The sequence below is a fragment of the Labeo rohita genome, chromosome 5 (genome assembly GCF_022985175.1).
Source record: "Labeo rohita strain BAU-BD-2019 chromosome 5, IGBB_LRoh.1.0, whole genome shotgun sequence".
Taxonomy (NCBI): Eukaryota; Metazoa; Chordata; class Actinopteri; order Cypriniformes; family Cyprinidae; genus Labeo; species Labeo rohita.
The window spans coordinates 1,898,137-1,970,003 of NC_066873.1; the positions used below are offsets into that span (position 1 = coordinate 1,898,137).

Here is a 71,867-nt window from a genome sequence, read left to right on the forward strand (position 1 = left end):
CTTTTTATTCTCAAACACTCATCTTCCCTTGCTGTTGTGGAACTCTGTGTATTCTGGCTGAAGACAGTTAGGGTATGTCGAAAAACGTAACTGTCATGAACCAAAAAAAAAAAAAAAAAAAAAAACAGTTCAACATCTTGGATGACAATGGGGTGAGTATATGTGAATCTTTGTTTTGGAAGTGGACTTCTCTAAATCAGCATATTATCATCTCAAAAACATTGCAAGAATTAGATGTTTTGTTTCCAGTCAAGACTTGGAGAAACTTGTTCATGCCTTTATCATGTAGGGTATCAGAGCGAATCAGACAAATGGAAGATTCAATCAGATCATTTGGTTGAAACCAAAGAGCCAAATTCCACAAAGGGGCCCAGAACCACGTCATAAATCTGTCCAGGATACCCTGGCGCCAGCCAGCCTGAAGTAAGCCTAACCAACTAACTTTCACAGCTTTGAACAACTTGCAACATTAAAACAAAAGAACACAATTATTGATAATCCCATCTCAGGAAGGAGATTATCAATATTGGGGCGAGAAACCCAAGATTAATGGTCAAAGATGCAGCCCATCAGGACCATCACATGAGGAAACTTTGTTGGGTGGTGCTCCCCCCACCCAAGACAAGAACCAGACCAAGTTTCTTCTAAATTCCTTTGTTCCTTGGAACACGCCCTTAGTTCACAGAATGGCAGAGACTGTCCATTTTACCTAAGTATGCACCAAAACGATGCTTAAAAGGACATATGAATGAACATCAGACCATTGCATAACTCCCTGCTATGTATGCCACCCACACATTTGTCTATTATGTTCTAATCACTCGTTGTGTATGTCCTTTTTAATAACTATTGAATAGCTTAAGGGTTTATATTCATGTTTGGTATGTATGAGTTTGAAAATTCATGCTTTGAATGTTTCCACCAATCAATTCATTGTCAAATGTGTTGTATTCATGTTATAGGAATCATGGCCAAATTATACTCTGCAAGAGCGGGAAAATTCTGACCATGTGACTGATAAGATAACATGCTGATTTATGTTTTGGGAGGAGAAACATAGCAATATCCTGAGTTAAGACAACATCTAATTGGTCAAGACACCATTTTGGGATGTGTCCGAAGCTGAGTTTAAAACCACAGGACACCATCAAATTTGGCTTTTAGCTATTTCCATCGCTCCTAGCCATGCTTTTAGCTTTTAGCTTTAGCTTTTAGCTATTGGTTTAACCATTGCTTTTAGTCAGGCTCTTAGCTTGTGCTTTTTAGTTTGTGCTTCGTGCCATCTCTTTTAGCCATGCTTTTGCCATAATTTGCCGCTGCTTTTTGCGTTCTTTGAACGCTTCCTGGCTTGCACGCCAGCCACTCCTCTAACGAAAACATGAGGAGACCGTCACATTTCTTTCTTTTACTTTAATCTTTTCTTTCCGTTGAGAGTTTCGTGTTCTAAGTTAAGTTTTGCCGCTAAGCCGTGTCTCAGACTTCGTGCCTGCCTCAAAACTTCAACCAGCGTACACGACTCCATCATCCAGCCAACGCCCAAGACATCACCTCCAACGACCACGGACTTCCAACCAATCAGCAACCTTGGGGAACCCCTTTCTGCAACGACGTCATCAAAGGAAACCCCTTAACACAAAGGCAACGCAAGTACAACCTCCAGATTCTAGCTGAACTGGTGCATTAATATAGCGTTTAATAACCTCACTAAGAAACTCAACGCGAGGGTTAATTAAATGATTGATGGTTGTTCAGGTCTAAGCAATTGCATAAACGTATGCTATAAACTTGGGATTTCACATTTTCACTCTTCTAAACTCATTCTTTCCTCATCTCTCTCTCTTTCTGCAACTTGTATGAATGTGTGAATGCGCGTCTATGTGTTAGATTAGTTTATATGTCTTAGGTTTTTCCAATAAATTCCTATTCATATTGAAAAGAGAAGTATCTTGTGTTTTGTGCTTATAAATTAATGTCTTAAACTGCCGACCTTGTTACCGTGCTAAGAAATAGTGTTTTCACTATATTTTGGATATTAGTATCCAGTACAGTGTTGATGTTATACGGCTCGCTCAATGAATCACTGACCGATTCATTGATCCGCTGTATACGGAGATTCTGTTCAATCTTAAATGATTCCCTTTGAGCAAAATTGACTTCTGCAGATCCCCTACAATCACAAGCAGGGTGGATTATTGTAATGGTCTCCTCACTGGCCTTCCCAAGAAGACCATTAGACAGCTGCAGCTCATCCAGAACGCTGCTGCCAGGATTCTGACTAGAACCAGAAAATCTGAGCATATCACACCAGTCCTCGGGTCCCTACAGTGGCTTCCAGTTATATTTAGAATTGATTTTAAAGTACTTTTACTCATTTATAAATCACTCAATGGCCTAGGACCTAAATACATTGCAGATATGCTCACTGAATATAAACCTAACAGACCACTCAGATCATTAGGATCGAGTCAGTTAGAAATACCAAGGGTTCACACAAAACAAGGGGAATCCGCTTTTAGCCATTATGCTGCCCGCAGTTGGAATCAGCTTCCAGAAGAGATCAAATGTGCTAAAACATTAGCTACATTTAAATCCAGACTCAAAACTCATCTGTTTAGCTGTGCATTTACTGAATGAGCACTGTGCCTCGTCCGAACTGATTGCATTATGTATAATCATTTTCTGTTTTTAACTGTCTTAAATTTATTTTAAATCCATTTTTAAATCATTTTTAAATCATTAAATCAATCAGTTTTTACATTTTACATTATTTGTTTTATTGTTGTGATCATTGTTTTTATGATTGTTCTACTTCCTTTTTTGTGATTATTGTTTTTATGATTATTCTACTTCCTTTTATGTAAAGCACTTTGAATTACCTCTGTGTATGAAATGTGCTATATAAATAAACTTGCCTTGCCTTGCCTGCCTTTAAAACTAAAATTTTACTCTGAGCGGCTTTATACATACTGCCCCAGGTGTTGACTTCTGGTTCCAGGGCCAGACTCCCAAAAGAATAGAGCAGAAATGACTCTCCTAACAGTTTTAATTAACGTCCAAGTTAATGAAGACTCTTAGATGACCTCTCAGTTGTAGCTCAGTTGACAGACAATCAAATTTCACAATCACAAGCACACTGACGATTTCAGAACTACCTAAACTAGTTTAGGCCTTAAGTATTGCTGTGTACAAATACCTCCAGATGTCTTGTGGTGCCCCAAGGCTTCATATAACATTCTTTATCACTATTGTGTTGTTGAAATATCACTCAACCGCACCTAGTGTCCGTTGTTTCGTTCTTCAGAGCGCTAGGTGGCGGTGTTTGCACCATTCGAGTGAATTGCAACCAACAGATTTCAGAAGAAGAAACCCGGAGGTCCTATCGATATTTACAAATTGAAGAAGGAGCGCTCTTGACGGACATTTGGGTAATTATTAAAACGATGTGTATTATTTTGCTGTGTAAGCGCAATTTCAGAGTGTCCTTCTACGGTCGCTTTATTTGTTATAGGTGTAAGGGAATGAAATAACCAACAGTGCCAAAGTTAACCAAGCCATCTGGCGAAGTTACCGGTAGTTATTTATCAGCGTGCGACGCGTTTCGTGCTCGTGTTTACATTTGAGCCTTCACGACAAATGTTAGCATGTCGCGGAGATGCAGTTTTAGCGTTTGAAGATGCGTCTGGCAAACAGCATATTTAGCTATGGGTTAGCTGTGGGGCTAACTGTAGCTAGGAGGCTGGGTAATGTTGTTTTGATGGTTTAATGTAAACAATAGAAATGCAAGATATGTTTCATGTGAAGGTACAATTTTATTCAAATAAAAATATTATTGCCCATATATCCATAGTCTTTTACACCAAAAGTTGGCTTAAGAAAATTCCTAAGAAACATGTCCAACCTGTCACATAAATTTCCAAAAAAGGGGTTGGGCCATAAGTTTGTGAGCACTGAGCAGTTATGTTAGGTATGCCACTGAAATGTAATATTAGGTCAGTTGTGTACTCCAACGTTGTAAACAGTTGTAAACTCTAATCTTTAGATTGCAGTGTGACGTGTTAGTAGTGATGGACTGTGATGTCAATAAACCAACGTATGGGTCATTCTGTAATTAGGGGTACATTTTAAAAAAGTTTTCCTTTTCCCAAAAACCCAAACATGACCTTACAATGCTTTGAAACAATCTATATTGTATAAAGTACTATATAAATAGAAGTGATCTGTAGGATTATTTGGTAACACAGTTGACATTTTTAGTGGTTTGGGCCTATACTCAACATATATATGTTTAGAAATATATTTTCATAAAACATAACTTAAAAATTGCAGCAATAGTAACAAAAAAACATATTCTTAAAAAACTTGTGTAACTCTGTTGACAGTCAGTGAATCCACTCTTGACACAGATTTGCTAGTTTAACCAATATTAGGGGAAAGAGAGAAAACATAACATCTAGTGTTTCATCCATGTGCTTCTAAAGGAAATATCATCATACTGTGCAAATTATGTGAGATTGGGACAAACCATTCCTTTTTGAGGGGGGGTTTCAAGTGGGTAACTTAGTTGACAATGTGTTTTTCGGACACAGATAAAACAAGTTATATCACAGTAAACACTTATTATTTTTGAAGCGCACACCCAATGTCTTGGTAAGATAATCTAACTAAAGGCAAAACTGTGAAATTAATTTATATTTGAGGTCATTTTCATGCTTAAATGCAGAGTAGAATGAGCAACTGTACAAAATCGGACAGCTGAATACCATTGTATGTGATATGAACATCATTTTTAAAAAAAATATATATATATTTTTTTATATTTTTTCAAAATATAGTAGTGTGTTCGGGAAAAATATAATTTTGTATACTAGAAAATTAAGCATCAGGGCTTTATATTGATGAAAATATATAAAAAAAATATACTTCTCGGACATAAGATGTACCCACAATTATAGAATGATCCTTATATTTGGCAATTTTAATGTGTCAGCATTGACTGATAACCAGTGTCTAGTTAACATAAGTGTTAAATTAAGTTATAAAATGCTTATCGGAAAAAAAGAGCCAAAAATATTGATGTGCTCTCACTAGATGACTATAATTGGTCACTGTCTCATAAAAAAAAAAAAAAGTGTGTGTGTATATATATATATATATATATATAAATGAACCATAGTTTTACTACAAATAAAACATCACAAAACAAAAAAAAACCTTGGTTACTATAGTTTAACCATGGTTTTGGTATTCTAACCGTAGTTTAACTGTGGTATTTGTAGCAAAAATGTGGTTTTAAAAATGGTAATCAAACGTGGTTACTGCACTTTTACTATAATCTTAAGGGTTTTTTTTTTTTTTTTTTTTTTTTTTTTTTAAACTTAAATCCAGATGGCGACTTTTTTTTCCCCCAAGCAGCTACTTCATATGTCATATGATGCGACTCTCTCAAGACTTGATGTGATAATGTGGTCATCAATACTAGTTTTGTCCCAGTCTTTGTTAATAAGTGTAAAAACTGTTTTAAATTTCTTCTCCATGTTGTCAAGAAAAAACTCCATGTTATGTTTGTATTGTTGTAGTATAATGATTATTTAGTTTGTGTTAAAAAGGGGGTCAAAAAATAAAATGATATAAAGTTGGTTCTGTAGTTCACACACATTAATGCAAAAGCAACTTATTTCAGTCCTTTAAAAATCTCTGGTGCCATCTCCGTTGCTTCATCTGCTCAGTTTGTGAAAACAGTTGCATCCATAATCAAACTTGATTGATTTTAATTCTATGTTTGACTGTGTGAAATTTCAGACAGAATCTCTTGACTCTCTGTACTCTCTGTAAAGGTTGGCGATGGACACAGTTGATGGTGGTGCCGGTGAAGACACAGGTGAAGCCGAGACCATTAGTGCGCAGAGCCTGTATGCGACCCTCGGCCTGTCATCAGAGGATGTGGATGCACTTGCTCAGATTCCAGAAAGTGAAATCAGCGTGGAGACCCTCCCTTATCTAATCATGCAGCTCAAAGCGAAGAGAGCCAATAAAGAGTCAGCTTCCGCAGACACCGACTACAGAGACAAGTCCAGGATTTCCCAGGACAAGCTGAGCACACCCGAGAGATGCGCCGGCGACAGACGCAGAAGCCCCTTGTCTTCCAGCTCCGCGCGGCGCTCCCGGAGCCACGGCAGCCATGAGCATGAGCATCACGGGAAAGGGGAAGGGCATAGGAAGGTTGAGAGGTACACAGGAGGAAGAAGGGACCTTGGTTACAGGAAGTCATCCCGAGAAAAACAAAGTGGGGATCACGTGGCTGTGGAGACGGAGCCGGACGTCAACCCAACGGTTTTTCCACACAAATGCTCTCTTTGCAAGTGTGTGCTGAATTCCATAAAGGTAGTTGGCAAAATAAAAAAAAATATATGACACGATAAGACAAAAACTATTCAATTAGAACAACAAAAATACCTAGAAATGATTAACATTTTGTAAAATGTGGTTCAAAAGCATTTACATTTATGGGGATATAATGCATTCATGCTGCTATCAGTGGATTGTACCGCGTTGCATTGGAAAGTGAGGGAATGCAAAAATACACAAACAAGTCAAGACACGACACAGACAATGTGAAGTAAAGTTTTTATTGAATATGTATACTGGATATTTTAAGACTTCACACGTGAGCCACACAATTGTAATTTTATGAAAGGTTTATTCTTTGTGTCCAGCTCATCATGAGGTTAACTTTTAAAACAAAAGTGCATCATTATATGGATAAATTAATTATATTCATACCGTGATGTACGATTTTGGAGATTCTGTCCACCTCTAGCAAAGGCAACCATAAGAATATAGGCTAGTATTTTATGTGTGTTTGTATGTATGTATTTATATATATATATATATATATATATATATATATATATATATATATATATATATTTTTTTATTTTTTTTTTTTTTTTTCTCTGGGGGAAGGTGTTTATTATAATGTGTCATATCGCACTCATCTTAAGTGCTTATGTTCTGTTTTCCTGACTGTCAGACATGGAGAGACCATCTGTCAGGTGTTCGCCACAAATTACGTGAATCCGAACGAAGTTCTCGCTCTTTTCCACCCCCTAAAAGACCCTACAGCTCTGACCCCGTCATAGGTAAAGAGTTTCCTTTTCACACACAACTAAATAGTAGAATTGCTCTTTGCATCTGTATTTGATGATGCTTACTACAAAGTCATTGTCACAATTAAAATTATTGCATTTAAGAATAATTATTTCTTTACTTAAAGAGAACTAAAGACCCTAGAACAAGCATTTGTGCCTTTGTGCTTGTTAAATTTGAGACCCTTTGCAAGCTGGTGTAGTCCTAAAAGTTGACAAATGTAGCAAATAATAGAAAATATACTATTTTTTTTTTTTTTTTTTTTTTTTTTTTGGAAATTGAACCATCTTTACAATTGACATTTTTAATGTGAAAGCGTATATATTTACTTATTTATTTAGATGCAGGTAAGTGCTCACGGAAGAGATGAACCAAAAATACTGACCTTGTAAATGCCTCTGCATAGTTTCATTTGTGTCAGTTTAAATGCTCTCATGATTGTTGTGGCATAAGCTACAACCTTTTGGCTAATTATGAAATGCCAAGCCTTTAATTATCACCTGCTCCAAATTCCTGTTTAAACAGGAAATGCATCAACACATGAAAGAAACTGGCTTACCAAGCTGTGTGATGAGGTCTTTAAATGTTGAAATTTAATTTGAAGTTTCACTTGTGCAAGTTAATTTATATAAGGTAATGCATACATTTTTATAACAACAAAATTGCACAAAATGTATACATTAGCTTTTTTTTTTTTTTTTAATCTTTAAGGGGATCAGTACATGTCCACTTCATCAGACCACCTCTACCCTCCTAAGGTAATTTCGTTGATGTGCTTCTGTTTTATATTAATATTTCTCATTTATGCACTCAGATTCAAATGTCTGCTTTTTGTCATGTGGTTATATTATCCTCAGCCCAATACAAGAGTGGTAGTTGCTAAGTTTCCTATGGGCGCTGTGGCCGTGGGGGAGCTTTTAGAGCTTGGGAAACCTTTCGGCACAATTGTGAAACATCTGGTGTTCCCAGCAAAGGTAATCACACACCATTATACATTTATACATGACAGTGAGGCGTTTTCTAATTTCATCACAGCGTTCATTCAACTTTGTTTTGTATTGCTGAGCGGTAGACATGTTGAGCAGTGTCCTGTATCAATATAACTCTTAACTAATGAGTTGTTTAACAGAGTTTTATTACAGTGATATTTAAAAGCTTAGTGGTCTGAATTTAACATGTTTTAGATGCGCTCAACATTGCTCCAAATCTGCATGACTGACTTTCTATGGAATGTGAAAGGTGAAATTTAGCACTGTAAAGAAGTGACATTAAGTAAACAAATTGTTCACTCAGAAATGAAAAAAATGCAGAAAATTCTCATCCGCCTCAGGCCATCCTACATGTACAGAGGAGAAGTTTGTTTTTTCATCATAAGAGATTTGGAGAATTGTGGTGCTGTCAGAATGAGAGTCCAAACAGCTGATGAAAACATCACGGTAATCCGCAAGTAATCCACACCCAGGGCTCGACAATAAGGAGCCACTCACAATTGCCCGGGGCCAGCGTGAAAGACGTTCGGGACAGTTGAGGAATTTGTCACTGGCCCGATTGGGCCACTGCTGCGTTGTCACAAAAGTTTATCATTTGCACATGTTTTTAAGCCTTGTTAATTTAAAATTTTAAGCGATCACAGAGAGACGCCTCTCTGACGGACAAATAGCCTACAAAAGTATGTCTTAATACTCGTCTTGACAATTAGCTTTGTAGCTTTAACAATGATCAGTCCATACTTAATTCATACGGTGGAGTACAGATGCACCAATCGACCGGACATATTTCAACCGATCTCTGTTTTGGGCTTGCACACGAACTGCATGCAATCATTTTTCAAAATGTCATGTGTGTGGAAATATTATAAACTCTTTAGACATCCGTTAACAGAGGCCAGAGAATGCAAACAGGAAAAAATACTGAAGCAGGCAGAGCAAGATCACTGTTCACAATTCGCAAAATATTGGAAATATTATTTTAAATTGAAATGGGGTTTATATGAATGTATCTCTGAGGGGAACTGACTGTTTTAAGAAAAGTTTACATGGCGTTTTCTTTTCATTTGCCCATGTATGATGCATTTAAAATAGCATTCATAACCACGGCGATGTTTTGTTTACAGCGGTAACCAGGGAAATGTAGTATTCAAGCAGCACCTGCTGGTAGAGACTGAAGCTGTAACTGTGTCCGAAATCATTCACTCGTTCACTCATTCACTAATCCCTATATAGTCTATGGCAGTTGAGTGGGCTATATCAGAAAGAGTGAAGTGAACAAAATGAAGCGAACGAATTCGGACGGTGACGTATACACTGTGCGTGAGACTTGCAAAAACATCTTCGTCACATATGCTTTCATATTAAATGTACTTTATTTTATTTTAGAAAATAATATTAATACCAATAACACTTAAAATGACTTTATATTGTAGTTAAACATACCTCCTCATATATTATTAATTTGTGTTGTTCATAATCATTAAATACTATTAACATACTGTCAACAAAAATAAACACACATTACATTGTTCATATGTATTTATTGTTTGTAGTATCCTGAAATTAAGCGTTTTGCACTCAGAAGATGCATATGGTCATAGAGCGCCCTCAGAATGGATATGCTACCAACAAACATTTTTAAATATCCACCAAATCATCATAATTTATGTACATTTTGTAAATTAGTAAAATATTAAACTCAGTTAAAGCTTACATTCTAAATATAAATAATGCATGAAAAAACGTTAAAGCAGAAATAAGATGTAAACGGCAGCTCTCATTCAAACTGTCTCTCTCCCGCTGTCTCTTCGAGCTCGATGGTTCTTCACACTGGATTGTGGGAAATAATGCTTCAGCGAGTGTACATCGGTTGTACACTCAAAATCAGAATGCATTGTGGGTAAAAAAGTAGTGAACGAATGTAGGGAATAAAGTCGTTCTCTCAGAATTCTGACAAATGGCTGACACCCGATATAGTGGATAGTGAGCGGTTTTGGACACAACTTGAGTTTGCGTTCTTTCGGTGTGTCAGCTGTTTTTCCCTAAAGCATCTTTTCATTTGTAATAAAATAATAATAATAAAATAATGTTTGAACTGTAGTTAGGCTAGTAGGTTTAAGTGTGGTGTCGAAATTAAAATGTCGAGATTTGTGAAATTTAATTGGTGTGTAAAATTTTGGTGTCATATAAGCTTATTTATTAAAATAAAAGATAACATGAGTCAAAAACAATGATAACAGCAACTATTTAATTTTTTTGTGACAGGGCCAGAGTGAAAATTTTGAAAATGTAAAAATTTGAAAAAATCCTTAGCGTTGAGCCCTGCACACCACTCCAGTCCATCAATTAAGATCTTGTGAAACTAAAAGAAACAAATCTTCAAGACGTTTTAATTAAAGCACAAGTCCATAATAACGCTTCCTTCAGTGAGGAAAAAAAAATCATCATGTTCTATTGTCTCTAGCATCAGAAGCCACCCACATATTTGTTCATAGTTTGTTTTGGCCTGTAAACGGTGCTTGATCTGTGATTTCACTCCTGATTCAGACAAGATGACTTTTTCACTCGAGAAAGCAATATTATGGATAGAGGACTTGCATTTTTACCCAGAAGCAACAGTTTGAAGTTAAAAACATCTTAATGGATTTTCTCTAGCAAACACACAGCTGTTGCACAGTAACACAGATGTTAACTGATGAACTGGAGTGGTGTGGATTACTTGTGGATTATTGTGATGTTTTTATCAGCTATTTGGCCTCTCATTTAGACGGCACCCATTCACTCATTCATGCATTCTTATTCCAGTCACAGTATATGATTATTTATTTTCGTTTGCTGGGTAACAGGGATTTTTAGAGTTCGAGTCTCCCAAGGAGGCTCAGACTATGGTCAGTCACTTCAAGCAGAAACCAGCATTCATAAAGGAGAACGCAGTGTTCCTCTACTTATCACCAACAGTTGAAGGCATTTATGTGAGTACGACCCCAAAAATCACACCTTCTATACTTAGTTTAACGATCTATCGATTTATCATGGATTTCTTTGACAGTTACTTTTTGTTTGCATATATGCGATTGACAGACCCCACCCAAGTTTGATGTGCCTTCACCAAAACGAACAAAGCGTTCGAATGCACCTTCGGTGGTTTGTTTTTCACGTTTGCCCCCAGGGGAGGGCGTTGAGGCTGAGGTGCTGGAGCTCGCAGGCATGTTTGGTGAGGTGTGGCAGTCAAAGTTCGCTGACTGTAAGGTGAGGATTACTGTCTTGAAGAACTTGTGTTGTCTGATGTATTCAAACTCAAGCTGTGCTGAATGTCGTGCTTTTGTTTAATGTACACACTAGGGCTTTGGGAAATATACACTATAATCAGCCATAATAATAAAACCAACCTCATTAATATTGTGTTGGTCACATGCCCATTGTAGATGATTTTGACGGTGGATAGGGGTGATCATGGTCACTCTTGACCAGTCTGCAGTTACGCAGCATCATCAGGGCTCTACAGTGTGACCATTTTAGTTGCATTTGCGACTGAAAACTACAACTATACGACTATGAAAAATATTTAGGAGCACAATGTGCGACTGACCTGATCAGCATATTTTTGTTTGCACTGAGTGGAGCTTCAAACGTTTCTATGTGTTTTTGCAACATTGAGTCATGTATCACAGACATATCTTGCTTACATTGACTTACATTGTCTAACTATAACACTATTGTCTGATTTTGCTCTATTTCGTCGTCAAAAATAGTTTGAAACAAAGTCACAACTGAGCTGCTGCGCATCTCCATTAAAGGGGTCATCGGATGCTAAGTTCACTTTTACATGTTGTTTGAACATTAATGTGTATTGGCAGTGTATGTACACAAACACCCTATAATGATAAAAATCCACCCAGTGGTTTTTATTTAATCTGCAAAAATAATATCCCCTTTTTCAAACCAAGCCATTCTCAGCTTCTTGTCTGTGTGACGTCACACCCACAGAGGCCGCTCCCACAATAGTTGATTGACATGGCTGTCTTACCTTAGACCCGCCCTGAATGAGCAGTAACAGTCAGATCACCATTGTTTCGATGCCGGAACAGGGACGTAGACAAGAATGGCTCCTAAGTGATTATTGGATGTAATAATGAACATAGTAGTCGTCATTTACACCCGACATCTGAGCCGCTGAAGACGCAGTGGATGACTTTTGTTCGTGAAGGGAATGCGCCTCCTGATCTACATATATCTGTCTGTGTTTGCGCAAATCATTCGTGATCCAGCTTCACTTACAGCAGAAGTGAGTGTAAGGGTTTTTTTATGAATCTTTGCAATCACCTTTCCTAATAACGTGCTAGTTAGCAAGTTTTGTGGCTAAATGCGGCTAAGCATGGCTAAAGTAAATGGGCTCATCGCTCCACAGAGAGAAGAGAGGGGCGGGGCGAGCAGAGCAGAGCTCATTAACATTTAAAGCAACATTGACCAGAATAGGTTGATTTTTGCAGAGGTGATTTTGACAAGGTAAAAAGGTATTTTTACACTACCATTGAGAAATTTTAACCAAAGCATGTTATAGACTTTTCATTAAGACCCTAAAGAATCATATTAACTTGTGGAAAATGGGCATCCGATGACCCCTTTATAACTCAGCAGTGTTTAGTTTATGAATGAACGTGCGTTTTTAAACGAATTTAATGAGTCATAGATTTCCCATTCATAAAGACATTCACTTGCTTTATTCCTGAATGAATCAGGAATGAATGATTCAGTAATTAAATCAGTGACTTTCCGCCACCTACTGGCAGTTTTAGTTTCATTTTCAGAGTATCTTTTCAGTTATTTAAATCATTTAGTATTTCTATATTCAAAATGGTATATTTAAAACATTAATCTCAACATGAATAAATGAATATGATTAACAATAATAAAAAATAAAATATTTATTCATTGTAATTGTAGTACAGATTAATTTGGTTAATACTGATTTCATTTGATTGGTAACTTATTTTTATTTTACTTGTTCTTATTCTGTTATTTTAATTAGACATTTTAAAAAGTTTAAAAAATATATAATTTACAAAATTTGACATAAAAGATGACATGCTTTTAATAAAGTTAGAAAAATGTCATTACAAAGGTAAAAGCAAAATTCCTCTGCAAATCACTTTAAGGAGACAAATATCACCTCGTAATGGGAAGGCTAATTTTTGATCCGATTTTTTTTGATTATTAATTAGAAGGTACTCCTAAAATTTTGACTGTGCTCCTAAAAAGAAAAGTAAGCGTAGAGCCCTGATCATACGCAGCAAACTGTGAGCATTGAGTTTTTCAGCAGTTTGAGCTGTGGTTGCTCCTCTGTGTAACTGGACCCATAACCTTGATGCCGGTTCACCAGTTGTCTTTCCTTTGCCCAATTTTGGTGGGTATTAACCACTGCTTCCGTGACTTGCCGTTTTGGAGATGCTCTGACACAGTTGTCTAGCCATCACTATTTAGTCACTATAATTTTTTCACTTGCCATTTTTGCTGCTTTTAACATGTGAAATTCAAAATCTGACTCTTCACTTGCTGCCAAAGTTGTAACAATATAATCAGTGTTGTTCACTCCTGCCAGTGGTTTAAATGTTCTGTCTGTTCAGTGCATATATGTGACCCTGGACCACAAAACCAGTCATAAGGGTCAATTTTTTTAAATTGAGATTTATACATCATCTGAAAGCTGAAATAAGCTTTTCATTGATGTATGGTCTGTTAGGATAGGACAATATTTGGTTGAGATACAACTATTTGAAAATCTGTAATCTGAGGGTGCAAAAAAATCAAAATATTGAGAAAATCACCTTTAAAGTTGTGCAAATGAAGTTCTTAGCAATGCATATTACTAATCCAAAATTAAGTTTTTATATATTTACAGTGGGAAATTTACAAACCATCTTCATGGAACATGATCTTTACTTAATATCCTAATGATTTTTGACATAAAAGAATGTATTTTTGGCTGTTGCTACAAATATACCTGTGCTACTTACGACTGGTTTTGTCACATATGGATTGATGGATATTGATAGATCACATAGATTATACTTTTAAACTGAATTAGGTCATTAAAATCATTGTGTGCATTAATTTTGACAGCCTTTGTGCAAATACATTGTTTTTTTCCCCAGTAAAACTGTATGTCTATGTGTGTGTGTAGGCCTTGATAGAGATGGTTGACTGGCGTGATGCTGACATCATGGTGAAGTATTACCACAGTAACCCTCTGAGGATTCAGGGCAAAAGTATCAAAGTGACCATGTCGCACATCTCTAGCCTGAGGTAAGAAACTTGTTATATCTTAAGGCCTAAAAAGGTGTTTAAACCAGTGGGTTGCAGGGCAAAATAGGATGCAAGTCTGTGAAAGCGTAATGGAGATTTAGAAAAAAAAATGATGCTAAATATAAAGTAATACTTTAAAAGGAAGGAGGAAATGCTTATCTTTCACTATCAATCTTGTCTTATCTTTTGTCATCCAAGATTGTCTGTTGAAACAATGTATTTTTGTTGCAAATAACCTACAAGAGTCTCACACAACAATACCACTGTCTTTTTAATAAATGTTTCATAAATTTCATAAATAATAAAAACTAAATTTTCACCACAAGTCTAGTATATTAAGTGACTAATAACAATAATAATGAAATGACAAAAAAATGCAATTTTATTTATTTTTTGGTATTTTTCAGTTATAAATATTTTGATTTACAACATGCCAGTCAAATAATTTTATTAAAAAGATATTAATTTGTAGACAGCATTTATATTTGTGTACAAAACTGGTTTGCAATTTAGACATTTTAAAGAGCAAAGGGATTTTCAGAATATGAGAAACATGCAGTCGGTCAAGTTTGTACAAATATTTGACCTCTTTAATGTTTAGATCCTGTGGCACTTCAAAAACTATTTTAACGTTCATTATGGTGCAGTGCCTTGCATTTTAATTACTTTAATGTAATTTACTGTAAATTAAATTTTAATTTAACCTTTGACCTCTAAATTTATTAATAAAATAACATTTCTAAGTGCTGCATGTTTGGGGAAATTTAGTTAAATAAACATGTATTGAACTTTTTGAAGATTATTTTAAATGCTTCCTTAACTAAAACCCTTTTTCAGAGAAAACAGTCCTGAGCCTGTGACCAGAAAATCTGACTCGAGCAAATACAGCAGACAAAGAGAAGAGTCCACGTCTAGCAACAAGGACAAAAGCGACAGCTCAAACCAGGAAAACACAGAGAAAGACGACAAGCTGATGGGAAAGGAAGACAAGGTACTCGATGATGAGGAGGGGATTCAGCTGGAGGATGAACCTGGGCTGCTTGACGAGGGGACGGATGACACTGTGGTTAAAACTGAGGAGGAAGAAAAAAAGGAAGACGAGGAAAAGATGGAAGAGGAAAAACCGAACGCCGCTGAGGAGGAGAATAGAGAGCGAGGTTCAGAGCAGAATCAAGAGGAAGAGGTGAGTTGATACCTCAAAGGTGAAGTGTGTCATTTTTAATATGCAGAAGCAAATGTGAGTAAGCCAATCACAGGTAGATGTGAACACTGTTGCTGTTTGGTGCTGTCAGATCATTGCTTTGTTTGTCGGTGCAACCAAATGTTTGGGATGTGTGAAAGACTCTCTATTATCTATCATCACTTACCGTTAAATTCATTAATCAGCAAGGATGCATTACGTTCATCAAAAAAAAAATCCACTTTGTGTAATGGTATATGACATTTTGAAAATATGCAAAAACAACATTAATATGTTCATGGCGTCTGACTGAAAGCGATGTGCGTCTTATTTCTCTAGGGTGATTTGGATGATGCAGAATTTCCAGAGAACATAGAAGATTTTGTTACATTAGATGAGCTGGACAACAATGCAGGAGGTGATTCATTTTGATTCAATATTATGATCTCAACACACATTTTAAAAGATTAAATGCACGCATTTATATATAATATATAAGATCACAAACATGCATTTAGGAAATTTCATTTCATGCCAAATTCAAGGCACAGTAACACTTTTTCCCTTTTTATTCCAGACTCTACTTTGCCAAAGGTAAGTGTCACATCTCTCTTTTACCTTAGACACCGAGTGTCATAGGACATAAGCATGTACAGTTGTAGTTCAACAGTATGAATAATAGCCATGTGTTTTTTGTTTTTTGTCATTGCATGCTCACAGGATTGTAAAGTAGTGGTGGTGTGGCCCGTAAAAAAGACTCCTGACTTTATGAAGGATCTGTACAGTCTGTCTGCACCCTTTGGCAGTGTGGTGAAGCATTCTTTATCCACGTTCAAACAAGAGGTCAGTGTTTTGTTGTGAGTAAAAATTAGTGATGCACAAATATCGGCAATCAAAAATGTTCAGCCTAAACAGCTATTTTTATAATATATATAAATGAGTCTCTTGTTCTCAAAGGCTGCATTTATTTACTTATTTCATTCATTTTTCATAATTTCATACTTCATTATATAATGTACATTTGAATAAAACGAAAGTGTTTATATTTCAACAACGAACTGGAGTAGAAACAGAATTAAAAATTTTGGTTTAGTGCATTGCAAGCAAAAAAATATAAATTTTCCAATTAAATGCAATCTTCATTTAAAAAAAACAAAAATATTTTCCGGAAAATTCCAACATTGTTTATTCAAGTATGCATGTTTTCAGTGCATCAGTAAAACATTATTTGAAGTTGTTTGTAGTTTATTTCACTTTCACTGTTTTACTTTATCATTAGTCAGCATAATGGTTAACGGTAAAACACAAACTTATAAAGCACTTATTAATCCTGGTTAATCAATCCTGTTCCCTCCAGCATATACCACATTACAAGTTGAAAGGACAATGTTTGTATTAGTTAATGCATTATGAGCTAAAATAAATAAATAAAAAAAAAAAGAGCTAAAACATCTTTGAAAATGTGAATATACGGTGAGCCTGACCTTGTTGCAGTCAATGCACATAACAGACTGTAGCTATCATTACATCATGCAATAACTGAAACAGACCTGTTGATGTATTGCAAACTGATACTGAATCCAAATTAAATGATGAGAATCTGATGTTGGTGCTTATAATCAGGCTTTGTGATCACCAAAACAGAAGTGGATGATTCTCTCAACAGTTATTGTGTCTTCTATCCAGTTGTGTTTAACCATGCTACCGCATATGCTTTCAGTTTTACTAATCACAGTTCTCATACAATTTTCAGGTTTTGCCTTTAGCCAGTTATGTGTGTTTGTGTTCTTGTAGGCTATGATTGAGCTGGAAACAGCTGAAAAAGCCCAGGAAATGGTGCAGTTCTACAGCGATCACAAGGCGACGATATGCGGCAGGCCGGTGTCTGTTTCCATGTGCCTTACCATGAAAACAATAGAGGTATGTGTTTAGAAACAATATGCTAGACACAAATACACACCAATAACATACAATTCATTAGTAATCCCATTGTTTCGGTCAATATACACTAGCAGCATAGGTGTAATTTACGGGTGGGTGAATTAAACTATCACATTAAAAATGAGTTCTTTTATGTCAGTACATTAACCGCACCCCCATATCCCCCACCCCAAACACACACTCCTGTCCCACCCACTTTTTAAAACAAAGTTACACCACTGACTAGGAGCCAAAAGTTTAGAGGAATTAAGATATTTAAATGTTTTTGAATACATGTTAAAGTGTAATTTATTGCAATTCATAAGTGTAAAATGTAATTTTCAAAGCTGAATTTTCAGGATCATTCTCAGTGTCACATGATCCTTCAAAAATCGTTCTAATATGCTGATTTGCTGCTCAAGAAACATTTCTGATTATTATTCTGATTTGTATTATTTTAGTATATTGTTATTTCTGATTATTATTAATGTTAAAACCAGTTTTTGCTGCTTAATATTTTTTGGAAACCATGATACGCTACCATTCAAAAATTTGGGGTAAGTGCAGTTTAAAACAAAATGTATTCTTTTATTTAGCATGCATGCATTGCATGCAAATTGATCACAAATGACAGTAAATACATGTTTATTACAATGTTTTTATATTTCAAAAGAATCCTTAAAAGTTGTTTCACAGTTTCCACAAAAATATTAAGCAGTAAAAACTCTTTCCAACATTGATTAATAATAACCATAAAAAATACTGAGTAGCAAATCAGCATATTAGAATGATTTTTGATGGATCATGTGACACTGAAGACTGGAGTCGCATATTATGGGTTTTCCTATAATGGAGCCAAAGACATATAAAGGGCAAAATTATTTTTTTGTTTAGGATATTTTAATTATTTTTTTGAAAACTGTTATTACTGTTATCCCAAAGTAAATGAGTACGAAATGAAACTAAAGTGATCGCGTTGGTTTCAACCCCTCACATGATGTTTAGAGCCCTAGCGGGAGGTCCGTTTTCATCAGCTGTCTTCCCAACCAGCGGTACCGGCGACAGAAATACACACACAAATCCCTCTTCAAACTGACAAAGCCTTTTGGAAGAGTGACTGGCTACTCTCTGCACAGGTATCAAGGAACGGTACGTATACACACATTTCCCTCATCACTACCTCTGATGAGCAGCACAGAGGAGGATTTGTGAATATTCTTGAATGTCATCGTGACCCTTTCATGCTATTCATTTTTCCTGTGCCTCAACTTGTTGCTTTTCAGTGTTACATGCAACTGGAAAGTACGAAGGCGGCTGAAAGGATGGTTGCGCTGTACACTCGGCGGCCTTGCAAATTTTGGGGGTCGGTGCTGAAGGTAGCCATGTGCAGGAAAGGGGACTCACTGATTAGATGGTAGGCGAATGCATTTTCTTAATTTCGGTGCAGGGTTGAAATCACCTCATTAAAGTGTTTACTGAATAGAGTGGATGCACAAATAATAAAATGCAGTACATTTCCATCCTTATGTAGAGTTGACCCTAGACAGTTTGAAAACACTTTAAAATATCAGTGCAGCAGATATCCAGTGAATCCACTTCACCTTTCTGTAGTTCAGCTCATTAAACGAGTAGTTCATCTGAAAAAGAAAATAGCCAGAAAATTGAAACACCTTCAGGCCATCCAAGATGTAGATGAGTTTGTTTCTTCATCAGATATGGAGAAATGTAGCATTGCACCACTGTCTCACCAAAGGATCCTCTGCAGTGAATGGGTGGCGTCAGAATGAGAGTCCAAACAGCTGATAAAAACATCACAATAATCCACAAGTAATCCACACCACTCCAGTCCATCAGTTAACGTCTTGAGAAGCGAAGAGCTGCGTGTTTGTAATATAAAATATCTATCATAAAGGTGTTTCAACTTGAAACCATCCAGTGCAGAGAACTTTTTTAATATGCTTTTTTTGCATGAGCATGCATGTGAAAGTTTTTATCCATTGTGAAAGTAACAAAGAACTTATTTTCTATCTGTAGTAATCTGTCGTTTTTTTGCTCACAGGAGACACCCTGACAGCGCAGAGGAGAGAGAGATAAAAAAGGAAATAAAAGAAATTAAACCAAGCACTGAAAGGACAGAAAATGAGCAGGTAATCAAGAGGGAACATTTGACTAAACGTGTTCTCATGATCTTAATAGTAACGTTTCAATCTCAAGTGTCATGCTTAAATGCTGGAATAACATTTTGATTTACATTTTTAAATGGGTGAATCTAAGAAAAGGAAAAGTAGCCAAGTGTCAGGCTTGTGTGATATCTCTGTCAGTAAAAATCACGTAAGAGAAAATATGTGTTCGCAGAACCAGCACAGTTCTTTACCGAATTGTGAAGGTGTTGGTGGGGATCCGGTTTGTGAAAGTAAAGGTTCGGAGGAGGATAATCAGCTGGACAAAACCCCTCTGAACCCTTATCAGCCAGACCAAACTGTGGGTAAGTTCATCACACACTTGCTTGTAATAGAATTGGTCATTGCATTATTACAACCACTAGAGCTTCATTCAAAGCATATGCTAAAATAAAAGTACTGTTGCATTAAAAAAATGTCTTGTTGACAGATTTGGATGTGCTTGCAATTCATAGTGTCATTGAAATGGCTATAATTTTTCATAATGTCACTTTAGATACATTTAACACAAATATATTAATGGTCTTTTCCTACATATTCCCCATCCGCTTTGTGCATTTTCGGAAAACTTGCATCTCCGGCATAGTTTCACGAACAACAAAAATGGCCAAAGAATGCTGTTAATTTGACATTGTATTGCCTTTAAGGTCTGTTTAAGGTCTTCAGTTTTAAAAATGCTTTAATTGAGGTTAATATTTGCAACCCGTGTGAAAACACTTGTAGTGTATTTGTCAGTTCTTTCTGGTGGCTTAAAATGTTTATGCCAATGAATTGTGATAGTAGTGTCTAAGCAAAAACTGTAAATCTTATCTCAGTAAACACTCCTCTTATTTCAGGTGTGAACTACGTCATCCCAGTAACTGGTTTCTTCTGCAAGCTGTGTAACATATTCTACACTGATGAGAACAGAGCAAAATCAGAGCACTGCCGCAGCCTTGAACACTACAACAACCTTAAGGTGACTGCTATATATATATATTCCTCTAAAAGGCACTTCGGTCAAAAATGAGATAATGATACTGAGTGAATGCTCTCGACACATAGTATACGTCCATCAAATACTTTCACTTCAAGCTCACTAAATCCCAGCCTCAGACCAATCAGAAGTACCAGTGCTTAGATAGAAACCTATACATAGAAGCCTGATAAAAATGCTTATTTTAAAGAAAAACGTCAGGTGGACTAAGAGGCTTTTGCATCTGAACTCTTCATATATATATATATATATATAAATTTGCTCATGCATATTAAATAATTCAAGGGTGATTTCACCCAAAAATGAAATTTTACTGTTAATTTACTCATCCTCAGGCCATCCAAGATGTAGATGACTCTATTTCTTCAGTAGAAAATTAAAGTGGCTGAAACTGTGCTCCTTGGTGATTCATAAAACTCAAGCTAGCAGCTGTCATCACTTTGAGAGACGAAAAAATCAGGCAAAATTAATACCTGTGGCTCCTGATGATATATTGAGGTCTTATGAAGCGAACACTAGTTTGTTCACCTTATGTGCTTTAGACATGTAAAACATTCGCATTTCACATTGGCTTTGGGTGCTTTAATTATATAATTGCATGTATGTCACTGCATGATTACATAAACTGGTGAATTCAATCAGTTCATTAAAACGAAATGAAGCAGTTCATGGAAAATAACCTAACTTTCCCATTGCCAGAGACTCTGGTTTACAGATAATATTGCAAATAGTGTTCAGTTTCTTGCACAGACTGATTGTTTCGCTTCATAAGACCTCAATATATCATCAGGATATGTGACCCTGGACCACAAAACCAGTCATATGGGTACATTTTTTGAAATTGAGATTTATATATCATCTGAAAGCTGAATAAATAAGCTTTCCATTGGATGTATGGTTTGTTAGCATTATCTGAGGGTGCAAACAAATCTAAATATTGAGAAAATTGGCTTTAAAGCTGTCCAAATATAGTTCTTAGCAATGCATATTACTAATCAAAAATTAAGTTTTGAAATATTTACGGTAGGAAATTTACAAAATATCTTTAAGGAACATGATCTTTACTTAATATCCTGATGATTTTTGGCATAAAAGAAAAATCAATAATTTTGACCCCTTCAATGTATTGTTGGCTATTGCTACAAATATACCTGTGATACTTATGACTGGTTTTGTGGTCCAGGGTCACAAATATGCCTGTACGTGCTATTTCAACTCTCAAAGTGATGGTAGCCGTTGACTTGCATTTTATGAATCACCAAGGACCATCGTTCTGTCTAAAAATCTTCTATACTTTTCTACAGAAGAAAAAAAGTCAACATCTTGAATGGCCTGAATAAAATGGGTGTTAATAATATATTACCAAATTTCGTGTTTGGGTGAACTATCCTTCTAATAGTACTCTTCTTTATTGAATTCTGTTAAGGAAGATGTAGGACAAAACTCTGTAAAGACACAATCTGGCATCTGATCTCACAGCCAATGAAATGACATGCTTCCTATGCCTCTTGTCCTGGTTATGTGGATAAACTTACATCTCGCTTTGATTTTCAGCTTAAACATGCTGAAGTGGTGGAAGAGACAGATGGACACCCAGATGGCTGAGTGAAAGAACACAAAGGAGACAAAGACATTGTACTTTTGATTCATTGTTTTTTTATTTGTTTTCATTCCAGTTAGTTTCCATACTCTTTCTGTTCAAATGTTTTGTTTTTCAAAGCGTTACAAGAGTAAGCGTGTGCGTGTGTGTGAGAATCAGATGCGTGTGGACAAAATTGTGAAGCCATTATAATGGTTTGGATGTTTAACAGTAAGCAGAACGAACATGTATATCAGCTGAAGGAGAGTGTTACGCTAAGCTCTTGAAATAAACTCCAGTTTGTTTACTGTCACCTGTATGCATGGTATGCAAGCATCTCCATTTCCACTTTAATAAGAGCAGCTTACTTTTAAGCCTCTCCAGGGGTCATGATCTGTAATGAAATACACTGCGTGTGTGCGAGTGCAGGTTTACTCTGACATCATAACACTGATCACCATCTAAAATGGTTAAACCTCACAGAAGAAAGTGGCCTCCAAACTATTAATAAATCTGTGTACAATTTACCATCAGTTTAACAGACATGACAAATGAATCTTACCACAAACCAATACATTATGCCTTGCGACTTGTGTCTGTGAAGGTCAGAATTAAATGAATGTGCAATTATTTGTACATGTAGAGGCACATTTGTAAAATAGAGTTGTTTACTTTGTGTAAATGTATCAGAATTTTTGCCGACAACCAAAGAAAGATGTTCGAATTTGAACTCAATGGTCTTAAGAGTTTACCTTGCAGAGACACAAACCAGTGAATAGGATACATTTGCAACAATTATTGAATTGATATTTGTGCACACATTTAAAAATTGAGACTAATATAAATTTTGTTTAACTTAGACTAAAACGAACGCATTGCTACATTAAAAAAACAATCAGAAATGTTTAAAGGATGGTAAAGTGTGACATAAGTATAAATTAGATTAAAGACCATTTAATTGTTCTAACAACAAAATGGATTTAAAGTCAATCCACAAAAATAAAAACAAGAAACACAACTAAACAGTTTTAGTCATGACACTTGGAAAGTACTTTGATTGTCAAAGGTACTGTGAACAGGTACAAACATGAAACTTCACAATAAATAAATATATTAATCTGCAATACAATCTTAGCATTAGAAGCACATTTACTTTCCATGCATGTTAGTTAATGCATAAACAAAAGTTGAAAATAGCTGCACTTAAACTGACTTTTCATAAATGCCACACTGTACTCACAGTTTGTTTGTTGTTTTTTTTTTCTCACTGGAATGTATAGCGTCAGTTCTTTGCAGTGACATCAGAAATCTATAAGCACAACCATGACATTTTGCGAAGACGTTACAGAATGACCTGAGTCGATTAGTTTGGCGCGTTCTGCTAACAGGAACCTTTATAGTTAGACAGTATACATCAATAAGAGTGTACATTTGTTAGCACAATATCACCATAACCAAATACAATAATATCTTGAGCACTGTTTATCTTGACACAATGATTGGTTACATATGGCTTGAAGTAAAAATAGTCTTTTCTTTTGTACTTTCCTATTGCACAGCATGCACAACTCATACAGCCCAACTGGTAGAGCATGGCGCTTACAACGCCAATGTCAGGGGTTTGATTTACAGGACACAATACCTTAAAAGGACTTTTAGGTTGCTTTGGGTAAAAGCAACAGCCAAATGTGTAATTGTAAATGGACGTCAGACGTTCAAGTACCAGATTGTCAGCTTACCGTTCTTAAAGGGCTACATGTTTAGAGAGATGCACATTTCATCTATCACATTTGATACTATTTTCAAATTAAACTGTTCATTTTGCACATTTTGGCCATGATCTGGAGCTTGCCTGAGAGACAGTAACAGTCGGCACTGGTGCATTGTGGGTGAGGGGACAACACTAATGTGTGTAATTCTAGGACTGGTGTAAGCAGCAGCAGTCCACCGTATATCTATATATACACACATGTACACATTCCTCCTACAAGTGGAGCTCTACATTAGGCTTTTGGCTCCAGCAGAGATTTTAAATACTGAAATTTGTCATTTTTAGGGATTGGTCTGATGTCCGTTGTGTCGAGGAGAGTCATACCGCATGATTTGTCGTGGGGTGCCGTACCCTACCATCCCAGATTGAGATGCTCCACGATTGCTTCCCATCTGCAAGCCGATAAGACTGCGACCTTGACGCAGCTGCTCCTCTGAAAACTCCCTCTTGTGGCCCTTGGCTTTCCTAAAACACAATTTAAAATATTGAAATGCAGGAAGTGTGTGCCTAGAGGCTGCATGAGACGGAGCAGCTGTATTTGATTTGATTCAGTCCCATAGATCCAAAGTCAGAAGTCAGTCTCAATTTGCAAACAAAAAAAAAGTGTATATTTTCTGCTGTCTTTCTTTTGAAAAACAATGTCAATTGTTTTTACCACTAATAACACAACAGAATGTTCAGAGGGTGTTTCAGAGATCCAAAGCCATTAATCTCACCTCTAATTATTCTTTCTTCATAAATGCATGATTGTGAGCAGTGAACAGCTGTAAATGGTCCACCAGTGTGCAGAAGGGCTCATTGAGGGTGTATTGTGCTGCAGAGTGTTGCACACTTTTGCACACTGTAACAAAACCAATAAGACACTCTACTGTGATCTGTATAAACACATGCAATTGCATGTGCCAGTCCACATGAAGTACCTATATTGTGTTGAAACACTAAAATATAAATGAAAACACTGTGGGGTTTTTTCTGATTTTCCGTCACTGATTTTGGTCTTTAAGTTGGTTTAAGCCAATGCAGTGCCACAGCTTTTTATGCAATCGCAAAGTGAATACAAAAATGCTGCGTTGCAAAAAACAGAAATGTGCTGCAAATACTCCCAATAAACGCTGTTCAAATACAACACAGAATACTCCCAAATACAGAAACACACTGCAAAAAAACATAAATGCACCACAAATGCTCACAACACAACCATATACATAAACGCTTTTCAAATACTCACAACACAGAATACTCCTATATACAAAAACATGCTGCAAAAAAACATAAATGCACCGCAAATACTCACATCACAACCAAATACAGAAACATACTTCAAATACTCACAACACAGAATACTCCCAGTACAGAAATGTGCTGCAAAAAAACAGAAACGTGCCGCAAATACTCACAACACAACCAAATATAGAAATGTGCTGCAAAAACAGAAATGTGCTGCAAAAAAAAAAAAACAGAAACGCACTGCAAATACTTGCAACACAACCAAATACAGAAACGCACTTCATACCCACAACACAATCAAATACAAAAACACGCTGCAAAAACAGAAACATGCTGCAAATACTCGTAACACAACCAAATACAAAAGCAGACTACAGACACTGGAAATCATATTCTGTTTTTGCAGCACGTTTCTGTATTTGTAAGTATTTGCAGCACATGTGCTGTAAAACTAATGAAGATGTTTTCTCAATTTTCTGGTGCTTTTTCTATTTGCATGTGTTTTTTTTTTTTTTTAAGTTGCAGCGTGTTGAGCTCTCCCGGCCACTGTACAATAGCCAATTCAGATGACACATCAGAAGCACTTACCAATAATTATTTGTAATGAAAATAAGTCCTCCTTTCCTTTGTAATAAATCAGCAGCTCTTACAGAAGGTTTCTTCGACTGTTCACACTCTAATTCCCTCCATCACTTAATGTGTAATTGACTTAAAGCCAGCTAGACAGCCTCCGCAAACACTACACCCACCAGGTACAAATAAAACAGTTTGATTGGCTAATGAATCTGAATTTAGATTCTATCCGTTTGCACTGTTGGCAGTTCTGTACGGGCTGAGGGATGGGTAAGTTCTGTTTAAATAAACTTTCACCACTTCTCGTTTGAATGTTGGGAAAGCCTTAACAGACATAATCAGGAGCTGAAAGTGATTGGATATACACAGATAAACAAAATTAATTTTAAGACCCTTCACACCAGGAGAGAAGGCTTTGCTGCAAAGGCCCAGAGAGTTTGCTCACCGGAGGTGCAAACGGGTGACACCCTTCTATGTCCAGCTCACCTGTGAAACCAGTCTTTGTCTCCACGGTAATGTCCATCATCCTTTGTGAGAGCTTCACTTCCTAGAGCCATCAGTGTCCTCTGGACTGCAGCCATGTCCTTTCCTTTAAAACAGAGCCAAAAGCCTCATAAACATACCTGTGACACAGTGCCTGCCAAAGGCATCTTGTACATTCCTATATACACCATGTTACAACAGCTAAATCCTAAGCCCAATGCAGAGTCATGTTGATATTTCCAGATAAAATAGATGCTTCAGAACAATGCAAATTATTGTTTTTTTTAAAGTTATTGAAAGAAGTCTCTTACCAAAGCTACATGGAGTTAATCAAAAATATTACAATTATTACAATTCAAAATAATTATTTTGTATTTAGTATATTGTAAAAAAAAAAATTCATTTATTCGTGTGATGTAAAGCTGAATTTTCAGCATCATTACTCCAGTCTTCAGTGTCACATGATCCTTCAGAAATCATTCTAATATGCTGATTTGATGATCAAAGAAATATTTCGGTAACACTTTATTTTACGGTTTCTTAACTAGTTGCTTATTAGCATGCATATTACTAGAATATTAGCCATTTATTAGTACTAATTAAGCACATATTAATGCCTTGCATAAGGACGCTTTTAAATGAAGTTTGATGAAAAGGTTATAGAATCGAAAAAATGTTGTTAATTATTTAAGGTGTGTTCTTGATGATAAATTAACTGGTGAATTTACAGCTAAAAGTGGTCAATAAAATATGAAGTAAAAATAAATTGGATGCTCAGTTGTCAGCTGAAGTTTTTTTTTTTTTTTTATGACAGAACATGTTTAATCGTTTGGTTCCAAGTTATTGAGTAAATTATTCTGATATGGTCAGCATACCTGTGAAACTAGGGGGAGGAATTATAACAGCCCATGTCAACTTAAAAGTTTGGAATAAATTACCAGTGCAATTAAAGGGTTTAACAAATTTAGAAGTTTTAAAATACTTTTTTTTTCATTTAGTTCATTTAGTATTTTTATTTATTTAACTTAAAACATACTTTAGGTAAAGCAGTTACTTTTAAGGGCCAAAATGTCTTCACTATTTTTAAATGAATTAATGAAGTGAAATCAAACTTGTGGGTTAGACTAGTAATACAAGTTTAAAATGATGTTGATCTGTAAATCTACTGATGCACAAAGTTTGGCTGCTGGTTTAGATATAGTGGCAGGGAAGATGCATGTGTGTGTGTGTTACCTTCCCAAAGATCAACAGTCTGGAATATGTCTCCTCTGTTGACTCCATATTCTTCAGCAGCCTGCAGGAACTGAGAAATCTTTTCCATTTGCTTGAACACCATATTGCTTTCTGTAATTTTCTTAATTGGTTCCTCACCACTGGGGTACAGACTGTTGATGAGCCGGCAGAGAATCTGAGAAGGAGTGAAGAGAGGAACATTTAATTTCTGTTTAATTCTGCCAGATCCTTAATAATGCCATGTCATCCCAGGTTTACTAAACTTTTACTGAGACAGAAAGGTGTCTTATAAAGGTGTCCTGTAAAATCACTGCAGTCCAGTTTTTGCATATTATGGCTTACAGAGCAGGAGCAAGATTGCAGTTAATACTTTACAAATCACAGTACAGTGTTTCTCAAACATGCTTGGATGGCACACTATTTCCAGTGAATCTGTGCACCTGTAAAGTGTGTATCCATCCGTACCTACTTGTTCAGCTAATATTATCCAAACAAAACACTTTTTTTTTCTTCCAAAAATGCAATAACAAATAATAGAAATAATAAAACACAGATTTAATATAACAATAAATGTGCAATTTAATAACTATGTATGCTTTCATCAATATTACATAAAAAAGTCAATTAAATATTATTTTAAATAATGTAAATAGCATTTGTGCTGGTAAGGGTAAGGCTTTTAGCCTGTCCCTCACTATGATTTCTCTTTTTCAGCAGGACTTTTAATTTGCAAAATGAAGGCAAAATTATATAAAAATCACATTTGCATATTGTTCTAAATATAGTCTCATTGTTAAGCAAAGATTTCGGCATAAGTATGCATTTTTTCTATTAAATATCAATCATTTTATTGGTGTCCCCTGATTTCATGTCAGTCCTGTTACCCTCATCAAAAAACCCTTGTAAAACAATATACATTCAAGTGACATCATTTCTAGGAGGTTGCATCATCTCTCAACCAGGATTACAACACTTCTAACACAAGCATGTTTCCATCACTCCTCTATAATGTTCTATTTTTGATGACTTACATCATGCAATGTCAATCCTGTTAAAGGTAAGTTTTAACAACTATTTCTTACATTTAATATAATCAATATCTACAAGTCAAATCTTTTCAAAGTGTACAATATGTGCTTTTGTAAACTTGACTATTAGCTGGAAATTAGCACATTTGTTTGAAATCTTCAAACCTGTTACTGTCAACCTGTTACTTTTTAGACTAACAGGTTCTGGTGTGCGTAACAGGGATGACATTGATTAGGTTTGACCCTGTTTTGAAGATTGTCTGTGTAAAATTATAACATTTTACAGGTCACCCTGGGTATATTGAGCTAATGCCTACATCATTCAGTGGCATATGAGTTCTAATTAAACTATAGCATCCTGTAACGCTTGTGTCGGTAACAGGGTTGACAAAAACACCAAAATGAGGTCGAAAAGTAGTCATAAAATAATAAATTACATAGCCTGAGCCTGGCACAATACAATTTCTTATCATTTTAAGGTGTCTTCATTTCATGGATATGTCTTATCCAAAAATGTGTATTTTCCCTTTATCAGCAAAGTCAATGAAAATGTCCTGAATACTTGAATAACATTACTAAAGTATATTTTAAAAGAAAATACTATTTCAGCCTTTCTACTTCAACCTTTCTGTTAATTGCTGCTTTTTTTGTAATTAATTGTAAAAGTCAGTTATTTCTGAGCGAAAATTCCTTCTACACCAAATTTTCCGCACATTCACACATCCACAATGCCTTTACGTTGCACCGTGTCATAACGATGTCAAATACATATTATTTCACAATGCAATTATTGTTCCAGATCGATTCTAGTTCTCAGAAGTGCAAGATACAGGGAAGTTTACAAAACTGTTTGCTGTTTTAGGCTCCCTGTGTAAAAAATTAGTTGCTGACATTAATATAACCATTTTAAATGACCTCTTAAGTACCTCCCTATATTCAACACCTACTGTTCCGCTCATGAGCCATTTCTGGAAGTTCTGTTTGCCGGGTTCAGGTCGCTCCAAGTCGTCACCACACTGGACCAGGATCCATTCCACAAGCCGAGACTCCAAATCCACGTCGTACTTCTGTTCAATCTTCTCTTGGACCTCACGGCTGAGCCCATAGCTTGGTCCCCTGTTCGCCATGGCGGCACTCGGACATTAAAACCGACCTACACTGGTGATAATCTCAACCCCTATAGAGAAAACACGTACACACACACAACATAGGGCTTTGATTTCTTATTTTTAAAAGCACAATATGCCTATAGACTACAACAGACTGACTGCAGCTTACTGTGTGACTAACCACACTGACAAAAGAGCTCAACTAAATCTCCAATGATTTTTTCCTGTCCCTATTTGTCTAACCAGATCTAAACTGCATGTCAAGTATTGATACATTTAATTTGTACAGCCATTACTGACTGATATGCAACAAACGTCGAGTCCCTCCTAGACACGAATGAGCAATATCATGATATTTACGCTGTTAAATAGACTACAATGACCCGCGTCTCGATTTAATCGAGATGATCAATAACAACAAACTGACAAACGCCAACTTGCGCCCCGCAGACTGTACTTCGAAATGACAGCAGGCAACTGCATCACTAACCGATTGTTTAATAAGCCCTAATTTATCCTCAATGCAGTGAGATACTATGCATCTACTCACTAGTGATGGAGGCTGTTTGTTGTTTTCCTCAGCCGTGTAATGTCCGTCTGTTGGCACCATGGAGCAGCAGCATTCGTGTGGGGCAGAGGGGTGGGACGCAGCTCAGCATCCGTCATGACATGGAAGCAGCCCAAGCGGAGCATCACGCATTATCATCCTCGCTGATGGAAAGAGGGTTGGCTGGGAGCTCCACAGTAAGCGTTACGTAACGCTGAAGGATGCGCGCATCATTGGCTTCACATGTTGCCGTATGTAAAACGCGTCCAGCCAAAAAAGGCGTTGAAAGCCGTTTAGAAGAATGGCTGCTGTGCATATGGAAGCATCACGTACATGGAAAAATAGGCCATGATGAAGAACGCGATATGCATACAGTCGGGAATGATGTAATAACATGGTCGCGCGTGAATTTATGCAGAAATAGGCTACTTATTTACCTGTACGTATTTTTAAAATGCTGATCCTTGGAAATATTTATAACACTTTAAGCACTTTCATTTCAATCAATCCAACAGAGGTGTAAAATGCACACTTGTTTATTAAGTAATTGCAAATATATTGTGTCTCGTAGGATACATAGAACTGAAAATATAAATAGGCCCAGGAAGTTGGCAAATTATATACAGTAGGATACACTTTTTTTTAGCCTCAAGGCAACAGTAGATTACAGTATGTTAAAAAAGGCAAATGACATGTTAGTTGCTGACATGATTTTTTATTTAATATCTATTACAACTAACTGTTAAGTAGGCTACATATATTTCGTATAGTCTTAAGAACTGTACAATAATTATACAAAATGTATTTATTTATTTAAAATACTGTTTACAATACTATAAAACAGTTTACTATTACTGGTTGGCATATCTTGTAATCTATGGAAGGTTGTAAGTGGCACTGAAAAATGAATTCCAAAAATAAAAATGTAAATAAATAAATGCTCAAATATATATATATATATATATATATAACATAGATTTAATTTGTTTAATTTGTGAAATAAAATAAAAAAGAACAATAAAACGAATTGCTAATTCAACATTTTGCATTTTATGTTTTCATTTTTACAAAGCATTTCCCACTTTTCTATATCTGATACAATGCATTGATAATGGTATTTTTAAGTGCTCTCCTAGTCCTCCATACTGTATAGGCGCTTTATACTATGCTAATAAGCATTGCTGCAAACTAAATGCAATCTCTGAGAGAACTCTTGGCCAAAAATTGGCTGCTGCTCTGCTCACAACCCTTAGATCAGCAAAGCTGCCTCAGCACTCGCCACAGACTCAATCAATCAATCGTTTTTGTCCATATCAATCACTGTTGGCCTGTGTGTGCATCCAGCTGTGCTCTTACATCCCTCAGCATCTCCATGTAGAGCCTATTGGTCTCACTATGGAGAGAAAAAAAGATATTTACTTCTTTGTTATGCTATTGCATTGTACTTTGTGTTCTCAAGACTACTTAGGATGCTTACTCAGCCAGAGAGCGGTCAAACACCAGGCTTCCCATGTCCATGTAATACTGAGCATTTGTTCTCAGATCAGTATAGTATTCATTTGCCTGCCACACAGACAACATGTTGACACATTATTTACCTTAATTTCATTAGAAACATGTATGAATTGATTCATTCTTTTCTCTGTTTTCCAATCACTTTTCTATTGTAAATATAGGCTGTTAAACATTTTGACTTCTGATGTCTTACAGGAATATTTCACCCCCCCAAAACAAGTTGGTTTTTTCATCAGATTTAAAGAAAGGTGTCATTCTGTCACTTTTTCACCAATGGATCCTCTGCAGTGAATGGGTGCCGTCAGAATGAGAGTCCAAACAGCTGATAAAAACATCACAATAATCCACAAGTAATCCACACCACTCCAGTCCATCAGTTAACATCTTGAGAAGACAAAAGCTGCGTTTTAAAAACATTTTTAATGTCAAACCATTCAAATGAGCTATAATACTCCTTTATCAATAATCTTGCTTTCTTCATTAAAACAGTAATCTCTTCTGAATCAGGACAGAAATGTGCACTGTTTACAAGCCAAAACAGTCCAAAACTGATACAACAATGTTAGTGATACAACAAATATGTTGGTGGATTTTTGTTTAAGTGGACAACAGGGGACAGACTTTTCACTGGAGGAATCATTATTATGGACTTAAAGTTAAAACATATGAATGTTGGATTTGTTTCCTACAAACACACAGCTTTTGTCTTCTCAAGATGTTTACTGATGGACTGGAGTGGTGTGGATTATTGTGATGTTTTTATCAGTTGATAAAAACTCAAAAACCCATTGATGAACTCTCTGACGGCACCCATTCACTGCAGAGGACCCATTGGTGAACAAGTGATGTAATGCTACAATTCTCCAAATCTGATAAAGAAACTTACTCACCCTGGAACCATCCAAGATGTACTGTAGATGAGTTTATTTTCAACACATTTTCATTGTATTGCTGAACTATTAGGTAATTCAGTAACAACTGTATAAAGTGACATCTTTATTCAAACATCCGGGATAAATATATAACAAAATCTAAATCCAGAAAATGCTATTCCATGTTTAGAAACTCTAAAAGAGAACAAATAGAACCTTATTTACCAGGCTACAACAAAACCTCAAGGGTTATGTATGTAAATAGTGCTGTAGCTTTTAGAGACTTTAAATATGAAGCAAGTCATGTGTAGTTTGGTTCCATTTCACTCATACATATGTACACGAACAAACACTATAATCAGCTGATCAGCACAAGCGTTTTTTAACAAAACATACACTCTGAGGCTGTGATACATGCTAGTGTTCACCTGCTCCTGTAAGGTGTAACCCCACTGGTTCTGAGCGTAATTGGGGTCCCAGTAGTCAGACTGTCTCTTTAGACGTAAAAATTTCCTGGCCTGCTCACCCTTCACAAATGGAGCGGCAAACGCACCTATGAGAAAACTCGATTATTTATTTGTTAACAAACGAGTCCAACACAAATTCATGCACACAATGGTGAGTTCATTGTACAATTCTTTGCTATATACAGGCAAAACTATATTGCGTCGGTTAACTCACCACTTATGAGAGTCATCAGAATCACTATATGCCTCATGCTTTTCAATTGTGCACAAGCAGGGGAAATGTCTCTGTGGTCTCTACATACGCAAAATCAATACACATTATCAATACACAGTAATGTATAAAAATAATAATTTAGCTAATGAAGTTTCCAAATACTCTCAAACTAATGTAAACATCAAAATGCACACTTAGAAAGGTATCGTGCAAAGAAAATAAATAAACAAATGGTCAAGACAAGATTCATTATGTGCTGCAATAAAGTCACAGTCTGTATAAAAAGCAACCCAACTTGACCTATGCTATCACTTTCTACAAAAGATTTGCTGAAACGGTAGTTTTGGAGTATTGCAGTGTTCAGAGTTTTACCTGTGCTGCTGGAGGCTGAAGTCTGCAGAGCAGTGATCACGAGAGGCGGCCAGCAGAATTTAGAGCTGAGGTGTGAGAGCGAATAGAAGGACTCTTTTAGAACAGATCTGAATACACAACTCTGTGGAAATGTGACCACGGAAATTCAACCAGCGTCAACATTTACATATCTTAAAGTAAATATATCAGTTTAGCACAAACATACACTACAGGCCAAAGCTTCGGAATAATTAAGATGTTTTTAAAACAGTAATATTGCAAAGTATTGTTACAATTTAAAATAATTTTATATTTTAATATTTCATAATAAATGTTATTTATTCCTGTGATGAAAAGAATTGATTTGAAATAGAAATCTTTTGCAACATTACAATTGTTTATACTGTCACTTTTAAATAATTTAATGTGCACTTGCAGAAAAAAAGTAATAGAAAGATAGACAGAAAATGAAGCAGCACAACATTGCAACATTGATAATAATCAGAAATGTTTCTTGAGCAGCAAATCAGCATATTAGAATGATTAAAGAGTAACGATGCTGAAAATTTGGATTTGATCTCAGGAATAAATTATATTTTAAATATATTCAAATAGTTATTTTAAATTGTAATAATATTTCAGAATATTACTCTGCTCCATCAAATAAATTCAGGCTTGGTAAGTATACAAGAGCATAAAAAACATTTTTCCTAAACCAAATTCCTAATTATTCCAAACTTTTGTACAGTAGATAAAGTACTCCCAAAAACCATGGTTAGCAGTTGCTTTTTTCTTATATGCTTATACGTGCATTTAAAGTAAAACTGCAAAGTCACAAACTCAAAATAGAAAATCAAATTCCACAGAAAAGCTGCAGTCTTTTAATATTCATTTTAATAATAAAAAGACCTATGTTTATACATATTTGAAAACATGACGTGATACATTTTAAACTTTATAACATTTGAAAATCTGTAATATGAGCTAACAAAAATTAACCCTACAAATGAAAGAGATAAATAAAAAAGCATTCAATGCTGAAAGAAAAAGAAAGGTGATAATACTTGTGGTAATCAAACTTTGGGAACATTTGTGCTCCAAAAATAAAATGTAAAAAGAACACACAACTTTTGTAACTAGAAAAATTACCATCAGACTATATCAATGGATAACTAGGACAAGCACATAAATTACAGTTGGAAAAAAAACAAAAAAAACCCCACTCAAATAGAGATAAAAATATATAGTGCTCTTTTGTATATGTATATATATATTAAACAAGAGAAAAAATAGGATCTTGAAACGTAGACACTGACATATTATTATGTGGCTGCATCAAAACCAGGTGCTGAAAACAAAGAAATCAAACCCCTCCTGACATTACACACCCATTCCAAATAAAAGGCTTTATATAACAATACTGTGTGCTTCATCCTGTAGTGTGTAGCACAGAAGTGTTCTGACTGTAAATTTTTCATCACAAAATATGGAACTCAAAGCGAAATGCTTAAAAATGCTTAAATATGCTCTGTCCCATTAGCTGAATCCCTAGTTATATGAGAAGTGTGTACTAGCCACTCTATTCTTGCATGTCAAAATGCCTGTAGTGATTTTTCTTTCAAATACACACAAAGACAGATCCAAATAAAAGACGCAAATACACCAAGTGACGTGTCTTATCTTGGCCTTATTTTGGTCTACCGTTCTTCTATGGTAAATTCTATATAACATTTTCTTTGTCCATGATTGCTTACAGTCTTGGTCTGAGAAAGCAGCTCACAATAAAATCTGCAAGGCCCTACATGACATAGCATTACAACAATGATCACACTAAAATGTTACAGGAAATAATGAAAAAAAAAAAAACAAGGCAAACTGGATGTGGAGTTCTTGTGGCTGTTACAACGGTTCAGCATTTTGATTTGTGATGATATTGAAGTGACTAAGGTTACAATAAGGTTTCATTTGTTAACATAAGTTGGCTGCATTAGTTAACATGAACTAACAACAAACAATACTTCTGCATCATTTATTAATCTTAATTAATGTTAACCTCAACATTTAACAATACATTTTGAAGGTCAGATTTTGTTTTTGTAACAGTACTGCACTGTCAACTTGTTTATTAACTAAAATGAACAAAGATTAATAAATGTTGTAAAAAATGCATTGCTCATTGTTAGTTCTTGTTAATATATTAACAAAATGTATGTTACCAAATGAGACCTTAATGTAAAGTGTTACCAAAGTAAATAATCACTGAAATTGTCATAGCTCTTATATCTCATTAATGCTCATGCATAATCAAACTTGGCACGTTGCATTTGGTTATGAAGCATTTGCATGAGACTCACTGGAGAGGACAAGAGTTTCAGCGAATAACAATTTAAAGGAGTAGTTCACCAAAAAAATTAACATTTGCTGAAATGTACTCACCCTCAGGCCATCCAAGATGTAGATGAGTTTGTTTCTTCACCAGATTTGGAGAAATTTTGCATTCCATTACTTGCTCACCAATGAATGTGAATGGGTGCCGTCAGAATGAGAGTCCAAACAGCTGATAAAAACATTGCTATAATCCACGAGTAATCCACACCACTCCAGTCCATAAGTTAACATCTTAAAAAGCTGTGTGTTTGTAAGAAACAAACCCATCATAAAGGTGTTTCAACTTTAAACTGTTGCTTCAGGCTAAAATATGAGCAGATAATCCATAATAATGCATCTCCTGTTGTCTCCCACATCAAATTTGTTTAGAATTGTTCTAGACTGTTTTGGCTTGTACATGGTGCTTGATCTGTGCAGATTTGTCCCTTGATTCAGATGAGATGACTTTGAAAAATTAAAGAAAGCAATATAATGGATAGAGGATGCATATTTTGTCCAGCAGCAATGGTTTGACCTTAAAAACATTTATATGATGGATTTGTTTCTTACAAAAACAAAGCTTTTGGCTTTACAAGATGTTAATTGATACACTGGAGTGGTGTGGATTACTTGTGGATTACTGTGATGTTTTGATCAGCTGTTTGGACTCTCATTCTGACGGCACCCATTCACTGCAGAGGAACCACTGGTGAGACAGTGACGCAATGCTACATTTCTCCAAATCTGATGAAGAAACAAACTCATCTACATCTTGGATGGTCTGAGGGTGAGGACACTTTCATTTTTGGGTGAACCATTCCTTTAAATTTTGGCTGTACAGCTTCAAATTATTACAGAAGGAATACAGCACACGACTCAAATAGACTATTTCGAGCATGGCAGCACCTGGTCGCTGTATGGTGTTCCATGGAAGAAAGAAGGTCATATGGCTCTGGAAAGAAATTAGAATTTTGGGTGATTTCTCATTCAATTCATTTGGCTTCTTTCACAAAACCATATTCTCCAAAACCCTGATACCTGCACACTGGTTCCCCCATTCCAATCTTTCGCATTGTCCTCACGCTCGTTCTCACCCTAATGTGGTCAGTTTATCGATAAGGTCATCAATAGTGTACACCATGAGCTTAATATCATCTTTCTCTGACATGCGATGTTGCCCATGTTTGCGCAGGATGACATCCACGTCATTGCTGAGCACCCGCTCTGCGACCTGCATGGAGACGTGCCAGGGAACGTCAGAGTCCTTGAGGCCGTGAATCAGACGAACGGGGCAGGAAACAGGGATGGGGCTCTGGAGTATGCAGTGGTTCTCTGCCTCCTTCAGAAAGTCCACACTCAGAGTGTAGAAACCCTCTTCAGTGTGCTTAGTAGGGAACTTCCAAAAGCCCTGTTCCTCGATCTCCTTCTTTGTCTAATGAAAGGTAAAGACATTATGCGTATATGGAGCTACATGAGATGCCAGAAATATTTGCACACAGTAATTTTATAGATCAGACATTTTAAAACATTTTAATCTCCTTGAGGGACATATAATAAAATGCTGTTTCCAAATTTAGAACTATATTTAGAACTAAGTATTTATATGTAATAAGTAGGGCAGTCAGTTTAACACATTAACTTAATTAATTAGTTATGAAAATTTAATGCAATTAAAATGTTTTAATGCAGTTAACACACTGGCCCCGCCCCCAGACCTGTACATCATCTTAAATTACATATACTTGACTGTTGACAAATATGATGCAGGACAACAACATCATGAATGCAGTTACAGTCATGGGGAAAAATATTGGCACCCTTGCAATTCTGTCAGAAAGTGCAACAGTTCTCTCAGAAAATTTTTGCAAATGTTTTGGTACTCACGTGTTTAATTATTTTATTTATTATTATTTTTTTTTTTTTGCATTGAAATAAAAAAAAAAAAAAAAAAAAAAAAAAAACAAAGCCAAAAAAATGCACTGGATAAAATTATTGGCACCCTTAACTTAATATTTGGTAACACGCCCCTAGGATTCAGATCTGGACCCATTGCTGGCCATTTCAGAACTCTCCAGCGCTTTGAGTGCTTTTTGAAGTGTGTTTCGGGTCGTTGTCCTGCTGGAAGACCCATGACCTCTGGTGGAGATGCAGCTTTCTGACACTGGACACTTACGTTGCGCCCCAAAATTCTTTAGTAATCATCAGATTTCATGATACCGTTCACACAGTCAAGGCATCCAGTGCCAGAAGCAGCAAAGCAACCCCAAAACATCTTTGAACCTCCACCATGTTTGACTGTAGGGACTGCAGTCTGTAAACAGTGCCATGATGTCCTTTACTAGAAAGCTCTACTTTTGTCTCATCTGTCCACAGTACGTTCTCCCAGAAAGATTGTGGTTTTGTCAAGTTTGTCTTGCTTTTTTATGCCTTTGTGTCAGCAGTGGTGTCCTCATGGGTCTCCTACCATAGCGTCCCTTTTCGAGGGATAATGCGAGCTGACACTGTTGTACCCTGTGTCTGCAGATCAGCTTAAATTTGTTTGGAAGTTAATCAAGATTCTTTATCCACCATTCGAACAACCCTTTCTTGTAATTTTTCATTAATTTTTCTCTTCCGTCCACATCCAGGGAGGTTGGCTACAGTGCCATGGGCTGTAAACCTCTTGATGATATTGAGCACAGTGGACACAGGAACATTAAGATCTCTGGAGATGGACTTGTAGCCTTAAGATTGTCCATGTTTTTCTACATTTTTTTCTCTACAAGACAACATCCCAATAATTTTGTCTAGTCCATTTTTGAGTTCTGTGTGAAATTTTATCAAGTTTGACTTTTCTTCTCTGTTTTTTTGTTGCAGTGCAAACAAAAACAATAAGCATGTGAATACCAAAACATTTGCAATTGAAACATTTTTCTGAGAGAAGTGTGCATTTTTCTGAGAGACATGAGTGCTGATTTTGTCCTGATCTATCACGAGCTTAAATGTGATTTTATACAACAGTTCAATAAATAAGAAGTTGATACTGTGTTATATTTTGCTTAATTTTGCAGAGAACATATTACCTTTGAAGCCATAGCAGAATTGTTGTGTGTCTCCGAGCAATACAGTGGTGTTTAGTTTCTGAATGAATCCGCATTTTAAACGAATCGTGTGAACCAATAATTTAAAGGCCCATTCATAAAGACAGCCATTTACTTCATTTCTGAATGAATCAGCCGTTTCGAATAAATAAATGACTCATAGAGACATTTACTGCCACCTGCTGGCAGATTTAGTTTCTTATTAGTTTCATTTCATTTAAAGAAGAAGAAGAAGAAGAAGAAATAAAAACATTAAAGGGATAAAAAACATTTAAATTCTGTCATCATTTACTCGCCCTCATGTCGTTTCAAACCTTTCTTTTGTGGAACATGAATGAAGGTATTTTGAAGACTGTTGGTAACAAAGCTGTTTTGGTTACTAATGACTTTCATCATATGAACAAAAAATACTGAGATGTTTCTCAAACTATCTTCTTTTATGTTCCATGGTTCATTAGGCTGTTGCAGCCTAAATGTTCATGTGTAATAAATTCTGCGTTGAATCAAATAAAACATTTCTTTCTAATGCTAAATTCTGTAATGTCTACTTGATACACAAAAATGGCTTTAAATAATCTTTGTGGATATTTTCACAGTCAAATTTATTTTGTGATTAGTTAGATTGATTACTTAAAACATCATGCAATTAATAAGTTTAAAAAATGTAATTGACTGACAGCCCTAGTATTAAGTTAACAGCTTATCCTGCTTACAAGTTAATGTTAGATATATAGTTTGTTTACATTTGGATAGTTTGCTTTTAAATTTGAAATGAAATAAAGAGCTTAAATGGATATAAATAGCTTGAATGCAAGATTTTCACATGTGTGCAAACATGAAACGCCCCTTTCCACTGATTGGCCAATCAAAGATCAACTTGTGCTGCCATCCATTCTTCCTCAATACTTAGCAACAGAATCGCTGTATGGATTCTTAAAGTGTTTACTGCACATACAACATATCCTTTGTCTTACCACAACAAAAAAATGAACTAAGAAATGCCTTAACAAGTCAGAGCAGGGTCTATAAGCTGCTTTCTTCTGTTTAGGTTCAGCAATCTATGCCTGCCAGAGAATAATTTGTTTACTGCATAAACATTAATGTACCATGCATTTGCTCCAACTATTACCTCTTAGCCTACTTCCTACACACAGCCTGTTTTATTTAGCTGTCCATCTATCAAAATCTGTGTGCAAAGGTGTGTGACCCTCTAGACAGTACACAGAGGATTTCTGGTTGTGGAAAGGGGACTTTTAAGCCTGGCCACAAGTGGCAATCAAATATTCAGGCTAATAAAGGAGTATTGCTTGTTTCTTCTTTTTTTTTTTTTTTTCCTTTTTTTAAATTTCTTTTACTTCTTTTTCCAAAGCGGTTTTACAGAAACAAAGTGCCCTACAATCCCTCATTTTTGTGGATCTACAGAATAAATAAAAGAATAAAAGTATAAAAGGAGATACTGACATTTAAAAAACATATAAAACTCTAATAGTGATACTTGCCTGTAAAGCACCATTAGTTACAAATGAGTTACATTGTTACAGAAGTACACAATTTGTAATAAATACTGGTTTCATTATTATTGTTTTACAATTTTTCAAGTTGACACTGAAGTTGTTCGCACCTCTATTGGTAGGGAGTTGAAGGCTGTGACGAAGTGATCAGCAGCTGTGGAGATGCCCACTAAAGCTGCCGTCTTCTCTGGCCGTGCAAGAGCGGCGAGCAACATCAGCCACCCACCCATGCTGGAGCCCACCAGAATCTGAAACACCAAAGAGAAACTGTCAATTTGTGTGCAAGTTTGAGTAAAGGGGGGCATGAAATAGGTCTTTTTTCCAAAAACTTTTTTGCAGGGGAAAATAACTCAATGCTCTTAATAGACATCCTCTCATACCAAAAAAATTCTGGACTTAAGTTGATTTAATCTGGGTTATGTGTATAATTTAATTAAGCTGTATTCAAGTAATCAAATGAATATTTGTCCTGCTAAACTCAATTCATCCAGACTATCTAGTGTTGTCACACTGTTAATCCACTCACCTGTGGCCCTTCTACTAGTTCATCCAGTACATAGAGCACATCCTTCTTCCAGGCACCAATGTTATAGTTTCCCATTTCCCCTTCAGATGAGCCACAGCCAGAATAGTCAAACCTACAGGAAGCACATTTACAATGTTAAGATAAGTTCAGGAAACACTGATTACAGCAGGAAACGGCAGGATTCCATACATTTTAACCCCACTCCTGTTTTAACGGGATTCATTTCCCATTCCTAACAACAGATTGTTTTGTACATTTTTCTACCAGTATTTTTAAAAGATGTGTTACAGATTTAGTTGTAGTTAATATTATGTTATGTTATTTATATGTGGCTAGTCAGTTTTACTAGATAACACTGTATGTGTATGTGTATATATATATATATATATATATATACATACATATGAAGAGTTCAGATGCAAAACCAGCTAAAAGCCATCTCGGTCAAAAATGAGATAATGATACTGAGTGAATGCTTTTGACACATTTTATACGTCCATCAAATACTTTTTCTTCAAACTCACTAAAATACCACCCTTAGCCAAATCAGAAGTACCGGTACTTTCATAGAAACATATACATCTGAGCCTGATAAAAATGCATTTTTTAAAGAAAGACATAGCTGGTTTTGCATCTGAACTCTTCATATATATACACACACACACACACACATACATACAGTCATGGGCAAAAATATCGACATCCTTGCAAATCTGTCAGAAAATGCAACACTTCTCTCAGAAAATTTTTCCAATTGCAAATGTTTTGGTATTCACGTGCTTATTGTTTTTGTTTGCACTGCAAACAACACCAAAAAACAGAGAAGAAAAGTCTTCATAAAACTTCATAAAATTTTACACAGAAAAAAATGGACTGCACAAAATTATTGGTACCTATCAACATTGTAAGAAATAACTGCTTTTCAAGCATGTGATGCCCCTGTAATTTGTATTTAGACACACCTGTGGCACGGAACAGGTGTGGGCAATATAGTAATGCACACTTGCAACCAGTTAAAATGGAGAAAAGTGTGTCACACTGAGCATGGAGAAAAGAAAGAAGTGTAAAGAGTTGTCTGTGGATTTGAAAGAAAAAATTGTGGAAAAACATGGACAATCTCAAGGCTACAATCCATCTCCAGAGATCCTAATGTTCCTGTGTCCACTGTGCGCAATATTGTCAAGAGGTTTACAGCCCAGGGCACTGTAGCCAACCTCCCTGGACGTGGACGGAAAAGCTAAATTAATGAAAAATTACAACGAAGGATTGTTAGAATGCTCCCCGGGCGCCGCAGCGATAGTAATATGGCTGCCCACTGCTCCGGGTGTGTGTTCACGGTGTGTGCGTGTTTGTTCACTACTACTGTGTGTGTGCACTTGGATGGGTTAAATGCAGAGCACAAATTCCGAGTATGGGTCACCATACTTGGCCACATGTCACGTCCTTTCCTTTCCTTTCCTTTCCTTTTATGTTTGGCCATGACTGTATATATATATATATATATATACAGTGGTCGAATTGTAAAAAAATCAAGGGGGATGGTGAGGGGGATGGGTGAACCTGTGATTACAAAATTTGTCTAATTTTTAAAAAACATTTTTATTTAACAAAAAATAAGATGTATTGAATGAACTATGGTTTATGAGCGTAGTTCACAGATTCCTTGAGGGGCTTGAAATGGCAAAAGTTTTACCCTTTCGTGTGTGTGGAGACATTTGGTCTAGCTGGTGTAGTTTAAACACATTCTGTGTGTCTGTGTGCCAAATGACCTAAATGATGCCCTTTACTGAGGGGTGTGCATTATTGTCAAATTGCCATAACTTATGGGGAGATTTTTGTTGATAACCATAATTAATATTTTGCTGAGTGTGTTGTTGGTGGGGTTTAGGCTTCTCATGGATAAATAAATATGATATGATAAATAAAACCGCCAGTAGGTGGCGGCAAGTGTCTGTTTTAATAAATGACTTCTTGAATCCTTCAATCAAACGATTCTTCTAAAGGGGTCAACGGATGCCTATTTTCCACAAGTTGATATGATTCTTTAGGGTCTTAATGAAAAGTCTATAATATACTTTGGTTAAAAATTCTCAATGGTAGTGTAAAACAACACCCTTTTTACCATGTCAAAATCAGCTCTGCAAAAATAATCCCATTCTGTTCGAGGCTGCTTTAAATGCAAATGAGCTCTGCTCACCCCGCCCTCTCTTCTCTCTGTGGAGTGATGAGCCTGTTTACTTTAGCCGCGTTTAGCCGCTGAACTTCTTAACTAGCACATCATTAGGAAAGACAATCGCAAAAATTCATAAAAAAACCCCTTATACTCACTTCTTCTGTAAGTGAAGCTGGATCACGAATGATTCGCACAAACATAGACGGATATATGTAGATCAGGAGGTGCATTCCCTTCACAAACAAACGTAATCCACTGCATCTTCAGCGGCTCAGATGTCGGGAGTAAATGACGACCACTATGTTCATTATTACATCCAGCAACACAACACCTCAATCGCTCAATTCTTGTCTAATTTACATCCCTGCTCCGGCATCAAAACATGGAGGTTGGACTGTTACAACTAATCTGAGGTAAGACGCTCATGTCAATCAACTATTGTGGGAGCGGCCTCTGTGGGTGTGACGCATCTGAGAACGGTTCGATTTGAAAAAGGGGATATTATTTTTACAGATTAAAAAAACCACTGCATGGATTTTTATCATTATAGGGTAGATTTGTACATACACTGACAACACACATTAATGTTCAAACAGCATGTAAAAGTGAACTTAGCATCTGATGAAAATGTCTGATTCAATTATGATCAAAGCAAGTTGATTGTCTTTATGAACAGATCATTGAAAAATTTGCTCGTTCTTGATTCGTTCAAAAAAAAAAAAAAAAGAAAGAACAAAAGATTAAATTTGGAAAGTAACACTGCAGTGTTGCTCTGAGACACACAACAGCTCTGCTCCAGCTTTGTTTGGAACTATATAATTTGCAAAATAGGAAAAAAAGTCTAAAATATAACTCACTCAATTAACTTCTTGCCTGTTGAACTGCTATATAAATTTAATTTAACACTGACTATCTCACACACGTACTGATTCTTGTGTGATATTAATTATATCATATAAAGATAAAAAATAAATTAATAAAAACTGACACAAGAATATTTTTTCTTTCATTATTCGAACTATAGAGGCATTCTAACTGCATCTCTGTTTATCATTACCTGAGGTATGAGTGACCTAAGGACTTGCAGAACTCCTCTAATGCTTCCGCTTTCTGTCCACCCATGACTGAGGCAAAACCAGGCAAGAAAACCACTCCAGGACTCTTGCCTTTCAGTTTCCTGTAGGCCAGCTTTGGCAGATCAGGCCGTGTAGCATACTGAATCGTGGTCTTGTTTCGAACACCTAAAACACAGCAAAAACATTCAACGTAATGGATTCATGAATTACTTTTTAAAGTGTGTAAGATTCAGTGGTTGTCAATATTATAGTAACTTGCAAGGCGAAACTTGACGCTGATTCTTTCTATTACATCTTATATTCTTATTATTATATCTTCCGAAAAAGTACTGTATAATCAAAGACTCTTTAATGCGCTTTAATGCGGTTAAAATACATTAATACAAAACAATACTATTTTTTTTCTTCCTTGCAAGCATTGTTACAATAAAAAACGGTTTAACTTGATAATTGTCGTTGGCGGCGCTTTGACAGCACATCAAAAACAAACGATTTCTCCTCTGTTGTATCAGCCATGTCCACTGCAGCTGTGCTCTCTTCCGCCTTTGTATCTCCTCTTTAGCAGAGTTCAAGCTTAAATGGCTACATCGGAAACAGTAAGTTACATCACGACACCATAATGTTACAATCTGTGCATTTATGTTGCAATGCGGAAAACCTAAAACTAATACAAAAAGCGTATCACTCCTCGTGTTGATCCACTGTATACTATTTGCTAGTAGACATGCTGGCCACACCTCCACATTTACGCCCCCTGGCCGAAACACATCAGAGTTCTTGCATAATTACGTCTTGTAACGGCTCAGCTTACCCGTAGAAACGTGCGGGAGAGCGGTGAATTTCCGGACGTTTATTTTTAGAACCTTTGAGCAATTTCTGAGCACAGTTAACGCCATACTGCCCCGTTCTCTGCGGAGACACAGAGGTTGACACAAGAATCCAGTCCGAATAGTGTGCTGAAGTCATTTGAGCCCAGACTGCCCATCACTGCCGCCTACAGCCGCGGAGCGCCAGTGCGCTAGATGTCTTGTCAGTGTTATTATTTTTTGTAGCTTAATATATTTAAAAGTGGGTGTGAATGTCTGAAATGTAATGTTACCAGTCGTTTAGTAATGTAAAGACGTTTTCCCTTGCCAATAAAGCCATTTGAATCCTGAAAGACAGACAAACTGTGTTGGGGGTAGCGCATTACAAGTAACGCGAGTTACGTAATAATTACTTTTTTTCAAGTAACTAGTAAAGTAGCGCATTACTTTTGAATTTCTAAGAAAATATCTGAGTTACTTTTTCAAATAAGTAACGCCTATTTTTTTTTTCCCTATTTATTGATTGACAAGTCTCCTGTGGGGAAATTGTGAGTAAACATGATGTTACTGTATTCTAGACTAAATGTGAACATGCATTAATCTCACTCACAAAAACAGATTCAGTTTTCCTCAAAATGAATAAAAACAGTGAAATGCAAACTCAGAATATGACGCAACCCTGCAATAATTAAATATGTTAAATAAACAAATATCCTTTATGTATTTAATCCCATTTTATTAACCAGTGTCTTTGCTGCTGACCTTCGATGATGCAATTCAGCCATCCTAATAACCAAAAATTACTTTAGACAAACTAACATTTGTGCTTCATTTTTTATAGCTGAAGAGTGATCTCCTGCATAAATGTACTTTTCTTTCAGCTTGAGGTGAATTCATTTCACTTTTGGTGTAAAAGGGCTTTTACGTTAGAATTGTTTTATATTAAAAACAAAGAAACAAGGCCTGCCCAGATTAAAAAAGTAACACAAAAGAAACGTAACACATTATTTTCCATAAAAAGTAACTAAGTAACGTAATTACTTATGCAGTAACTTTCCCCAACACTGCAGACAACCATTGTATATACGCTGTGCTGATTTCTTCTCATTGTTATGATTATTATTATTTGCCATTTTCTTTCTCATTGGTATTCATTTACATTTGCATTTACATTTTATCATTTAACAGACACTCTGTAATACAAAGTGACTGAGGACAATATAGAAGCAATGAAAGTCCCGGTTAGTCTAATGCAGTACACATAACAAGGTTTTGTACTAATAAGTAAAAAAAAAACAGAGATGCAAATAGAATAGAACAGAGAGAGCTATATATATATATATATAATTTATAATTATTTATATACATAATTTATATAATAAACCAAGTAAATAACATAGAAATAGACAAGTAGACAGAATATGAATAGAACAGAGAGAGACAGTTTTATAGGGTTAAGTTATTATTATTTTATATAATCAATAAAAAGAAAACAAGTAGATAGCATAGAAATATCATAAAGTGTGTAAATGTTAGAGAGAAGTAGACAATATCAATAGAATAGATAGTGCTGGTGTTAGAGGGTCAAATGTAGATGGAAAAGATGTGTTTTTAACTGTTTCTTGAAGATGGCTAAAGACTCAGCTGCTCAGATGGAGTTGTCAGGTCATTTCACCAGCAGAGAACAGTTAACGTAAAAGTCAGTGAAAGTGATTTTGTATCTCTTTGGGACGACACTGCAATTTACCGTTCACTTGCAGAACACAAACTTTCTTTTGTTAAATGTGGATGTCTGTATTTTAATGTTACCAAAGCTTTAGCAAGGTCAAGACATTTTGCTGTTAAAATCCACTTGAATCCAGACAGACATTTTTTTATTCTTTTTATTTGTTTTATTTTTATTTATTATATAATTAACAACAAAAAGGCCTCTAACACTAGCTTGCTCTATTCTTTTTCTATTCTGTATGTTTTCTTTTTATTTATTATATAATTAACACACACACACACAAAAAAAACTGTAGTGCATTAGGGTAACTCAATAGATAGATAGATAGATAGATATTAAAAAGCGGATATAATAAATATATTGTATAATAATATTGTATAATAAATAAAAAGAAAATATGTAGATATAATAGAAATAGAAAAGACAGTGACAGTGATACAGGGTCACGTTGTTATTGTTATTATTATTATTATTATTATTATTTTTTATAATAAATGAAAAGAAAATCAGAATAGAAACAGAATAGAGAGTGACAATGTTAGACAGTCAAGTTATTATTATTATTAGGTGTGACACAAGAGTAACTTTCATTATTTAACTATTTTTTAATCTACAGTTGTGGATGTCTGTAATTTAATGTTAATGTTTTTTCTGCTAAAATCCACTTCAGTTCAGATAGATAGATAGATAGATAGATAGATAGATAGATAGATAGATAGATTTTCATTTTTACCATTAGGTGGCGCTGCAACTCCACTGCCGGAGCAAGCGTTCCTCTCTTGATCTTGAGCTGGCGCTGCGCCTGAAGACTGATGTACCAGGATGTGCATGAGCACTATGGGCAGAGAGAGTGACAGCAGCCTATTGACAGACTAAGTTCAGGTAAAGATTTCACCTTCATTTCCCTGATAGAAATAGTTTGGCAAATACATTTAGACTGTAAGTACGTGGGTACGCTTTGACCCAAAACATGTTACATGCTCATTTGTTAGTGAGGCTCAAAACTTGCCTTACCGTTCAGCCATTGATGTTATCATCTGTAGTCATTATCTCTGTCTATACAGAAATACTTACATCTCTGCATGCATGTGAATTTGATTTAATCAGTGGTTTTATGAATGGTAGAGAGACAATGAGTCAGCAGGAGAGAAGGAGAGACTTTTTTTATCCAGTGAGGATAATCATATTTTCCGCCAACGCTATCTGATACAGCGATAAAACTTTGGTAAGTTCCTATCATCAAAAAGAAATGAAACAAAATGACAGAAAGGGTCTTGAAGGTTACACTGGAGAATACCTCATACTAGTGTATGTTTTTAAAAGTTGCTGCATTAACTTTAGGCCTAGAGGAGGGGGCGTATAATCGAGAGAGAGATGGAGCCTCTTCTGAAGTGTCTAACCGTGGCTGTGGCGCTCCGCAATTCTGAATATACATTTTGTCATTAAAAATGTGGTTGCTGCGATTTAGCGGATGCTATCTGTCTGTCGGTCGGCTATGAAAAGCTCTTGAAAGTGACATGAGCTACATTAATTATGTTTCCATGCCTCACTAATACAGTGTGCCCACCCTCAGAAGTGTTTGTGAGTTAATTTGCTCAGCTAAATGACAGAATCCGCTTGGAGGCGAAACGACGCAGCTTGAAAGCGATGACGCCGACCCCCTCCTCTCTCGTCTTTTGCGCACGCCCCCTCATTTCCAGAACGATTCCTTGTTATGACATCCCGGTAAAAGACAGCCACAGAGGTCTCTCACCTCGACGCTAAATTCAATCTAATGAATGCAGACCCCGGCGCTCTCGTCGCTGAAAAGAGGCCAACAATTTAGCAATTTCTGCTGCTTGTGACAGGGCTCATGACTAATTCCCATATTTAAATGTGAACAGGCAAAGCTGGCCCATTTGACGGCAGCCAAGCGCATTTTATCAGGTCAGAAAGACATCAATGGCACCGGGGGTAGGAGGTGGCTGGAACTGTTTAACTGTGCAAAATTCAATCAAAAAGAGAATTTAGAAGGCTGTGAAAGTTTGGAAAGCGCCGCTGAAAACATACAGGCGGATACGCGAGTGTGTGCGTGCTTTTTTCGGCATTATTGTATGTCTTGTCTCTTTATATCAGTTTACAAGAGTTAACACTTGAAAGCACAGTTCTAAGTCAGCCCTGTTCATTATTTCTCGACCTCTTGACATTGCAGGTGCAGATTCGAATAGCGGTCCCTCTCCCTCGCATTGTCTCTGTGGTATGGAGTGATTAAATTCTGCATGAACAACATCAAACTGTGTGATACTGAGTAAAACGCTGAATTCGTTTAAAACGTCTCGCCCTGCGTTAAGTCTGTCACAGTGTTTTCTCTCTTTGTGAGAAGTAGCTGTGAGTACTGCGTTGGGAATGTCTTACTAGATGTTTCCTGAGGTTCTTTTTCTGTTTCTGTATGCGCAAACTTGGGTAAAAGCGAGATAAATGGCTGGTAAACAAAGCTGCTCTTACAAGGTCAGATGGATGCTAGGTGTAAATTTACTGACACATAATTATAATTTATGCCCGCTGTTTTTCTTTAACTTTATTTGAAAGGTATATGCATATCATTACATAGTTCAAAAGTAGATTTTTTAAGAGTTTGTAGAAAACAACAACAACAACAACAGTACTGGTGATTTTCCACTTTTACCAAGCCTGTTGATCGCCAAAAAGATGTTTTCCTAGCTTGCGAATAGATAAACAACCGTAAAAATAGCAGCCTAAAACTTTACAAAACGTGTCCAGACACCATTTCCAAAGTAGAAAAAAGGCACATTAATAAAGTACTTTTTTGTTGCATTAAGTGACGTTTAATTAAAATGTAAAGTTTTTTCTCGAATTCTTGATTTTATGTGATTTTGGGTCTGAACTTGTACGAAAATATATCGATTTTTTTTACAAAAAGAAAAAAAAAAGGAGAAACTGCAGGGAGTCGCTGCTACAAAGGGATTATTCAGTACGTTTATATTTATTAAGGTTCGTGTATTTTACTTTTTAATTTTTAAAAACTACCGTATCGTACTCTAAAGGCTCTGAAGAGTGCTTTTCGAATCTGGGAAAATACCATAAGTTTAAACCTCGTTTAAAGTTTGTAGACGCGCTGCGAGCCACGCGATTCCCAAGAAGCTCTCATTGAGAGGCCACGTGTCCGTTTCCAAAGCCTCTCCAACTTAACCACCTCCATTGTACGTCTAACCCAGATCGGCAGCGTCCCTCCACATAAAGGGATTTGCAATTTCAAGATATTCCAGCTTAAATGTTTTTGACAGTTCCCTCGCTTTTGCCTCAGCCTGCTTATTTTAACTGTGCCAAATGGGTCACCTTGGGTAGCTGTCTGCGCGCAAAGGGCTTTTGCGCGCATTCAGTCCGAATTTTTTCCAACTTTCCTTGACAGGGAAACCAGCTGCTGGTCGTGAAAAGACGGCTTATTAATTGTCCTTTGTCATGCAGAATTGCTTGATTTCTAAAGAAACATACAAAGGCTCTTTTTCAGGATTCAAGTATTTTGTTTCGTGCGCATTTTCAACTCATCGAATCAGCTGCAGCGCCTCACCGTCTACCAGACTCAGGTACTGACGGCCTGCCTCTTTTGTCCGCTTTTAATGCTCTTGTAAATCAGGCAGACTGATTTGTTACAAGCTGCTCTTTTAATCTGATAGATAAGAGACAAGTCTAAGAAAAGCCGTAAATGAAAAATTAGTTGGAAGAAAGACAAGGGCGAGTCTGCTAGATGGGGGTCTGTTGACTCAAGCGGCCCTCGAGCGTCAGGCAAGCCCCTCTCAGCAGCCCCTGTCAGGGTCACGTCAACAATTCGCCTTTCTTCCCCCAAAAAGACACTGTAGCCCTTTTTGCTTCAATGAATTGATCGGCGCAAAATTAAGAATAAATAAATTGAGAATTTTGAGCACCAGGCTTAAAACTCCCCCAGGGCGCGTACCCCCGGGCTATTGAATGGATAAAGGGCGCTTTGCAGAGGACGCACGGTGCAAAATCAGACTCTATGGTGTAATTAACAAAATGGCCTAATCCTATATCTTCACAAATGCAAATATTAGAGTTTTGTTAAAATGTTTAAGTGAACAATTAAACGCGCGTTTCCAAGAGCACCGCGCTATCCCGAGGACACAATGACTGGAATAATTTAGTAAATGCGCTCATCTTACCGGCTCCTTTGTTGACACCGATGGCTCATGATAAATTCCCAGCAAAGGAAACAACATTTAAAACCAATTGCGACCATTTAATCGAAGATTTAAAGCGCCGTGATAACGGAGCAGAGGGCGCAACGAGACCCGCGTCCCAGAATGTGCTTCTGCGTTGCTAAAAATTCAATCTGAGCTCCGGTTCTGGTGCGCATAAAGAAGATGAAAATAAAAATGGGGAAAAGGTAAAATGCCCTTTTTTTACGTAAATAAAATAACGTGCATTTTCCCCCCACGGTGCACACGCGTGTTTTTCTTAAATTATTAAAGCTATCAGTTTTGAATGATAAATCATTTGGAGACCTTGTGCAAAACGTTCTATTATATGAACTAATCAATTGTTTAGTAAATTATCATTTCATATTATTAAGTTGTTGTTTTTTTCCCTGAAATACACATAATATAAAACAAACCGATCACAAACGCAACAAGCACATTTCAGCAAGCAATAATCGCCATCATCACCAAGTGTCCGCCTAGACCCCTTTAAATAAATTTAAATATAAACGTCCATTAATCGGTCTCGTTGACTCGCATATTTTATTCATTTGCGCATTATTGTCTGAGTATTAATACACTACTTTGGGTTTTATTAACCCGCTCTCACGAGACTGTTAAGAACCGTGCGCTAAATGGCTCAGTGTTTAACGGAGAGGCCCCGCGCCTGGGGGACACCAGGCGCTTTCAGCTGCGTCCCCAGGGAATGCCACAGGGAACCCGATGAATACGAGTCTCTTTGGACTTCTTGACGGAGATCTATCCCGATGCACTTGAGCTGTAAATGTAGGAGCACGGAGATTCTGTGATTTAGATAAGCGTACAGCTTCTCTGAGCGCACCCAAAGTCGCATGCAACGATTTAAAAGCAAGGATTTTTTATAAACGTTGTATCTTTTATCAGTTCTTATCTTTACCTAAACAGACATTCTAGTCATCTTACACACACGGTCACCTGTTTCATCCCGTTAAAGACCTTATAAATGTTTATTAAAACGAGCTGGCGCACGCTCAACACGCGCTGGACATCTTGGTGAGCTTTAAATTACGCCTTGAGGTTTACTTCCCACGGCGAAGACTTTATGTAGAAATATGTGTTATATCAAAAACACATTAGTGTGAAAATTCAGAATATTAAACCTTTTACTGGACACGTTTTATGGATGCACGTTTTATTATCATTGTTAGGCAATGCGATCCCATCGTGTCTCATATTCTTGCAGTCATGATTAATCATATACTATTTTTATACACTTTAGTATATGTGCATGTTAGGTTTTGGAAGGAAAAGAGTTTAATTCAAAATTGCACGAAGATGCTCAGAATTGGTGCATCCTTTGCATCCCATCCAGAATGTTGCTCTTTTCCAAACGACGTGTTCGAGAATGTTTTCTGTCTGACTCAGAACTAAATATATATGAAACGAAATTTTGAGTTTTGAGTCAGAATTTACGGAACATTAAACCTTAAATTAAGCCTTACAGCATATTAAAGAAAGAAGAAAAAGAGAAAGAAAATCAGTTCTGGATTTCCAGCGTTATAAATTCAGTATGACAGGGATGAAACCAACTGAAATGAGACCATTTTGTCACTAAGAAATATTCTTTATTTTCAGCATTAAGTTTTTTTTTTAAATAAATAAATATTCTCATTACAATAAAAGAACAATAACAAATTCTGTCACTGAAGTGACGCATACATCGGATACATCCCATATTTCCATTCCGTCCCCAAAATGTGCTTAAAGCTACCCTGCACTCACCCTCCATACAAACAAAACAACTGAACATCTTTAAAAAATAATAATAATAACAAAGTACAAATTAATTTTGGACAGTTTGATAGCACAGATTTTAAAAACTTTTGGTGACAGGATCTGTATTTGGATGCGGAACTATGGGCTTAAGTTGTTTTCAGAAAAAAACTACAAACATAGAACATGTATACAAATATACAACATTAAAGGGATACGCAGACCCCGAACATATATAAAGTTTTTTTTTCTTTCTTTCTCGCTATTTACAGGTGACGGCGCGCACGGATACCGTCGCTTTTTGGCTGCATTCAAGGATCCACAGGTGTGGCGTACAGAGTCTTTTGAGGTGGTGGTCATCGTGAGCAATGCGCTAGAGAGAGTTTAAGGGCTAACGGACAGATCTGCGTCCTCTTTTTCTGATGTCGGGGGTGACATGGGAAGGTCATCTTCTTCCTCGGAGCACCGGGCGGAGGACAGGGACGACGAGCACTTGCAGTTGTGCGAGCCCGTCCTGTGGGAGCCGCTTTTGCCTTCTTTTTTGTGCTTGACGCGGCGGTTCTGGAACCAGATCTTGACTTGCTTCTCGGACAGATTGAGGTAAGTCGCGATCTCTATGCGCCGAAGTCTCGACAGGTACATGTTGGAGGTGAACTCCCTCTCCAACTCCAGAAGTTGCGTACTGGTGAAGGCAGTGCGCATGCGCTTGCTGCTCTGAAGTTGACTGCTGTTATTCTCTGTTGAGAAGACAGAAATAAGTTCAGTTACGTTTGCTGATTAATGGCTGACATTAGAACACAAATGAACTTGTTATGATGAGTGACGCCGGTCACAAGCTGCTTACCTATGGATATGCAGTGGAACTGTCGTGGGTCTGGAACTGGGTATGAGGCTTGGTATAGCCCCGAGCCGCTGTTGAGGTTTACACCGCTGGAAGTGGAGTGTTGCCTGGATAGCGCCGTGTGACAGTACTGGGAGCCGAAGGCAGGAAAGGAAGCCTTGATGAGCGGGAGCGCCGGAGGCGACGGGTGCAGCTGAGACGTGACGCACAGCGGGCAAAAGCACAGCAAGCCCGCTTTTCGAGAGTGGCAGGAGCCGGCGGAGAGACCGTGGAGAGGATGAGACGGGTGCACAGCGTAGGGAAACAACGGCGGGCTGTTCTCGGTTCCTTTTTCGCTGTTCTCCCTCAAAATCAAGGAATCCACAAGAAACGATCTCGGCATCTTGGCAGCCCCGATGTGCTTCTTCGCCTAGCGTCTGAGAGTTCGCAAAAGTTTCTCGTTGTCAGTCTGTACCCAAGGCTGGATGGCAGAATGGTGCTGAAGAGAAAGTGTTCCTGCTTTAAATAGTTGGAGAGCCAGTTCGCCCATGTGACGGTTACGCTACTAGCGGCTGAGAGCTCTCAATAGGGTTTTGTGCCTTTTCTCTCGGCATTCACTCTGCACGCTTCCCTATTATTTCACTTGTTAACTAAATGAACTGCATAATGTAGTCTATTCTTGTCAGCCCCACCCACACTGCAAGAGGCGGTACTGCCCCTTCTCCCTTTTAAAAATTCCCCTCCTTTTATACTATTACTCTTTAGTGTCGTTTTAAACTTTATTTTCTTTCTCACGGGATCACATGGACACTATTGCTCTTTTAATTAATTTCATTCAAAGAGGCTCGTCGTTTGTTCTGCGTGAACTCATTAGACATTCGCTGCATACGACGTACGTCACAAGGCGCATCGGCCCGGTTCCACCTGCAACTCAGCCCATCATTAACTATCACAACAATTAAACGACTTGTTTCTGAGAGAGGAGAGAGTGTGTTTCAGAAATAGGAGTGCACCGTTTTTGGTCTATTTATTGAAGATACTGACATAATAATTAGCGAGGATAGAATATATCTGACAAAACAGGGACTTCTCGAACTCAAAGTGTAAATTCAGATGTCGATTTAGTATTTTTACTTCTATGCAGGTACTTTTGTTGTTGTTGTTGTCTAAATTACAAAACTAAATGAAATGGAATGGTTAAATTAAATTACAATACATGCAAATCTCCGAACAGAAATGTACCAAATATATTTTTTAAAGATTTATGTCTTTACAATTAGTATTTGACCATATTTTTACAAAAAGATTTCTTTTAAATGTGAGTTCTAAGGGTGTGCGTCCATTCTGAGGCAAATGTATAATTTCCACTCTCTCTCTAAAAAAAGACGCGTCGCGTCACAACCTCAAAGCGATGAGGTTAAAAAACAGTGATTAATTCCTGCGCGCGGGCCCCCGCAGAGTCCGGGAAGGAATATATAAAAATAACCAGGTTTTCACTCTCCCAGCCCTTATTGAATGTCATTGTGGAGAGTTTTCAATGCGAGAGAGAAAGGCTCGAATTAAAGTGTGTGACAGCGGCGGACAAAGTGGCACAAAGCCGACTCTGTCAGTGAGGGCCCGAATGCGCAGCGAGTGAAAGCCCCTGCCCGCCGCGCCCTGATTGAATTAAGTAATAGGAAAACATTTTCTTTCACTTTAGCTTTGCTAAACAAGATGTTCAAAGGAAAACGGGAGACTAATGTGTGAGTAAACAGCGAAACGCGCATTCAAACTTCTATTTGGAATATATTTTAAACTTAGAAAGAAGCACTATATGGCGAGTAGCCATTGGCAACATTAACGCATTGCACACTGAATGTAACACAACGCACATCTAATTTAAACAGAAAGACGTCACTTAAATAGAATTTAGGTGAGACAACATTCGTACACAACAAAGATGTTATGTTTACCTAATCTGAAAGGTTGGATAGCCTATAATTGGCGTTTTTAGCGTCATTTTAATTCTTTCAAGTATATTCAACTGGCATCCTTTATGGCTATGCCGTGGTTTACTTTTCCAACACTAGAATAGCCTAGCTACTAAAAAAAAAAAAAAAAAAAAAAAAAAAAAAAATCTGAATGACAGATTTACAAATCGGACTCGCAGTGAAAGCTTGGACAATCGCTAAATGCGCGCCACGGATGGATGGATGATGGAGGCAACCAACACACCAGATCGTGCAACTGTGCCGTTTATTGGAGCGTACTCACTGAGTATACGTATGAGCTGTACATATGTCTAACACGGTTAATATCAGTCCGGGTACCACTGATGGTTCTTGACAAATGCAACAATTATTCTTGCCCTCCTACTGTATATGCCCGGAACCGAGCCGGCGCGCTTAATAGAAAGCTCTTGTGCTCAGAACCAAGCCTCGAGCCTGGTAATGGACTGTATAGGCCCAGCCATTTGTTTTATTTTCTGGAAAATGACGAGGGACCCTCGTCTATCCCTCCCTCCCACCAAACCTCACTCCACTGGAATCACCACTCGACTCGCATAAGGGGTATAATTTGGTTGCAACTTCGCAGCGCCGTAATAGTAGGTCTTTGCCGGACAAATTAGGAGCAATTAAACCCTTAAACAAGCGGCAGGTACAGAGTCACACGGACAAGAGCCTGTTATCCGATAGCGAGTGAAAGAGGGATGGTGAGACAGGGGGATTAAGCCTTTCATTTTCCTCGACACCGCATGCCAGGCGCTCACCATTAACTAATTGGAGAGAGTGAGCCTCTATACCCACCACCCGTGCCCCACCAGACCTTGTTGTATTCCAAGTCAATAATTACCAAATGGCTTGATGATGTTATTATAATGTAAAGCGGACTTAATATCAAGACATTTTGCTTTATTTTGATAACATCAATTACGGCCATTAGAGTCTCCTTGGGGATTTGCTAGTTAGGCTATAAAGCCCCCACAAGAAGATCGTTTGATTGCGCTCAGGTTGCTCTGTCATAGCTCAGGAGATATTTCTGCTGAATTCCTAAATAGAAACAAATGAGACTAGGTCTCATTCTGAAGCTTTCGAGGAGAAATGGCACTGGCTAAGCACAATTTGAGATACGAGATCTGAAATCTCTTCTGTTCTCCGTTTAATGCCATTGCTGTCTAGAAGAAGCAGTTGAGATTTTAAAACATCTCATTCCTGGTTTTGATGCGGGCATGCTGCATATGGCTTTGTATTTCAGTCTAATTATTGAAACTGATTGAATAAAACACACGTTTCTATTAAATAGCTGATAACTTTTTTATTATGAAAATCGACAATGAGCCACGGTAGCTCCCATGGCGAAGCACCTGCGATCTCTTTATCAGCGAGTGAGCGCTTCTGCTCAGGGAAGCTCATCCTCATTTGTACTCTCGACTGGAGACCGACAAATAACTTTGACCTCCGCGCAGGAGATGGCGACTGCCCTCCAGAGGTGCTCGCTTTAAGCGCAAGCAAACTGTTGCGTGTCAAAATGTTGCATCTATAACACGCAGCAAGGGCTCCGTTTGTTAAATATGATCAATCCTGGATTTTTTTTTTTTTTAATGATTGCATGGAATTGGCTAAATTAGTTTTTGAATTGTCACTGAATTGTGCGAGTATAACCTTATGATAAAAGTAAACTAAACAAAATTCATGATGAAAAGGATACCTTTTTAAAAATATAATTTGGATCATTGTATTACTGTAATTATATTTAGATTTATCTACTATAATCTGCATAAGGCAACGAAAATATATCCTCACGAATTCTGTACTGTAGTTTGCTATGTGCCAATAGATAAATAAATAAAATAAAGCGCACTGCACACCATTTCTAAAAAATTTTTTTTACACCTGTAAATAGCGTTTCCAGTAAAATAAATAACATTAAAACAAGAGGATACACTGTAAAACGATGTGCAGATTGTGTAGATTTGACAACAAAATACAATTTCATTTGATCTAATTTTCACGTTTACTTCAATGTCTTGATTTTTGTGCAATTTACTAACCTTGTCTGAGTGAAAATTTGTTTTTTTCTTTGCGGTTAAAGCTGTAATGTTAAATTGTTCATGGTCAGGACATCAAACTGGCAACAGAACAAAAAATAAACGGATCATTGATAATCTCTATGCTTATGAATTTTTACCTCATCCTTGACAAAAGTCTCAAATATCAATAATACAAACCCATTTAGCTACTCAAGTCATGCCTGGGGCTATTCTGGGATGTTGTTTTTGTTCTGCAGGCCTGCAGCTGCCAGATTCACCGGGCTCCTTTTTCACACCATTTGTTTTCTCTCCTCTCAATTGTGAGTAATAAAATAAAATTAAGTGAGCATTAAGTTCATTGGGTTTGGGGGTCAATGGCTTCCGTATGGTGTGAATTATTCATGGTTGGAGACTGTATTGGTTAGAGACAGGTTGAAGTGCATGCTGGTCCTGTTGCCCCCGCTTGTCTGTATGGAGGGATCTGTCGTGAGCTAACAGTGAAACAGGATTTAGAGTCCCACTGGGATTTGCCGTAGCCGGACGGGCCGCTCTGGCTGTCTGTGGGTGCCCCTCCTAGATCTACCCCTAGGGCTATGACACAGGCTGCTGCAGGTTCCCCTGCTTTCATAAGGGCTGGATGCTGAAAAGCTCTGAAAAGCATCTTTCATATGCTGCTCAGCCACCAGCCCTTGTTGCAGTTCATTATAGCCGACTGAGAGACCGCTGATAGATTGTTAAATGTGTGTTTTACGCTTAGGAGTCACCACCAGACATCACAACTAAACACCAGATGGTAAGAAAACACATGAATATGTAAATAATCTTCATCCTTTTATACCATCTTTTATGTAACACAAAATTGCAAGCTAATGCAGATGCTGCTTATTATTCAACCATTCCATTGTCGTTGGGAGAGTGATCACCTTACATTAGGCGTACTGTCGTGCAAACGTATTTTTTGGACACTTAAGCCACACTGAAGAATGCAACAGTGTCACTGAATAAGTTTAATAAAGTATCAAGTGACTGTTTTTTAATGCTTTTTTTTCTTACATTTATTCAATAAATTCATTACAATAAAACATTACAGGACTGTTATCAATCAAATCACCAGCAACAAAATCCATTATTATGCTGCAGAGGTGACACAGAAGCTGCATCTGAAGAGCCATTTAGATGTATTTACACATGCTGTTTAGCTCAGAGGACATAAATGCATTTAGACAGCAGTTAAAATGCATACATAATACTGTTAATATTTTAGATATATAATTTTAAAAATAAAAATATATTAAATTATGGAACAAATAAGTGGAATTTTAAATATGAAATTCAAAACCGCCAGTAGGTGGTGATAGTGAGTGAATCACTGAATGATTCATTCCACCAATTTGTTCAAAAGGGCTGATTGATTCAGGAATGGAGCAGGTGACCTCACAAATTCTGTCCCATGGCCTCATGGGATAGTGAAGTGTCCACTGAGGTAAGCAATGTCACATGAGCAAGAGTTTTCCCCAAATATCAGCACAGTAACAAATGTGGTATTGGTTTTATACATCAATTAATATTAAGTGAAAAAATCATCTGTTTTGCCAGAGAAAAAGTTTTTTCAAAGATGATGTTTTCAAGTAATCCTACATGGTTGAGCGAATGATGCAATGGCCCGTAAAAAGTCACTGGGTCTCATTCACCAAGCATGCGTACGAATGTTTCATGAACAAATCATGATTTAGTAAAACTTTCTTACTAAAATGTATTCTAAATTTAAGAAAAAAATATAGGAACAACTGAAAGCACACGTACGCAAAAAAAATCACACTCTGTCCAGTTTAATAATCTATATATGCTGTATATAATGTTTGTTTCATCTTAGCATATTAGTTATATATTATATATCACTATATATAATTACAATAAAACGTATATATTTCATCTTAAAATGATTTCATCATGTATAGTGAAAGAGTAAAAAAAGTTGAGTTGGATTATAGCTCGAGCTACAGGGTTTCTTTAACCTTGTTCTTTTACCTTGTTCATCAAACTGTAGGCTAAAAATACCCGGATGACTTACTACTACTGATGAAATTATGAAGTGTGCACTGTAAAAAAAAATCCATAAAATGTATGGTAAACAAAACTGGCAGCTATGGTTTCCAGAATTTTACCATAAAAAATACAGTAGCAACATTTTAGGTTTTACAAATTTACATTTTAATACTATAATTTCATTAACTGATTTAATTCTAATAGACCAACCTATGGAAGTACAGAAATATGTTTTGTACCTTTGTAATACACTGATAACCACCAAAATCAGATGGTGATGAGAAAGTCACATGATGAACCAAAGCTCATTACAAACAGCTTTTAAATATTAACATATATAGAAGGTGCACAGTGTCATTCACACAAACACTAAACACCATCATGGTAACACACATCAAATTTAAATAATGTAATAAACATTCATTTAACAACATTAGATGTAACACACAACCCTAATGTACACAACTGATAAGAAGAAAAACTAAGAAGAAACCGTTATTTCAACAACAACAACAACAAAAAACACATAAAATGTGAAACGTACTGCAGGAAATTCTGTGAATGTCAATTTATGGATATTCAATGTAAATTATACGTTCTTTTTCACTTCCAAAAATGGTATAGCTTACTACTGTAAATTACCAATGCAGTTTTTCACTGTATATAATGGGGGAACTTACCGTTAACCAATTAATAGGTTTTTACTGTAGCAGTTTTACAGTGTTTTACCATTAAAATCATGGTCACTTTTTACAGTGTATACTGTCAGGTTAAACTGTAAAAAAACTCATACACGGCCATTTTTTCAACAATACCTTGAGTTTTTAGGTTTTTTTTTTTTCTTCTTCTTCTTCTTCTTCTTCTTCTTCTTCTTTTTCTTTCTTTCTTTTCTTTTTTTTTTTTTTCCAAGCATGAAACAATACAAATAATAATAATAATAATAATAAAGTATTTGGGCTAGTGCTGTCAAATGATTGTTCACGATTAATCGCATCCAAAATAAAAGTTTTTGTTTATATATTATATATGTGTGTATACTGTGTATTTTTGTTATGTATAAATAAATACACACACATGCATGTATATATTTAAGAAAAATTGTATTTATTAAAATTATTTATATATACTTTTTTAGTTTAGTTTATTTGTTTACAGGGGCAATGCACATTAATAAACATGACAGTAAATGTGCCAGAATTAGCCAAAAAGGCTATTTTTAATCTGTAGACCCTTGACAGAATGTTAAAACACGTCTACAAAGAAAACATTAATATACAATAAAATCATAACTAAAATACAAAAATAAGTAGTTATCTAGACAAAATAAAATATAAGGAAAAGGAGAGAGATAGCAACAGGAGAAAGCAACACTGTCAAGAGAAATTAGTACAACAAAGTCTACCATCAGGAATAAAATACTAATGCTGACAGTGCTGAATTGTCTGTAACCATTCTTTTTTAAATGAAACTGAAAAGAACCATACGCATCTAGTATTTATATATAATATAAATTATATGAATATAAATATATACATGTAAATATTTTTAAAATATATACTGTATGTGTGTGTATTTGTATATACATAATAAAAATACACAGTATACACACATACAGTAAACAAAAACACTTTTATTTTGAATGCAGTTAATCACGATTAATTGTTTGACAGCACTCATTTGAGCACTTTCTAGTCAAATGAATCATCAGTAGTCCATACATGTCCATACTCTGACATCTGTGCAAACTTGAGAACTACTTCATACATCCACTGACACACTGAAGATAGCTGGTTGAAAGTAATTGCAAAAATGGCACTGAAAACTAATGCTAGCTCTGTAAAAATCTGTATTCATTCATTCATTCATTCATTCATTCAGTCATTCATTTATTTATATGTTTGCATATATTTTATGCTGAATGCATCAGACATATTATGTGTCCTAAAATACTATTTGTTTGTTTGAAATAGCATAATATTTATGACACATTAGAGCATTTCCACTAACAGTCTATTCCACAATTTATAAAACACAGATCAGACAATTATTGATATTTCTAAGACACATGAAAACATTAAAATATATATGAATTTTGAAACTGCATTCAAACAAAACCAGGGTTTCTGTTGTGTGTAAATGACATTATTTTATTTGTTGTTTATAAAATTAAAGAGTAAAACTGGTTCTCATAATGCAGGTTGCAAGCATGATTTATAGGCAAATAAACATTATTAGTAATGTTAGATCAAGTCCCCACACCAAGACAATAATTAGGATCCAGCCCCGGACACCAGATCCTGTCAGAAAATATCAGTTTTTACGGTAACAGAGCAACTAGTCAGCAGAGCTGTCGGTACCCAAACCCTGTTAATACCCAAAACGAGTGTTGAACAGTCTTCTTAAAGGTATAACAGAGTTTACTGAACAGCCTTAGTTGCGTATGTCTCAATGTTCAGACTTTGTCTGGGGAGCACAGTTCAACAAACAATGATATATCAAACTGATTCATGAAAACATCCCATAAAACCTTGGATTTCCATAAACATCCCCTCTCATTCATACAGACCAAACAATTCATGAAACCCCACAATCATGAGACTGAACAATACTGAAAATGCATAAGCAAGGAACATAATAAGAAATATAAAATATAGAAACATAATTAAATGATGAATGAATAAATGATAAAATACTTACATAACAAAAATAATTAAACAAATAATTATGTGAATAACTAATGATTATAAAATGATTATAAATAATTATGTGAATAAATGATTCTAAATGAATTAAAAAAAACAAACATAAAAATTGAAACACAGCACAAACAATTTGCATGTGAGGATCTAAGGATCCTTCAGTGATGTTCATCATTTTTAAAATGTTATATTTGTTAATAGTTAACCACTGTCGATACTTTACGAACTAGTGTTGGATTGCTAGATAATGTCTAGGATTTTTAATATCTCATTGTGAATGTGAATTGCCATTTGATGTGAATCCATTAGTTCTGGTACAGCAAGGATTGAGAAGTCATCTTTTTTCCCCCCCATTTTGTGTTAAAAGCTCTGACATATGCTTCAAAAGGGGTTTGTCTTTATCCATGGAAGTTAGTTTCCAATTCAGTGGACATTTGGTCTTTAAAAAAATGGTGGGTCAAACCAATGAATTTAATGAACTCTCCAACACAAAGCAAGTGTTTTGCCATTTGAACCCCCATAAAGGCGGATAGGCAGGTCAGCAAAGTTCTTTCAAGAGGTTTGTACACATATGTGACAATGTTTAGAATGCAGACCTCTTCAGTGTCCCCATTGACAAGATTGTTCAAAGTGTTGAGGACGGCAGTGACGGTCCTGTCATCTGAGGTTTCGCTATTGTTCTCCCAATTTGAGCCAGTTCCTTTTTCACTGCCCAAAACACTGCCGGACAACAAAAGTCAAGGAATGCAAACCGCATTTTCCACCTCTCAGTGGAAACTGTGACTGCCCAAGCAAAAACGCTCTGAGAAGGTCCTCAGATGCTTGTAACACACAGACAGCTGAGCTTGACTTTTCTTATCATTTCCCTTCTTTTTGTTGTGTTCTTCCCCTAAATATTCCCTTCAGCCTCTTCCTCAGCCTTATTCTGTCCATCGTTTGGGAAGAGACGGTGGGAGGAGTAGACAGAGGGATCAGAAGGGAGGTACAGGATAGGATTAAAGGATGACGGATGGGAGGGAGTTTGATTGGAATCACCTGCTATCTGATGTCCACGCTTAAATCAATCAATTCTACTGTTTTTACAATGTAAGATGGAAAATGTGCTGTTGTTACTTAAAAAGCTGTTTCTACTATTTCTAAAAGTATAACAAATTGACAAATTATTTAATTTTGCTGTCACGTGAAACACATTTGTTGGTTACTTGACCAAAAAAAAAAAAAAAACTTTCAAAACATAACTGTGGAAAATTGGGAGCCATTGCTGTTCCAATGCCAAATACATTTTTTATCAAAGTTGCTTGAAGTAGTCTTACAAGTTAGTTCTCTTTTATTCCTCTCTCTCTCTCTTTAAGACGTGGTCATAACCTTTTATAAGTTGGTTACATGAAAAACTGGCTAACTGCTAGTTGGTCAGACTAGTTCTTAAGACAGTCTTATAAATAGAGAATAAGTTTATGCAAGTGATATTTACTAGTGAGCAGGGTGCATATAATTCTTTATATTATTCTATAATTTACAGAGTGTAATATGCATATGTGATATTACACAATATATTGATTGTTATCCTATTAGATGTGCATAAAATCATTAAAAACATGCAAAACATTTGAAAAAAAGAGAGAAAATGTTAATTATACATTGACATGTAGACTTCACAATGGATGATTTATGGGCCTTATTATTTGCTCATTATTTACTCACACTCATGTAGTTTCAAACCTGTTTGACTTTCTTTATTCTGTGGAACACAAGAATGTATTTTGAAGAATGTTGGTAACCAGTTTTGACTTCCACTGTATGGAGTAAAAAATAATTAAGAAACAAAAGAAAGCAACACACAGAGACATATTTCTTAAAATATCACAGAAGATATCCCACAGAAGAAAGAAAGTCATCCAGGTTTGAACGAGTAAATGATGGTGATATTTTTATTTATTTATTTATGTTATTTTATATTTTAAATTTTTTTATTTAAATTTTTGGGTGGACTATCCCTTTAAGATTTTAAAACAGATTTTGTTTCACATTATTATTTAAATTATTAGTTGTAAAAACTATTAATTGATCATTATAATGAATAAATATGCTATCAATGTTGTTTGCCTTATTATTGTTTTTTTTTATGTATAATAAACTTTTTGCTTGACTAAATGACTTTTTGCTTGTGAAAGGAATTAGTTGTAAATGACTAAATATTACAAAACACTAAATGTCATGGTGCTGTATCGCAGGGCAGAGCTGTATTTGGGTTGCATTTATCAGAGACTATATAGAGATGGCTGTACGGACAGCGGGCTGAAAGCTTCTCTCTCAGGGTAATAAATGAGAAATCTAAAAAGCCCCATTTGCATGTCCAATAAAAGCCTCCTGATTCATTTTCATAACCCAATATCCCCTTTTCTTCCCAAATCTCCATGGAGTGTTTTGTGTTTTGGAGCTGCCTTTTGTTTAAGTTTTCCTTTGATTTTTTTTCTCCCTAGTTTCTTTCATTCCTGCATCTGACTTTTCCCCCTTTACTAATGACCAGGGCAACCGCTCTCTCTCACTCTGTGTGTGTGTGCGCATTGGCTTTTTTGTGTGTGTGTGTGTGTGTGTGTTGAGTTATGGCAACAGGCGGCGTTGCAGAGAAGGCCTGTGCTTGGGGTATAAAATTTGTTGGGTGTGTTTTTGTGTGGCTGCAGTATGAACGGGTCAGTGGGCAAAAGCAGAGGCTCCCTGCCTTTCTGCAGATGCGCTCTATTGAGGGGTCGACACGCGGCGGGACGCAGTCCTGAGGAGGGGCCGCTGACGACCCCCTCCTCCTCTCTGTCACCCTGGAAACCAGCTTTCAGTGGACCGGAGCAGACCAGGGGTGCAATGACACAGACCCGGATCCAGATGAAACCCGAACGGACCTCTGTGTGCCAAATAATACCCCATTTGTACCCAGTTTGTCTGACATAACAAGAGCCGCCGGCATCGCCGTGACAGCCCGTCATGAGAACGACAGACCTTATAAATGAGTATTGTATCCCGCGGCCACCGTTCTCATGCATAGACCACACCAGAGAAACAACACACTGACCGCACTGTCCTGTTTACAAACCAAACTCGCACTTTCATAATGACTATATTTCAATTTTTAAACCATCAGTACAAATTTATTATAAATAAAGTTCTTTTTTTTAAGCTGGTTATTCAATACATTTTCTGTCATTTGTTTTTCAAACTATATTGTCTGAACATCAACAATAACAGAAAATGTGAGTAGATCATAATTAACTAATATTGCACACAACACACTGTGCCCCACAAAAATATAAAAACAAGTCACATCTGCAAACAAGTAATACTAGACCTTTTTTTCAGAAGTGAAAATAACCAACTAGTCCACAGTGATTTTTTTTTTTTTTTTAGTGCAAGTGTGTTTCGCAGGCGTCCTAACGGTAACCAGAGGTGTTGTATTAACTTTTGACAACCAGAAATTGTGGAAATATTTTTTGTCTTCCCTAGTGAAAAATAAATATTCTAAAATGTATTCAAAATACATTTATTTCATGCTAAGTATACTACAAATACATTTACAGTATTTACATACTACAAACACTTAAAAAAATACCCTGCAATTGAACTTTTACTATACTAAACGGGTATATTTAAAGTCTGCCAAATTGGAACAACTAAATTGGTACTTAATGCACTTTAATTGTGTGGAAGTAGTGCTGAAGTCCAACTAAAGATATACTTAAGTATATTTGACTGTGCCAAAGTGGAATTATTGCACGTATACTTTAGATACAATTTAAATATTTTGGATTTAAAGACCGATATTATTTAAAGATCATATAATCCTCATCAGTAGTGACATTAAAACATATTATAGGCTCAATATTAAGAAATGTGCATTGTGCACTAGTAGTACTCCAAATAAGTTTTAATTACAATTTTTATATCAGTTAGTCTTGTGTGATATGTCAGTAATTATGTTAATAGACTTGAACTATACTTAGTATAAAATAAATGCATTTGAAATCTATTACTTTTTTACTAGGGTTATCTTTGAACAGTATGTTTATAGAGTGCTGCAGGAATTACATATTTTTGCAGGCAAAACCCCAGAAACAAGTCTGCATTTTAGCACTTCCAGTTCCATCTTTCTGAAGTGAATGGGTTTTATGAATGGATTTTTTGTTAAAAACCAGAAGTAAGGTCTGTGGTGAACACTAGCTCAAGATTTCTCCACATTTTGTTCTAGGACATTAAACACATCAGTACTACCTACCTGGGATTTTTCAAAGCTTTTACTTGTCTTGAAAAAGTGTTTTAAATAAAGACTAAAAGAGCTGTCGGAAGCTTAATGGTGGTGACGTTAAATGTCATACGACTTCATTTACAGCCTACGTTTATCTTTCTACTGGCAACTGTATTTAGGCTTCAAAATTCTTAAAGGTTGTAGTTATTTGTAACTATTATCATGATGAACAAAACATGTAAGAATAATAAACTTCTGTTGGCCACAGAGTTTATTTTCTGAACTTATCTAAAAGCCAATGGAAAAAAAATCTTTTTTTTTTTTTTTTTTGTCAAAGTAAATAAGTGATGCAAACTAATCTATGGGTTGGCCTACAAAAATACATCATCACTGCAGTGCTCTATTAACTTTTAAGGTCCCACTTTATATTAGGTGGCCTTAACTACGGCTTATATCAGAAACTAAGTACAATGTTCTTATTGTTTTCATATTGTATTGCAAAACACTTTTGTTGCTGGGTTATGGGTAAGGTTAAGGTGTTAATGTAATTAAGGTGTTAAGGTTAATTCTAAATGTAATTACAGGTATTTTTTAAATATAAGTACAATGTAAAAACACATATGTACACAATAAGTGCATTGTATCAAATTATTCATTTAAATGTAATAGCAGTTAAGGCCAACTAATATAAAGTGGGATTTTTAATTTACAATAACAGTTGTTTATTTAAAAATGCCAATTATTTAGATATTTTGATCTAATTCAACAACATTTCCATATATATATATATATATATATATATATATATATATATATATATATCAGTCTGGTGTAAGTTTACAGATAGTTTGTGAAGCTATTGTACAAAGTTATTCCTATAAGCTAACATAATACAGAACATTTGACAAAAAAAAAAAAAAAAAAAAAAAAAAACTAAAACAAATAAAGAATGAATCTCTATAGACACAAAAGCATCAAAGCATCTGTAAAATCTGTAATATGCAATCTGTAGATTACAACTGAAATAACACTTCACTTTCACTTGTCTATAATAAAATCTGCTTTGCAGTTCATTATACATGGCCTATTCATAAAACATGGCCAATACGCATAAATAGTAGGTGCATGTTGTCAAACACACGGAGACAAAACATAATTTAATAAAAACATATAAACATATGACACTAAAATAATGCAATTCACATTAATTAATTAACTAAATAACATAACATAAATAACAGAACACAACCTAATGTACATTACTAATAATGAAAAATGAGAAGAAACAAAAGTGCTTATATAAAAAATATTCATGTGATGTGTAGCATTTTACAGTAATTTTCTGTATACAGTGTTGGAACTATGAAAGAAATGTAAAAATGGATATTGTAACTGATATGTTTAGATAAGACAAGCTTGAGGTTTATTATAAAGAATCTGGTATGAATTCACATCATTAATTGAATTCTATATTAACATGCTATTTTAATATGCTGCCATGGGCACAAGACTTCTTTAGTGTGATTTATGTTACTAATACATGAAATTATTTTAAACATTGGTGTTATCATATTGCTGATGCCATGTTATTATAAAAGCAATAAACCAGATGCTGTATATTACATGGGTTTACCATGGATTCACATTTATCATGAATTTCAGGGACTTTTGCTTCATTTTGCGTTTACCATCTCTTACTTAGGTAAGATCATTGTAATTCAAGGTGTCAGTGCATCTGCATGTATTACAGTTATGCAGAGCAGGTTGCCTTTAGCCAGGCTCTGAGGTCAGTTGGTCAGAGTTCACCATTTCTCTCACACTTAGTCTAGGACACACACACACAAACACACACACACACACACACACACACACACACACAGTCTGGGCAGGTGCAGCCCCTGAGAGAGAGGGATGGAGGCCCTTTGCCTCTCCCACCTCTTCACGCTGCTCAACCGCAAAATAAGAGGGGTGTGAAAGGGTGCACTCCAAAAAAGCCATCACCTGCTCCCTACAATTTGACCAAACACTCGCTTAAATATGCACAGACATACATCCAACCAATCCCTACTCACCAGGAGCTGAGCAATCACGCTTCAGATTGGCAAAACATTTACATACACACACACACACACACACCACGCACGGACGTGAGTTAGGGAGCGACAAACAAGAGGAAGCTTGGTCTCAAAGGCAATGGAAAGGACTGTTTCCAATATCAGATTAGATCACGTAATACAGTTTTGATCAAACCATCGGTATGTGCTGTGCAAAACTTTTTAGTGAGAATGGAGCGTCTATGATCCCAAAAAGTCTTAAAACTTACGATTCCACAAAAAGGGTGGATTTCTTAACCAAAATGTAATAAAATTTGTATCCCATTATGGTGTTCACATAAAATTAAATTAAAGTAAAGTGTCTGCTTTAACGTTACACATAACTTATTAGAAAATGAAATGCTAAAACAGGCAAAATAATATTCCATCATCATTCAGTGTAACAGATTTATTTATGTAAAAATTAAACAACATACTTATTCTGACCTGTACTTATTAAAAAAATCATATTAAATTTGATTATCCGCCTTTTTCTGAACATGAAAGTCTCGTCCGACTGGAGCGCTTCTTTACATTTCCTGTCTCTGGTATTTCTAATAAAATTAACATTTTCTGAGGCAGTAATATAACGTTAAACCTGAACACATTTTTAATTTTAATTCTATTGAAAAAGTTTAAATTTACCCTGTTTTATCCTGTTTTAACGTGAATTTCTATTGAGACCAGAACACGAAAGCACCCAGATAGAACTTAGAATCCTTCATGGCGCTGCTCAACGGTTACTCAGGAAAAAGGTGGATATTTTACATTTTCAAAACTCAACAAAATGAGTAAAACCAGTTTGAATGATAGTGCCAAAAATAGGTAAAAATTTTAAAATGACACTGAATTTTGGGGGCTTTACTGTATTTCTTAAGCATTTTAGCGTTTCAGTGTTTAAGAAGTAAACATGACATAATGTATTGGGAAAAATGTAAGATAAACTTTTGTTTTGATGTTTGAAAGTACCTTTTATACATATTTATATTTTGATCTTTGATTTTTTAAAATTGTTTAAACATTACAGTGATAAAGTAGATAATGTACAAGTGGGCTATTAAGTCTTTGTTTATTCATTTGTTGAGGGTCAGATGAAGGGTCTGACTGTTTAAAAGAATGGGGAAGGGAATGTTTGTGTTGGTATATTGTATTTTCTGTCTCTTCAAATAAAACACCCACTGTTCTTTACATGTTTAGTAGCTTTCATTAAATACTGCTAATCCAGATTTGGTAATCTGGAAAAGTTTGTATCTGGATTTGGGTTATCCAGTCCAATATTTGCTTTGAAAAACAGGGATGAATATATTACCTGATCCTCGACAACAAAACATGGGAAACTGGGCCTAGGATTTAGAGCATGAAAAACAAGGACAAACGAGAGGAATCTTGATCAGATGTAGAGGTGAAATTAAATCTTCCAGTGTTGGTTCTACAATTAACACCATATAATTTGCAAAATTCCCTTAAATGACTGTTATAGATTACTGTTATTGTCATCACACCACAGTATCCTTTGCCAAACTCACATTACTAATAAAAAACAGCAAGAGGTCAAATATCTTTAAGTCTTTAAAAAGGCCACTGCTGGTTTGAAATTTACATCATTGTCATGCCAGTATTAACCAAATCAGATCACTATATGATGGAGGCACTTACAGAGCGTAAGAAATCAGGACAAATAAGAAATGAGAAATCTTGGTCATAAAGGTAACGCATGGAAAGATAAGTTCGCATCTTTCAGTGCTGGTTGGAAACAGCTGCATAATAATGCAACTTTTTTTTTTTTTTAAGTGAACCTCTGCACCATCCCAATCATCAAACCACAATACAACTGACCAGAGATCTTATATATCAAAGTCTTCAAAGACCCTATTTACATTGGTCACGGTCATAGAGTTCACTGAACTGGCTCGCCAAACGATGGATGTGGTTACGGAGCAAGAGGAGGAGAAGTATGGAATCTTAGTTACAGTGGCAACAGTTGAGAGAGATAGGAGAACAATATTTTAATATCAACTGAAACTCAGAAACTTCAGCAAAGACAGTGAAAAGCCAAATATCAAAGTCTTCAAAGAGCCTATTGCTGGTATGAATGCCTTGAGCATCCTAAATTTACATTAGTCATGGCCATAGAGTTTGCTGAATCAATGGATGTGGTTAAAGACCAAGCGGAGGAGAAATGAGGAATATTGGTTGCAAAATCAACAGCTGAGAGACATTGTAGAAGATTTTCCAAAGGTACATCTAAAATACACATAAACAACTGCATAAAAAGCACAAATCCAATTGACAAACCACAATACCATTGATCTTCAACAAAGACTGCCAAAAGCCAAATATCAAAAATCCTATTGCTGGTATAAATGCTTTGAGCATCTGACATTTCATAAGTTTGCTGAATTGGCTCACCAAACGATGGATGTGGTTAAAGAGCGAGAGGAGGAGAAATAAGGAATCTTAGTCACAAAGGCAACAGTTGAGAGAGACAAGAGAACGATTTTTACCATCGACTGAAACCCAGAACCTTCAACAAAGACAGCCAAATATCAAAGTCTTCAAAGATCCTATTGCTGGTATAAATGCTTTGAGCATCCGAAATTTACATTGGTCATGGTCATAGAGTTCAATGAAATGGCTCGCCAAACGATGGATGTGGTTAAGGAGCAAGATATCATTGACTGAGGAATCGTAGTTACAATGGCAACAGTTGAGTGAGATGGGAGAACAATATTTTAATATGACCTGAAACTCAGAAACTTCAGCAACAGACAGTGAAAAGCCAAATATGAAAGTCTTCAAAGCCTATTACTTGTATGCATGCTTTGAGCATCTGAAATTTACATTGGTCATGCCATGTCACGGCCATAAATTTTGATGAATCGGCTCGCCAAACGATGGACGGGAGCTAAGGGGCAAAGGAGGAGAAAGGAGGAATCTTGTTCAGTTTGGAAAACCTGGAAGATATTTTCCAAAGGTGCTTCTAAAATAGACACCAAACCACAATATCATTGACTGAAACTGAAAATCTTCACCAAAGACAGACAAAAGGCAAATATCAAAGTCTTCAAAGAG

The 71,867-nt window shown here is 36.2% G+C and overlaps 5 protein-coding genes across 7 annotated transcripts; 1 reads left to right on the forward strand and 4 right to left on the reverse strand.

The window, feature by feature from the left end:
* The first annotated feature begins 3,317 nt into the window (after window positions 1–3,317).
* On the forward strand, window positions 3,318–22,586 carry zgc:152816 (uncharacterized protein LOC777712 homolog). The gene is made up of 19 exons (XM_051110981.1): window positions 3,318–3,425; window positions 5,835–6,381; window positions 7,031–7,139; window positions 7,858–7,904; window positions 8,004–8,120; window positions 10,982–11,107; window positions 11,217–11,384; window positions 14,317–14,438; window positions 15,276–15,621; window positions 15,958–16,036; window positions 16,196–16,212; window positions 16,339–16,461; window positions 17,413–17,538; window positions 18,544–18,687; window positions 18,822–18,952; window positions 19,598–19,685; window positions 19,894–20,023; window positions 20,555–20,676; window positions 22,249–22,586. Exons 2-19 carry the CDS (start codon window positions 5,842–5,844, stop codon window positions 22,297–22,299), a joined length of 2,586 nt encoding a protein of 861 aa, XP_050966938.1. The 5' UTR covers window positions 3,318–3,425; window positions 5,835–5,841; the 3' UTR covers window positions 22,300–22,586.
* Window positions 22,587–23,207: 621 nt separating this feature from the next.
* Window positions 23,208–30,438, reverse strand: tagln3a (transgelin 3a). The gene is made up of 5 exons (XM_051110988.1): window positions 30,248–30,438; window positions 29,536–29,765; window positions 27,561–27,735; window positions 26,331–26,433; window positions 23,208–24,509 (listed from the first exon to the last, which is right to left on the reverse strand). Exons 2-5 carry the CDS (start codon window positions 29,713–29,715, stop codon window positions 24,326–24,328), a joined length of 642 nt encoding a protein of 213 aa, XP_050966945.1. The 5' UTR covers window positions 29,716–29,765; window positions 30,248–30,438; the 3' UTR covers window positions 23,208–24,325.
* Window positions 30,439–30,722: 284 nt separating this feature from the next.
* On the reverse strand, window positions 30,723–33,741 carry LOC127165956 (uncharacterized protein C3orf85-like). The gene is made up of 5 exons (XM_051110989.1): window positions 33,685–33,741; window positions 33,313–33,392; window positions 33,060–33,184; window positions 31,722–31,807; window positions 30,723–31,637 (listed from the first exon to the last, which is right to left on the reverse strand). The coding sequence occupies exons 2-5, from the start codon at window positions 33,347–33,349 to the stop codon at window positions 31,562–31,564; spliced, it is 324 nt and encodes a 107-aa protein (XP_050966946.1). The 5' UTR covers window positions 33,350–33,392; window positions 33,685–33,741; the 3' UTR covers window positions 30,723–31,561.
* A 794-nt stretch (window positions 33,742–34,535) lies between these two features.
* On the reverse strand, window positions 34,536–45,358 carry abhd10a (abhydrolase domain containing 10, depalmitoylase a). Of its 3 annotated transcripts, XR_007827839.1 has the most exons (6): window positions 45,208–45,358; window positions 44,378–44,561; window positions 41,148–41,259; window positions 40,732–40,869; window positions 37,069–37,462; window positions 34,536–36,982 (listed from the first exon to the last, which is right to left on the reverse strand). XR_007827839.1 is itself a non-coding variant. In XM_051110985.1 (5 exons), the coding sequence occupies exons 1-5, from the start codon at window positions 45,290–45,292 to the stop codon at window positions 37,121–37,123; spliced, it is 861 nt and encodes a 286-aa protein (XP_050966942.1). In that variant the 5' UTR covers window positions 45,293–45,358; the 3' UTR covers window positions 34,536–37,120. The 3 variants fall into 3 exon arrangements, 2 of the variants coding, with proteins under 2 accessions (XP_050966942.1, XP_050966943.1); XM_051110985.1 differs by having other exon boundaries at window positions 34,536–37,462; XM_051110986.1 differs by lacking the exon at window positions 45,208–45,358 and adding an exon at window positions 44,840–45,128 and having other exon boundaries at window positions 34,536–37,462.
* Window positions 45,359–52,743: 7,385 nt separating this feature from the next.
* gsx1 (GS homeobox 1) lies at window positions 52,744–54,856 on the reverse strand. The gene is made up of 2 exons (XM_051109060.1): window positions 53,742–54,856; window positions 52,744–53,634 (listed from the first exon to the last, which is right to left on the reverse strand). The coding sequence occupies exons 1-2, from the start codon at window positions 54,118–54,120 to the stop codon at window positions 53,282–53,284; spliced, it is 732 nt and encodes a 243-aa protein (XP_050965017.1). The 5' UTR covers window positions 54,121–54,856; the 3' UTR covers window positions 52,744–53,281.
* Between the last annotated feature and the right edge of the window lie 17,011 nt (window positions 54,857–71,867).

What these genes read in the sequence shown, in the direction of transcription:
- LOC127165956 (XM_051110989.1), bottom strand. Translation starts at nt 33,349, where the DNA reads ATGAGGCATATAGTGATTCTGATGACTCTCATAAGTG. An exon ending in TCTGATGACTCTCATAAGTG is followed by an intron (nt 33,185 to 33,312) that starts GTGAGTTAACCG and finishes GTTTTCTCATAG; the next exon opens with GTGCGTTTGCCGCTCCATTT. An exon ending in GTTACACCTTACAGGAGCAG is followed by an intron (nt 31,808 to 33,059) that starts GTGAACACTAGC and finishes TCTGTGTGGCAG; the next exon opens with GCAAATGAATACTATACTGA.
- tagln3a (XM_051110988.1), bottom strand. Translation starts at nt 29,715, where the DNA reads ATGGCGAACAGGGGACCAAGCTATGGGCTCAGCCGTGAGGTCCAAGAG. An exon ending in GACTGTTGATCTTTGGGAAG is followed by an intron (nt 26,434 to 27,560) that starts GTAACACACACA and finishes TCTGTTTTAAAG; the next exon opens with GAAAGGACATGGCTGCAGTC. An exon ending in GACAAAGACTGGTTTCACAG is followed by an intron (nt 24,510 to 26,330) that starts GTGAGCTGGACA and finishes ATTGTGTTTTAG; the next exon opens with GAAAGCCAAGGGCCACAAGA.
- zgc:152816 (XM_051110981.1), top strand. Translation starts at nt 5,842, where the DNA reads ATGGACACAGTTGATGGTGGTGCCGGTGAAGACACAGGTGAAGCCGAG. An exon ending in ATCTGGTGTTCCCAGCAAAG is followed by an intron (nt 8,121 to 10,981) that starts GTAATCACACAC and finishes GCTGGGTAACAG; the next exon opens with GGATTTTTAGAGTTCGAGTC. An exon ending in CAAAGTTCGCTGACTGTAAG is followed by an intron (nt 11,385 to 14,316) that starts GTGAGGATTACT and finishes GTGTGTGTGTAG; the next exon opens with GCCTTGATAGAGATGGTTGA.
- gsx1 (XM_051109060.1), bottom strand. Translation starts at nt 54,120, where the DNA reads ATGCCGAGATCGTTTCTTGTGGATTCCTTGATTTTGAGGGAGAACAGC. An exon ending in GTTCCACTGCATATCCATAG is followed by an intron (nt 53,635 to 53,741) that starts GTAAGCAGCTTG and finishes TCTTCTCAACAG; the next exon opens with AGAATAACAGCAGTCAACTT.
- abhd10a (XM_051110985.1), bottom strand. Translation starts at nt 45,292, where the DNA reads ATGGCGTTAACTGTGCTCAGAAATTGCTCAAAGGTTCTAAAAATAAAC. An exon ending in TTAGGTCACTCATACCTCAG is followed by an intron (nt 41,260 to 44,377) that starts GTAATGATAAAC and finishes TGCTTCCTGTAG; the next exon opens with GTTTGACTATTCTGGCTGTG. An exon ending in AACTAGTAGAAGGGCCACAG is followed by an intron (nt 40,870 to 41,147) that starts GTGAGTGGATTA and finishes TTGGTGTTTCAG; the next exon opens with ATTCTGGTGGGCTCCAGCAT.